Consider the following 72,089-nt stretch of genomic DNA (forward strand, 5'->3'; position numbering starts at 1 on the left):
GGGAAAAGGGAGGCAGGGAGGAGGCAGAAATTTTTAATAAAAAAGTAAAATAAAATAAAAACAGAAAAAATTAATTATTTGAATTACTAATATTAAAGCAGTATTTCTTCCTTCCTAGAAATAGTGATTTTCTATAGTTTTATGTAAAACATATGATTCTGAATTCATGGTGATGTTTATAGAGTAAAAATGACATATTTAGAAAGTAGAATGAAAACAATAATTCAAAGGTATTATACACAAAATATTTATATTTAAAAGGCTATAGTGAAACAATAAGAATAACACTATTATTGAAAACTGCAGGATCTAAATATAAGCATTCAATACATCTAAATTATGGAAAATGTCATATTTTTCTCATTAGTTTTTATTAAATGAACCAGCCATTTATTTAATCTTTATCTAAGTCATCACCATTTACAACATTAGTATCTTAAGTATTACAAACTTTTTTCTAAATACATAAAGAAGCAAAATTATTTTAACCAAGAACCCATACCATTGTAAAGATCTAAATATTTCAAAAAAAAATCTTACTTTTGAAAACAGAAATGAATGCTTAATGTTATGGAAGAAAACATGGAATTGAGTAATGTCATTTTCAGGGCTGTGGGAACAGCCAAGTTCATACATGTGCCTTCCAAGCAGTTACTCCATGTCACTGACAAGTGCAAGCAGCTCCAGCCAGTCTGGCTCTCAAGAGTGGTGTTTTAAGTTACAGATTGCCTTCTCATTCTCAAACATTAAAACGAAAACTCATCAAGGATATTGCTTCTGCTCTTCATATACATAAACACCAGCATGTGCATTTATATGTACCCATATGCACAATGATAATTTTTATTTTTTAGGAATATTCAAAACCAAAACATTGATACGATACTAACCATAGCTATTTAGTGGCAGAATAATACACTGATTAAATGTCATTAGGATTTTTTCTGTTACTATACATCTGGGAATATATATGTACATATACACACACTCTCTAATTCAGGTGATTCTCAAACTTGAGCTCTTCCTGTCACAGTGGTAGAATTAGTAGCATCTGCCAATATACATGGTTCACAACCAATCTTATTTATAAGAAGGAAAAAGATTTGGTTTCTTAAAATTAAGATATTTTCTGAAAACACAAAAGAGCTTTTTGGAAGGAGGAAGGGGATTAGTGGGAGAAGAACCAAAGAGGTTAGTGGAGGATGAAGTCACCAAGGTATGTTATACATATGTAGAAAAATGTCACAGGATAGCACAGTGCTTTGTTCAGTTAATATGCACTAATTATAAGGAAGAAAAACGGCCTTTGTTTCTCTTGCAAATATTCCAGTGTCTACTCATTTAAAATTAGAAGTAATTATGCATGGATTCTGTATTCTAATACAATCTATAAATAGTAATTATAAAAATCATTTCTTTTTCCTTCAATGGCATTCTGTAAGTAGCTACCACTTAACATTCATTTCTGATACTTCCCCATTAAAATGCAATGGAAAATCTGGCACAAAGCAGCACATGGTCTGTGTGGTTCTTTGTACACATAATAATTGATTACTGCTCTGACAACACCCCACCTTTTTACATAGTTGTAAAAAGAGTTCATTCTAAATTAATTGACAACACTGAAATAAATTGCTTTACTATGTGGTTGGAAAGTAAAGCAGACCAATATTAGACATAATTATATTCAAATTGCTGGTGAGGGTGAAGGCTAAAGACAGAAATTCTTTTGCATGGGAAGCCAATGTGAGGACACTAGTGATGTGGATACTAAACATTCTGTTTAGATCTCAAAGACAATTTTTTTCTGTTGTTTTCCATACTCCCTCCACACAAATGTTTGATTTTTCTGTAGTGATACTTTCAGACTGCTTATGTTACAGTTATGTTATTGAACATAACTTTCTTAATTGGGAGTATCATCTGATAAGCACTCAAAAATGTTGTAATTTTTTATTGTTAAATTGGAAGACATAGAATTTACTCTTCTGATATATGGTGAGGAAGTAAGAGAGGCTCACTACCAAAAGTCTTTGATTGGGATACACAGAATTCACCAATACAGAATAAAGAGAAAATTCATTCTAAATTTTCAGTCTAGGATAACAGACATGAACTCCTCCTAAACCTCTATGAAAAAAAAAAAACAACACGGATATTCTCAGTGTTACAGCTCTGAAGGATAAAAAATGTTTAAAAAGCCCAAATGGTGCTTTATTAAAAGGGAGTTTAAAAGGAAATAGAATGAACATTCCTTTGCTTTTATTAAACAACATCTACAATTATCAAGAGCACCTGGGAACACAAAGTTCCTCGACAGCAAATACTAAGACTACTACAGAGAAAAAGCAACAATGAAAGTGATGGAGTTGCTTCTCTTTGAGGTACGTAGAAAGTAAAAATAAATTTGAGAAGGTAATTCTGGAGATTAGATCATATTTGTATGCCTGGAAGATTTTGCTATTTGGTAGTATCAGAAAAAAATATCTTCTGATCATATCTTGAAACTGAAATAAATATTTTTCTACTTAAACAAAAAAACCTACATTTACATAAGTAGGAAATTCTGTGTTGGTAAAATTATTAATATTTAGTATGCAGATACTTCAAAGAGGCAAAATAAATTTATAATTATAGCAACACATAACTTTGTTAGTCTAAGATTCTTTTAGAAAATTGATCATCTAACTTTCTTCTGTATGACTGAGTGATGGGAAATCTGTCCTGCTCAATCTCTGTAAGAAGTGGTAGAAAATAGAAAAGGCAAACACATGGGCAAGATGGCTCCTGAGTATAATCCCAGTAGTCAGAGGTTAATGCAGGAAAATTGTGAGTTTGAGGCCAGGCTTGTGGACAGAGACCTTATCTCAAAAGAGAAAGAACAAACTTAAAAGCTAAAAAATACAAAGAATCCTCTTATAATATGAAAATTATCTCTGCTCAATTATTTTGAAATTTTATTAGCCTGTTATTGCTTAGTTTTAGATTTTGATAACTTTATTTCTTTAAGTCAATGGAAATATTTTTAAATGACATTACAACACTATTGGATATTTAGTTTATTAATCAAGATATTTACATTATTTTTTATGAATCATTTCTTTTTTCATTTACATTTATTGAATCACTCATGATAGTTATGGACTAAGATAACATGTATGTGAACAGAATCATGTATGTAGGAGGTACTCATGATATTTTCCTAAAATCCTTATTACTGAATATTTCAAAATGTTGTGGGACCCTCTCAATTGTATTATAAAAAATGCTGATTGGCAGGAAGTATAGGTGGGGCTACAGAGACCAGGCAGGAAGTAGAAGCATGAGAAGGAGGATTCTGGGAAAAGGAAAGCTCAGATTGCAGTTGTCACCCAGACAGAGAGGAAGCCGGAAACAGAGCAAGCAAGACGTGACTGCCTCTCTGAAAAAGCTACCAAGCCACGTGGATAACACAGAAAAGTATTATGGGCTAATATAAGTTATGAGAGTTAATAAGAAGCCTGAGCTAATAGGCCAATCAGTTTATGATTAATATAGACCTCTGTGTATTTCTTTGGGATTGAACAACTGTGGGACCAGGTGGCACAGAAACCCCTGTCAACATCAAAATCCTGTCGTTGACTGGTTTTCTGACTGAAAGCCTTAAAATTATAACTCATGGTGAAAAGTAAGTACAGACAGTAGAAGGAAGGTTCTGCTGTGGCAAATCTTAGATTAGTATTCTGTAAGAGACATTTAGCATTCAGTTTTAAACAAACTGTGCTCATCTTAGTATTTTGCTTTGCAATATATCGAGTTCCTAAAGATTCAATTTAGTGAACATGGGATTGGAAGCTCCTTTACTTTGTTAAAAACAGTGATAAAAGTTTTGCTATTTGATAAGTTGCAAACTGTACAGACAATCCAAACATTTGTGGTACCCTGCCAGAGTGTGGGAGGATTTGTAGGAATACTGAGTCTACACTTTGGTGCAATGCAACTGCTTTCTTGGATCAAGCATCAGTGTGACAAGGTGATCCACTGCTCTTACAGCTGTCACTCACCAGATGTGTGATCTCGGAAAACAACTGAGCTTTCAGGGTGTTTATTTTTCCTTTTTTTTTTTTTAATGTGAGAGTATGATTTTATGATTTCTGGATTCCTTACATGTCCTGGAATAAATAAAATATCCCATTTAAAATAAGATGCTTAGGTTAGAACTTGTGGAATAGTTGCTGTTATGGTATAGACATGCTGCACTAGTGGACATCATCTGCAAACATGTCAGTTCATTTGTATTATGCAGGGCTTGGAAGAATTTGCAAGCACACAGGGAATAGTCCATTTGCATGTGTTTAAGTGTTGATTTTTTTCAGGATGAGAAGGAGGCAGGATTTTTGTCTACCAAATGAATAGTTCATGGAAACAAAATAAGTCTCCAGTGTCATCCCTCCATTTTAAAAGTTTCAATCTCAAATGGATAATGGCAATGAACATAAATAAATCTGTGAAAATAAAAGGGAAACACAAAAGATCTGTTGAATCATTACAACATAGCACATACAGAAACTATTTTGTCACATTTACACAAATAAATAATTTGGGAGAATAAAAATTTTAAATTTTATTTGGGTATTATGGGCAGATTCCAGTACCAAATGAGCAAATAGATTCTTAACCCACAATGGAATAGTGGTTCTGCAACAGCTTCTTTATGGAACTGTAACCGCTACTGTAATCATCATTTGCAGTTGATGGTGCCTCTTCCTTTCTGTTACTCATAGTAGGAGAATATAAAATTGACCACTCACAAGGCCCTTCTTGTATACACATATATGTCTGGCTATTGTTGAGGCAAGAAATAGATTTTGGAAAAATTTGGTGTCTGGAACTATCAGGCTTTGGTGTAAGTATGCACACACCCATTAAGTTTTCTTTTTAACTTGAAAGTTACAGTAGTTCAGATAATCATCACGTTATCAATTATAGTTCACAAGGAATAGATGAATCCAGCAAATGTAAAATTATGTTTTTCTTTTTACAGACATGAGGTTTTTGAATAATGCAAATGCTATTTAAAATGTTATATATGATGTTAAGCAGTCTTCAACTTTGTGACATGAAGATATGTATATTTTTTGTGAAAATATGTATAAAATTATTCACTTAGGGTTGAAAACTATATTTATCTTCATGAACTCACTCTGTATTTTTCCAGTAGATTTCTAAGTACCTGATAAAATGACTAAATTTGTAATGCATGACTTTGATATGAATTCTGATGAAGTAAGAAGATTTTCTAAAACCTAAGATGTTTTATATTGTTTGTATATTTTAAATATTTAACCTTTCAGTATACTATTTCATTTACCTTCTTCACAGGAAAGGCAGCCATCTTTTATGATTTCCAACCTGTTGGCTATTTACCAGTTTCTTATAAATTTCTGACTTTAGAAAACGAGGAAATGAATCCTTGGCCATGAGACTATAAATTAATTTCTGAGCCTCATCAAAGCATTTTGGAGTCGGTTCAGCAATATTCCTTGAGATGAGGTCTCTGGTACTGAAGTCAATATTAATCTGTAGAAACAAGGTTGCATGGCATTACATGAGATTACTTAAAATGTACATGGCATATCAGGATACTAGGTACATGTATTGCTGAGTTTTTCCAAACACAAAGTTAATTTGATGGAAAATAGCAGCATGTTCTTGCATTTATTTTTGACACAACGAACAAAATCTTTGTTTTAAATTTTAACGTACCTTGAGATGGATGGCAGTTACAAGAAACAGCTAAAGCTGACTTTTAAAAAAGGCAAAACAAAAATGCAAACAAGAAACATTGAAGTTTGAAATACCTTTTATTTTGTGCCAGTTTATTTTTCTAACATTTCTAAAATTTGAATTCCAAATGTGTACATTACCTAGGAATAGCTATCATATCCTATATTGCTTTTTACCATTCTCCATATGCTTAGCAAACCTTCTGGGTTCCCATAGCATTGCTTTTCTAGTTTGTTTCTTTCTATTTGACAAAATAAAACAATTTATAACTTCCTTCACTGCCATTACACCTCTTGCAGATCAAAACATTCAATTATATACATAAATACACACTCACAATCAAAAACAAACAACACACCAAGAAACCAAAACAAATGTTCAGTCTCCAGAAGTATCTAATAGAGTTCTATTACATTGGAATACACCATTCACCAGAAAACCTGCTGAAGTGCAAACCAGCTTCTCTATCCATATTGCAGGGTATTTGATCAGCAAGCATTTTATCTCAGGCATCTGAATTAAACTAAAAATATTCATGACGTATACAATCTATTTGAATCTTAATAGTATAAGCTCGCCAAAGGCAGGTGCTTTATCTCATTTATCATCATTTCTAGTACTTAGCTGAATACCCACGACATAATAAGAAATCAATAGATATTTATGGAGCAGAATGAGACCATCTCAGGAGAAAATGTGAGCGCTGATAAAGTGGTACAATTTGGAGATTTGGGAAAGGAAAACTCATCAATTTCACTTATGCAACATTGAAGTGAGGCTAAGTGATAGGTAGAGCTGCAATTAAATACAATTCAGCTTCTTACTTGCCTTGTAAATAAGAAAATCAAATCTGTACTTTAAACTTTCCAGGCAAAAAGGAGAATAGAGAATAGTAAGGGCTCTTACCTTAAGGAGCTTTATTTATTAATGAATAAATATTATAAAATATTTTAATGAGTATTATTATTTTAGAGAAAAACAATAAAAACAAGTAATAGGAAAAGAGTCATCAAAGAAGGATGATTAGACCTAATCTTTTGATTAGGATTTCAGATACTCACTGAAGTTAATCCATCTATAATTTTGTTCTTTTGATCTGTTTCTTTGGTCCTCCCTCAAAGATCCAGGTAAAATGTTAAAACTTCATTAAACACCTCCAAACATGGAATCAGTTGCCCCTTCTTCATTACATTCATTCTACTACAAAGGCTAAATTCCTTATCTCAGTGCATGAGACCTACTAGATCTGACCTGGGCCTTCTTCAAATCTCACTGTACTCAGAACTCAGGTTTCTTCTCTTGCATATTACACCCCAGTCAACAAGTCAGGTAGCTCTTTATAACTTAAATTCTTTCCTGCATCAGGACTTTGCATTGTTTTTCAGAAATCTTTCTCCAAATTCTTAAATATGATTTTTTAGTTTTAACTATGATGAGTTTTATTTCATTAGATGTCTTTCCCCAAAATAGAGACAGCATTTTGCACATAATAGAGACCCCATGTCATTGGGAAAATCAGTCAATAGATCTCCCTCTTCTTACAATGTCGGACTATCAATGGACTAGGCATTATTGTTAGAGGACAGATTTGAAAATGATCATATGCTCTTGTATTGTGTATGTTTTTATTTCTGTTTACACTATGTTGTGCACAAATGTAAAGTTATTTTGCCATATTGTATGTATGTATGTTTCTATACTGCCCTTTACATTTCTACCTATGATCAAGATATTTTTATATTTTTAAGGTTATTGTCTTCATGCTGCAATCTGCTTAAAGATGGTTTACATTCATAGATAAGCTTAGTAAAGACAACATAGGTTGTTTCAGAATTGAAAGGTAATAGTCACCCATGTTTGTCAGAATTTTGGTTATGTTAGTCAGGTTCTCTAATGCACAGAGACATACTCTGCATAGGTAAGTAATCCTCAGACACTTCAAAAACCTGTAGAATGTGGCATTTGAATAACTAAGAATTCTCTTGACATGAGACACGATTTCTCTGGCAGAACCATTCTGCTCCCAAGAGAATGTAGAACACCAAAAACACTCCACATGTAGCTTGTTTTCTTCTCGGTAAAACTGGCTTTTTGGGCAAAGAACTGCCCTTGCCTTGACAACTGACAATATGCTTGCTGTCCAAACTGGACAAGCAGGATATAAGCAAAAGTGACTTGTGAACCTTGTTAAGACATGGCAGGACAGTTTTTCAAATTTTCTTGCTTCTCAAAATGATCTGTTAGATACTCTAGGCCTTAGCCAAAGTTGGTTACCCCAACATTGCAAATGAGACTTTGGGAGACTATCCAGGTGGCCAGCTGTTTCTGTCATTTCTTGCACCTTGTACAAGTCACTTGCTTGTACTTCTTGCTTACTTAGGTAATTTTATTTTTCTTCTAAGGTATTTAATAGGGTTGAAGAGTTGATAGTCATAGATACTTTTTTTTCACATGATTTAGCTAAGACATTTTAGGTATAAGACTTAGACTTCTCAGGATAGGACAACTATTGAAATAATCTCTGTTTTTACTAATTACTGATAGATTTAACATTTATTATGTGTTTCTTGCTTGATGCTGTACACATTGTTTGTAGATCTATTTTTATGTATGTTTTTACCTTTTCTTTCTTTTGAACAATGCTTGATATTTGTGCTTATTGTATACAGTTTTGTATTAGTTTTAGAACCTAATTAGGTTTATACAAACGGGGAAGTTGTTGTGGGAATTCATTCAGCCAATAGCTTTTGGGGAACCAATCTCTGGGACATGGTCTGAGGTACTACATGTGCACAGATAAGAGGAAAGAAGCATGCTCACTCTGTGGGGAGGATGGATCAGAAATCACCTTGTTCATACCTTCCCTGGGCAGAACAGCAGGATACAGTGAGTCTGTGTTTTTCCTTTTGAATTCCATTTTTTTTGTATCCTCGTAATAAAGACTATTTGTAACTCTCTCAATACCTCTCACATTACAACATTTTTCTTGTGGGATTAAGAGCAGATTAAAAAAAATTATGACCTAGCAGAAGGTTTTCTATCACAGAGAATCTGTTAAATATTTACGTGTTCTGCATTCTGCACAAGGCTAAAGACCCAATCAATACAACATTACAAGTGAAAAAAACAGTTGTATATTTATTCAAAATCATTCTAAAATTTTAAAATTATTCCACTAAATTCATTAATGCTAATTACTATTATTACCAAAATGTATTCATTTCTGACTTGCTTGCTTTCCTGCCAAGAAACTGCCAACCTCAGCTATTGATAACTCAGCGACGAGCATATCTTTGTTCTTGGGAGAAAATCAGTAGCTTTATGAAGCTGTGTCTTGGAAATTCAGCTTAATGTCAGTGACAAAAACATCACACTCACATGTTATATATATATATATATATATATATATATATATATATATATATATATATGTCATTATTTTTCTTCAACATGTTCAATCTTGACACACAGGAGTCTTCTCTGACACCTTTCTTCTCCAATCATTAGTGTGTGTGTTGTGTGTGTGTGTGCTTCTTTCTGTGTCTGTGTAAATTATGCCTTTGATCCTGAAGCTTCACAGTAATTTTTACATTTTCATTCTTATGCCTACAGATTAGGTTTTAATAAATAACCTGTTCTTTCTCTTTGATATTTTGTATAAAATCTTTTCCTCTCAACCCTGTGTAATGTATTACCTTATCAATTTTTACCAAAATACTGTTTCTTACATGAATATTATGGAATGCCATTATTTTTCTGTGATGTGTATGTAAAACAACCAGCTGTGTCTTCTGTGCCACAGTGTCACAGAGGAGATGTTTCTGTTTTTTTCTTGTTATTATGTGCAATTTTGGTTCTAAAGGTTTTAAGAAATTAGGTTTATGCTTAAACAGATTTGGCTATTCAAGCTTTGGTTATTGTTAAGAGTTTAATTTAGTTATCTGAGAATGGAAATTTTTTTACAACAAAGGCACTCAGCAGTTCAGAGGGTGAAATGAATCTGTCTATTTTTTCTATCTTTTCTATTTTATTTTCTAAATTGTCCATTTTCTACATCTCTCAAAAATAACAACAGAATGAATACTCATTTCTTGTATTCTGTCCTCCTTTCTACAAAGTTTTCCTTAGATACTCTGTTTTTTACAATGACAGAAATTTTGAAAAATGGATTCAATTCAAAAATAACTTGAAAGAATATATACAGGGCAGGGAACCCTGACTGCTCTTCGGACTGGAGAGGGAGGGGGAAGGGTGTGGGGGGTGGGGGAGGGAAATGGGAGGCGGGGAGGAGGCAGAAATTTTTAATATAAAAAATAAATAAATTTAAATAAATAAATAAATAAAAAGAATATATAAAGATGATTTAAAATATGAAAACCATTGCAAGGGAAATGTTACTACTGATGTGCTTATTGTTCATGTGGACTTTTTATGTTAACCCAATACGACTGTAAAATGATTGCATTTATGTTCCTCATTGTTTGGGAAAATGTATCATATATTTTAAAACTAGCTATTTTTTATATACCAGTTCCCGAGTTTAACTCATTTAGAATATTTATTAAACATTTGTATAGATCTGTGGTAGAATCTGAGGATATGAAGAAAATCATGACAAAAAGTCAATTTTGAGGACAAATTTTGAGAAAACAATGCAAAAGAAAAAATGTACTTTCTAGAAGCAGTTCTCTCCCCAAAAAATGACACTTGAAAATTACCTTTTGGAGTATCTATATGAGTAGGAAATATGAAATTTGGGGCATGCCTGTGGGAGGACTCACTGACAGAAACCTGTTGGGCTACAAAGGGAAAAAGGCAAGAACAGGGTGAGTTAAGCAGACGGTAGACCCCACAACACTCTACCACTCTTTTATTTATAGTAGAACAATGAGGAGAATTTAAGCACTGTGAACACATGTTAAAATAGTCATGGACTCTGAGTGGCCTTAATAGCAAGGTCTGAGTATGAGGATGATGATCTAGAAACTTCACTGGACAGGTGGGCAGTAGATGTGGATTAGGGAGTAACAGTGCAAGGGCATATCATGTATTTCCCAAACACATTTAGCGTTAGGGCAAAAAGAATGTATTACCCAATCATTATAAACGAAAGCCCATCTTAAGAATGGCTGGTTTGGGACATATTCTAAAGAATGATAGGAATGTTGTTTAGATATGAACTCTGAGAGAATGAATGAAGAACGAAAAAGAATGAGGAGTTGTTTGCAATGATCTAGTCAAAACTGTCACAAACCAGAGTTTCCTTTAACTGAGATTTAAAAGACATCCATTAGATAAAAACTTTGAATGAGAAATAGCACTCAATTTTCAATTTTCGTATGCATATATTAAATTATTATATGTATTAGGTATTTAAATATTGTTTATATCAAAATAATAATATGACAATATAAGTGAGTATTTTGTTTTTGCCTGAAACTCTTTGGTCTCAGTTGCTTTGAGAAATACTATTTTATTTGCTTATATTTCAAAATTTTATCTTCTATAACTCAGATTACCAATCTCAGAAAACAGGACACAAGATTGTGATACTTATGAAAGAACAGTTGAGAATTATCACAGTCATTTTGAGGTTTTGATATTCCTCTGGTTTTTTGAAAGATCTTGGTGCAGTTACATGGGCTATTCTTTGCATTGAGATGATGGCCTTCAGGGTGATGTTTGTTATAGTTGTTTTAAACATTTTTATAATAAGATCCATAAAAATTTAATGGCCATGAACATTAGTTAGCTGAAAGTTATGCAAGACAAATTATTTTTTTGTTTTCTATACCAGCAGTTTTAAATTCTTTCAGGTTTCAACAAATTACTTTTTCAGGAAGAATGTATTTTAACGTGTACCTGTTGGCTCTCTTTCTCGACTCTAAAGTGTGCTTTATATATTTTTTCCATAATTTGAATGAAAAGTTTCCAGTTCTGCTCCCACATTCAAATGATGTGGCTGTTCCTCATTTAGGATGTAGAGAGAAGCAAGAGACCATCATTAAGCAAAGCATGTATGCATGCATAAGCAAAACGACTTACAAAGCCAGAGCAGATACTGTCTTAGGTCTCATTCATGGCAGCGCTTAAAAATTGCTATTTAAATCAAAGCCATCTGTATTCATGTTTTTGGTTTCTTAATTCTATTTAATCACCACCAACACTTCTTGTATTACTTCATTTTTGGCACCATTAAAGGCAAATGAGTACCCTGAAATCCATTCTCAAGGGCTGTGATTAAAGGAAACATAGCCGTTTGCAGGATCTGTGCGTGCAATCTGTGCCTGCTTAGGACTGTATCTGTGTGTTATCAGTGACTTTGGTGACAGAAATAGATGACACAAGTCGGGAGGCAATGCTAACACCTTGAATCGGGCAAGAGAAAGGAAGGGGATAGAATTAAAAAGCACCTTGATTAATTAGACAAGTAGTCAAAGCAAAGATGGGATTGAATAAGAACCAGATGCCTCTTCAACGTCTGTGAGAATAGGAACTGACACATAAGATCATGATGCACACGGGTTTTTAAATATAGGTCCTGGGACTGTTCTGCTGTTGTTGGTGCAGCTGGGAGAGAGTTGGAGTTATAGCTTTATCATCAACATCAACTTGGTTGACCCGGGTTAAAAGACACAAGAATACAGGGAAACATAAAGAACACATGGGATTTGTGTTTTCAATTTTAAATGCATGCTCGTGGATCTCCCTGAGAAGGGGAAATAGAAGAGATCTCCTGGGTGGATTGGAGGTGGTGGTGGGGGGCTTGGGAGCTCCAGAGATAAGTGTGGAGGATGGGAGGAGGAGGAGAGTACTGAAAGCACTGACTAGAAAGGTGGGGTGGGGACTTTTCCGGGTCAGGTAAATATGGGATGCAAGGGAAACTCCCACGAATCTATAAGAATAACCACAGTTAAGACTCTTAGCAGTAGCTGATTCATAGCCTGAACTGGCCACTCCCGAGATCAGATTGGTGGCTACCGTAATTGTCATTAGAGCGTCTTCATCCGGTAACTGATGGAAACAGATAGAGGGACCCACAACCAAACAACCTTGGGGAATCCTACTGAAGAGAAGAAGAAATGGCCGTACAAGCCAGAGGGGTCAAGGACATTACAAGAAATCCCACAGAAATAACGAACTTGACCCATAACCAACAACCAGGGAGCCTGCATGAGACCCATCTAAGCCTTCTACTTATATGTGAATTGTGTTGCTTGGTCTATTTGTGAAACTCCTAACAATGGAAGCTGGGGCTGTCCTTGCTGCTTTGGCTGACTGTTGGGAGTCCATTCTTCTTAGGAGATCGCCTTCCCCAGTCTAAACACAAGGGGAGGTGCTCGGTCTTAGGACAATTTGATATGCCATGCTTGGCTGATGCCCATGGGAAGTCTGCCTCTTTCTGAACAGAAACAGAGGAGGAGTGAATTGAGGGTGGGAGTGGGGGTGGAGGAGAGATGGGGAGAGGTGATGGGAGGAGAGGACAGAGGGGAAGCTGCAATCAGGATGTCAAGTAAATAAATAAAAATTTCAAAAGATAATCTGAAATCAAACCTTTCAAAAAAATTTACAATCAGAAGAAACAGCAATGTCACCCCTTGCATTTAAATGCCATATTTGAACCTGAACTTCATAGTCTAATATGTCATACAAATTAGAGAAAATATGAGAATAAATGAAATATTTCAAAAGAGAGAAAATAGATTTTGTGTGAATATACTTTCTTCTGCCTTTAGGATAAACATCAAGGTTCCCAGTCTATGTCATAAATACTGAACACTGAGTAACAGACTTAGAGAAAGAATTGGAAACTTAGAAGCATTGGCTAAAGATACCTTTCCTCACTGATCCTGGTAGCTCAGAGACTCATTATCCTTATTCTTTTTTTAAATACCTTTAAAGTTTGAGTGATGTTTCTCCTGCACCATGGATGCTAGTGACCTTTCTCTAAGGCAGTAAATGAATGTACTTTTGGAACAAGACCGTCCATGTAAAAGCACTTGGCAACTATTTCAGTTTCTTTAGTCAATATTCTCTATTTCTGTTTCTATCATCTGTCTGTCTGTCATCAACTATCACCTCTTCCCCTTTTCTTATTTGTTAAAGAGATCCTTTTTATTGAATCCAGATTAAGTGATAGTGCAGAATTAAAGGTGACCTGGAAGGTAGGGTGGCCTCTTTTACACTCTGCCACGCAGCCTCAAGCAGCTTAGATAAATTGCTTTAGGTTTGGATGGTCCTTCCTTCAAGTCTCATCTTTCTCATTCATCTCATCTTTCTTCTTCACCTTTTGTGTTACTCATTTCTGCCTCTTCTCAAATTCTGGTCAAGGTTTACTACTTAATTTTTCTGATATACACTTTCTGATCTCCCAGACTCAAAGTTTCCCATTACATAGTTCCATTTTACTTTACACATTGCTATCACAATGCTTGTGAAACCTACTGTAATCCTTTAAATCTTGAGTCTTCCCAGTGAGATTGGAAACTCATCTACTGAGGAACCAATACTGTTTCTTTTCTTTGATGAGACAACATAGTGTGTAGCATGCAATATACACACAACTGTTAGTAAATAAATAAAATGGAAGGCAACTAAGATATGAACAAAATCAATATATTTTAGATAACTATAGTTGGGAGTGAACTGTTGGTTATCAGTTACTGGTATATAAAAATGATTCTCAAAGTGACTTCAACACATTGGAGAATGATTCTATAATGAAATATGAAAATAGGATGGAGGATACAAAGTGTTGTTACCATAACAGAGAGAAATACCACTGCACAGCTATTCTCATAGGAAGCTCTCTATCAATAAGCCGCATATGTATTTCCTCATTCCAGTTTCAAACCAACTTTCTTTTTGAAATAAATATTTGAATGCCCTGTGTCAGAATATGTCTGTCCTGACCACATAAAATGCAATTTCATAGGTTTTACACTTACTTTTGGTCTTTAAGCCAGTTTTCCAATTATATGTTTCATTTTTAATAAAACTGGGAAAAATTAAAATTAAATACCTTATTCTGTTTACTTTTCCTTATACTCACAGGTAAATGTAGCTCATAATTTTCATTAGAGAGACTTTTTGTAATATATGAGATGCATGAGCAGTAAAAATGCAGAGAATAAGTAACTGTGGTATGCTCATTCCTACCTCACACATCTACAATGCAATGCCTGCACCCAAGGCTCACAGAACACTGGAAACAGGGAGCAAAGAGTAAGAGCCAAGTACAGGATGTCTGCTGTAAGACGGTGTCTTCTCTACACAACATGGAAATTGCACCTAATGACAACACTTGTTGACATTCCAAAACAGATGGGGGAAATTTCACAAGGCCCCACATGCAGATGAAGAACTACAGGTAATCAAGGGCTGTTGAGAATGCATAGCTTTGCTTCAGGGATGAGCCTCATGAGATCATCCAAACCCAAGTGGTCAGCCTTAAATACACGTGCACATGAGCAATACTAAATGTGCTCAGTAGGCTGTGTAGATAGGTAGAAGTAATGTTTAAAGAACAGCTTATGGATTTCAGAGGGAGTGGGAGTGTGGGAGGAGTTGAAGAAAAGAAAAGAAGGAGGTAGAAATGATATAAAGACAGTAGTCATATTTGAAATTGCCTTCATAATTTAAGAAAATAAAAGAAAATATAAAAATAAGGAAAGAATCTATTCCCCTTTTTGTGATAAAATGTAAGTAAATTTGGATATATTTGTTTTCATTAGTTCAATTATTGCAGTTGCTAACAATTGAACTTAGGGCCTTGTGTGTGCTCATTATGTACCCTGACAACAGGCTTCTTCCCCCCTTGCCCCTGAATTTATATAATTCATAAACACTATGCTATGGCTTTCCTGCTCAGCTTTCTAATCTCACAGAATGTGAATGAATTATAGTAGACTTGACATTGCTCTTAGTTTTAAAGATTTATTTACTCTATTTTATGTATATGAGTGTTTTATCTGCATATGTGTATGTGAACCATATCAACTGTGTGGCCATAAGAAGAGGTGGAATTCCCTGGAACTGGAGTAACAGAGGGTTCTGTGACCCTGACATTGTAGGTTCTGGGAACAAAACTCAGGTCCTCTGCAAGAGAAGCAAGGACTCTTATTGCTGAATCATCTCTCCAGTCTCTCAGTAACTTTTTTATGTTCTTATACATTACATTTATAAAAATAAAATTTATCAATATTTCAAATATGTGAAAACTGTTGGTGAGAAGTAAAGATACTATTTTATTTTATTCTAGTATAGTTTTCTCAAAACTAATTTATATTTGACTTTAAAATCTATAAGTGTATGAAATTAATGGTATAAATAAAATTTGAATAAGTGCAATACTGAGAATTACATTTTCTTTGCTATGCTTAAGTACTGAAACTTGGAAAACACATTGTTTAAAAGTATTCTAAAAGTCTAGTCCTTTATTAGAAATAGCTGGGACATGCATGCAATTTTCTTTATGAAATGTTTTCCTCTTTGCCTATTATGGCCCTTCAGTGAGTTTCTCCTTTAAGTGGAACTGAAGTTTTGTTAATATATTTTGTGCAATGTTTGATCATATTTACTTTATTAAATCTTTAAAAGCCTGGTTTCACATCTTCACAGATAGCTACAAGTGATTGCTTTTAATACTTTAAGATTTAGTAGTCCTCCTTGGGACATGCTAATAGAAAAGTATGATTAAAATATTGTAAAAACTTTTCTTCGTGATATGAGTTGTAATCATACTATCTAATTTTTCTCCATTTTCATATGCTTCATGTACATATGTTCAGCAGGAATCCCAAAAGTGAAATAGCTCCACAATAAAACAGAGGCACAGGACTTGAGTACAAATTGAGATTTATGGAAACTATAGATTTTGTGCCATAACTTCTCATGGTTAAGGGGAGAACCGGAGGGAAGGTGCCATTATAAAAGAGAGGTCATGAAGTGCAGCTGGAATTATTACATCTGTCATAGAAACTTGAAAGTCCAGTTTTTGTGAGTAGTCTGCTTTTAAGGATGGTATTCTGACAACCATGTGATCTCAGTTTGCAGACGAGGGTCAGTAAATAAGCTTATTATAATCTAGATGCAGTCAACTAAAATTAACAAAGTCTGTAGCAATTCTACAGCTGAAGAAATAAAGACATGTGTTTGACAGGAAAGAGGACTAAGTAGACATCTAGACAACGTGACTCTGACACCATTTCTCAGTGTAGGACTTTCTACCAAGGAAATTGGCTATAATTTCATTCTTTATTAGAGTCAGTTACATGGCTTCAGCTGAATACAGAATAAAGGAGAATAGTCTCCTATGAACTCCTCTGAAATTAACTTTCTGCTTATAAAACTTACTACATCTTCTAATCTACTTATAAAAGTGGTCACATAGTTTTGCCAAGTTTGCCTACCAGATAAATCTAGATTCTTTCTTATTACATTTTCATCTCCAACGATGAAGATAAAGATCTCAAACCTATTCTCCATTCCCTTCTTATATTAACAATATGAAAATACTTGCAATAGATGAATATACCTTGATGTTTTATATCACAGTGTTAACCAAGCATGTTTTCAATATGAAATATTCTACCTTTTCTTGATCTTTTCATAAAATATGACTGATTTTTCATGACTTATCTCTTTAGTCAGTGATTCATTCTACAAATTTATCATGTACCTTTCCATGTGGTCATAGTCTCTCCACAATGACAGTAGTTAACTCTAAGTGTGTTTATTATCATATGGTCTCTTTTATATTTTTAAAGTTTCGTCAATATCTTCTTCTATCTAAATAAACTTATTATGTGTACAGAATCTCAAAATTTCAGTTCAATAAATAAACATACAAGCATATGTATCACCTTTTGTATGTAACTGAAAGGCCATAAGTACTTGTACTTAGCAACTTGTTGGCAAATCATTCAAATGCCTTGAGACATTTGCACTAGAAACAGTGAATGATAATAGGAAAGAGAGTGGCTATATATGTGTATATAGACATACACACATACACACACACACTTAAATTTCAATAAATTTTGTCATGTTTAAGTACATATTTTGGAGCCATTTGGAAACAATCTAACCATTACTTGAAAGGAAACTAGAATTTTATTTAAATTAATTGCATGTGTAAAATGTTAAAAGCTTTAAAACTTTTATATGCTAAAACAGTAATTGAATTATTTAGTGAAATTATTATTGATGATGTTTATTTGGAAGGAAAGATTAAGAAAATAAATATAACTTTTTGTCTAAATTGTTAGTTATAACTGAGTTCAGCCATACTGTTTACACTTTCAATTTTTATTTTGTTTTATATGCATGAATGTTTTCCCCATACATATGATTATGTACCACATGTGTACCTTGAACCCTTGTTTGCTAGAAGAGGTCATCCGATTTTCTGGAACAGAAGTTATATTTGTGATCTAACTTGTGAGTGCTGGAATTTGAACCTGGGTCCTCAGCAAGAGCATTAAGTACTCTTAGCCACTGAACCATCTCTTCAGTCCCTTAGCTACAGCTTTAAGACTATCTTTTTGTTAGCTCTTTTTAATGAATAGTGTTTACTAATGCTGTCTTAAAGTAGTCACTGCTAATTAGATTTGTAAGGGAGGAAAAAAACTGGCTTTCAAATGAGGATTGTAGTAAAATATATATTTTTAAGGTTGCTTCAAAACCTCTTAGGAAATGACACATTAATCAACTTGACAAATCACATATACTACATTTCCAATTTTCCATGATTATTTATTGATTTTTAGGTGGTGACTTAGAAATGAATGTTGAAATATCTCCACAGGAGTTAAAACTCTTTTCTACCCACTGTGAATTCCAAACCACAGTTCAGTGGTTCTTGTGTCTGTTAGCATTATACCAACCTAGTAACAACTGCAGTAATTAATGTCCATCTAAAAGTGGAACTTCCTATAACTTTGAGCCCTCTGTTTTATCCACATAGTTGCATTCCATATAACTTATTCTCTGCCTATAATGACCACCACTTTTTTTCTCAGCACAAATCCTAATGATGGATCAGAAGCTACAGTAACTATTAGTGATACAGATATCAGTATCTTACCTCTGTAGGGAAGATCACTGATCCTATGAGCTAATTTGTGCTATTACTACTTTTTGCAATTTCCTGTTTTGCCCACAACTTATGCATTGATTTTTTTGCTTCACGTTACATATTTTTAGGCAACTTTATTGATTTTAAAATGTAAGTTGTTTAAATATTAGTTACAGTTAATACCAGACTATGTAGTGCCCAGTCTTTCTTTGTATTGATGCACTGGAAGTTAAGCCTGACACAAATGAAACTTTCTATACTAGAAATACCATCAAAGGGCTTAGTGAAAACATTCTGGTCTCAGCAGGAGGATCTGACTTTGGGTTTCCAGGCCCCAATTAAAAGCTGGGCATGTCTATAATCCTAAAACTGAAGGGGTGGAGCCACATGGATCCTCTGGGTTAGTTAGCCAGCCAGTCTAGCTAAAACAGTGAGCTTCAGTTTCAGTGAGAGATCCTGCCTCAAAAATAAGGTGGATAGTCACTTGGTATGCTCTTCCCTAGGGAAAACTCTCTCTTTTTCACCTTCCTTGGTTGCCTATGTTTCTTTACGCAACATTGAGGCCTCTTGGACTCTCCACAACCACTTTGGAATGTAGAATAAAAGAAGCCACGAATTTGAGGGATAGCACAGAGGGGTATATGGGAGGGTTTTGGGGAAAGAACGGCGCTCTTCTGTTGGCATATAGGCTGCACCTGAATCAGTCAGTAACTGTGACTCTGCAGTTACCTGTGCCTTCTCAGACAGTGCCCAAAAGACTTTTCTGTCCCATCTGCCTCCTGCCACTACCACCAAATGTAGTTTTCAACTAAGTCCTTATCGTTCTATTTATCAAAGAATCGAGAGTCAGAGGCTGGGGTCAAAACCTGCTAGCTTAGAGAGGTTGTGGAGCAACCAGCTGACCTTCCCACTTCACCAGCATCTCAAAAAGGAGAGTGTCCTTCTGCTCTACCAAACCAAAAAGGACAACCACATTCAAAGCAAAACACCAACCCCCCCCTCCCCCCTGCACTGCTCCTGCTTTCTGTGAGTCTTGCTCTCCATTTTCGGAACTCCCTCTGACTCTCTCTGATTTCTTTCTGTCAACTGATTGCTGGCTCTGCCTCCTGACTAAAGACTGGTTTTATTTAACTAATGCAAAAGCAAACTCAGGGTTCACAGTGTATCATATATCCCACAACAAAAAGGGAAGGGGAAAAGTGATTATACTGTAATCTCAAAAACAAAACATAAATTAAAAATTAAGGTGAATGATTAGATAGCAACATACCTGGAAGCCAATGCCAGGCTTTTACACAGCAGCTGAGTAACTCTATACATAGAACTGTGTGCATGCAAGTGAGCACAAACACGTGTGTGAACAGAATAAAAATTAAAAACACACAGTTTCAAGAGATAGTATCAGAATAATTCTTGATTTCGCCACAAGACCCTTTGTATTTTTTAGATCGTTAAGTTGCACAGGTGGGACCTTGCTACTTCATAAATACCTCTGGCTCATTTTCACAGGAAGGCAAACCACACCCCATTTTGAACACAGGACATTACTGCATTCTATAGGGCAGAATTCTGAGACATCATAAATGAAAACCACTTAAATCCACTAGTTAGATGCTTTTCTTCCACATATATTAATTTCAAAAATATGCTAGTGTTTAATATAATTTTATATTGGGGCCTACTGATATTTTCTCTCTGGGAAATATGCTACTGTTTAATATATATATATTATGATTTTCGAGACGGGGTTTCTCCGTAGCTTTTTGGTTCCTGTCCTGGAACAAGCTCTTCTAGACCAGGCTGGCCTCGAACTCAGAGAGATCCGCCTGCCTCTGCCTCCCGAGTGCTGGGATTAAAGGTGTGTGCCACCACCGCACGGCTGTTTAATATTTTTTTTATATTGGGGCCTACTGACATTTTCTCTCTGGGAAGTGAAACGGTCAGCTTCCTCTTTAGAGAGAGCTCCATTTCTAACTGTGAACAGCCTGCCTGGGCTGCAACTTCACTCTTCCCAAACACTTTACTCACCTCTTTTGGTGCATCAGCTACAATGAATTCAGAATAAATCATCTTGGCTTTGGAAGCAATCTTTTCTCTACATTCTGTTTTCTTGAAGTCTTCACAAGCAAGCCAGAACTCAACATTTTCTTCACTAAATTCCGATTTTAGAAATGTTCTGAAAGCATCCAAGCCAGCTACAAAATATTTAAGAAAGCTTTGCATTATCTGTAAGATACTAAAATTCCCCATATAAGTTTCATTGTATCAAATGAGCATTTATTGAATTTTAAGTGGCAAATATTTTGATCATCAAGTAATATTTACATATTATCTATTCCAAATAAGAAAACTTAGTTTTGGGAAGTAATCATAGGTCTGAAATATTTTCATTTATTCTTTAAAAATTAACTTAATTAACAATAAAATCTATATTTTATATTCTAGATCTGACTTATGTTTCAAAGAATCTCTTTATGAGTATTGGACAGGAAACCCCACAGACTACTGAATTGCTTAGGTCAAGTTAATTATGATACAATAACCATGGTAGGAACATATTTCTTTTCTATAAGTTTTTGAGACATAATTTGAAGCCGAGGGAGAAAACAAAACAATTTGTTCGGGCTCCGAGTAGAATAGGCAATGCTGACCCTAAGTAGTTTGTGCTGACTATATTGGACAAATATAACGTTTAAGCCAAGAAAGTACCTGGCAAGGTATTTGGGGGTGAATGTTTATGCTCATCTTATTTTTATAATAGGAAATTTTAATTCTGAAAGTCATATAAAGGGGATCTGCCCAATGCTGCTTTAGGCAATGTTCTTATTGTGGACTGTCTCATATTCGGCCTCACAGTCAGATTTCTCGTGAGCATGCGTCTCTCTGGAAGTTTTGCTGCAGGTGCTGCATAGGGGTCCACTTATTTCTAGGCTCCTTTCCTTTGACTTGACTAAGAATATATATTTATAGAAAAAATCAATAACCCCAGTTACATCTTTAAATATGTCTTATCCCATTATTATACATCCATTAAAATATATGCCATAATTCATTGCTTTGATAGATATTTAAATTCCTAAATTTCTACTTAGTCTTCTGCTTTGCTGTAGCCCCCATCAAAATGTATCTTGTAGAATTTTTTTTTGTACGTGAAATATTCACAGTTGATGGAAAAGGTGGTTCTTGCTCAATGTTTTGAGCTAAGTATGGTTGAGAGTATGCCTCCGGCTATGTGCTGTGTTAGAAAGATTATGGTCAGGTCTTCTCCTTTGACTGGACTGTTCTGGTTTCTTAAGGTCATGGTATTCAGTTTTGCAGTTTGCATTTGGGCAGATATGCTTGCGAGGCTTTATGTCTGACAAGGAACTTAAGGCCTTTAGTCACTCATGAATTTGCCTTCCAAAACACTGGTGGTTTTCTCCTCTCTCTGCCACAAGGGTCCCTCTGCAGACCTTAGAGTACTTGTTTCCTTACAGCAGGCTGAGAGTTTCCCCTTATGTCTCATCATCCGGAAGAAGTAAGCTTATGGAAATACAGGGGATTGAAAGGTTGACTGGAAAATAAAAGAAATTATGAAAGGATTGGGGCTGTCAAAGTTTTATAGGTTGCTGCAGGTGGGAAGCAAAAGTGAAATTCAAGAATAAAATAAAGCAGTTTCCTACAACCAAATCTCAAGTCTCCAAAACACTGAATTAAAGTGGCATGATGTTTTCCTTATATGAAGTAATATAAAAGTGGAAACTCATTGTAAAAATTACAAGATACTAATTAAAATTTCTCAAATAAATGTCAGAGAGTATGTTTGTCACTAATAAATGAAAATTAAATTAATTGTGTACTAAGCTTCTCTGTCATAAGTTTAGAGTTAAAATTTGTAGTAAAAAGTAAAATTTTCTCTGAAAAACTGAACTGTGATGCATTTTTGAAATCCAAACATATTAGATAATGTATTCTTTAACAAAGAAAGAATACTTTGACTTTTTTGATCATATTTTATGTGTGCCATTAGGACATATGAAGCTTTTCTCCTCAAGGAATATGTGAATGCATGCTAGAGAGTTGTATGTCAGAAATCAAGAAATAATCTTGTTTTCTGCTGCTCTTCAGTTTGTACGAAGGCCTACTCTGAACCACACATTCCTTCCACACCTTAGTTTGCACCCAAGGTGCAAAATGAACTATTTATTTTTGGGTCAGCAAGCTCTGTCTTGTATTCAGTATTTCACTGACTTGCTATTTTGTTTTAGACACATTTTAATATGAAAACATTCCAGATGAGTTTGGACTAACACACTGCATGCAATAAAATCTACTCATGAGGACAGTGTGTCGCATGAAATTACTTCGTTGATTTAGAAGTCACAGAGAATGTAAAATGCAGTAGGAAGACAGTAGGAATAGAAAGTTCCCAGGAAAGTTAAGTCTGCATAGAGGTGAAGCTGACAAAAAAATGTTTAAGTAGTTTGCTAGTCTATTAGGTGTTTAAGGGTTACAGATAAGGTATACCACTATCTTGTTTGATAAAAGTCACATCAAATTGCTATTTAGATGAATCTATGGCTTTGGACTTTTATGTGAGTATTAAATAAATGCCTAGAAAGTGTGCTTATGAGCGCAGCTGTCTACATCTAGGACCCTTCTCAGCTCTGTTCTGTACCACAGCTGTCTATAATTTATTTCCACTGCTGTTCCCAATTGACAACAAGCAGAGAGACTCTAAGAGACACTTAGGCAACTTGGCTAGTTCCTTTGGTGAAACACTGAAGAACACATGAATCTGTCCATTCTAATCTAGAAAAAGCTGTTTTATATCCACAGCATATTTCCCCCTTTTTCACTTTTTTTATTATTAAAACAATGTTATTTTACATACCAATTCAGTTCCTTCTCCTTCCCTTCCTCGCACTCCCCCCACCTTCTCTCCACCCAACCCAACATGCACTCCTAAGAGAGGCAGAGAGGGTGAGGACACCCACAAAATCTTGTTAATGGATGTCTTTAGTTGTCCTTGAACTGTAGGATTTAGTCAATAAAGATAATATATTCATAATATCTTAACGTATTTAGTTTAATCTGACTTTAAGTATGAATGAACAGCATTGCAGAATGTGCTGGCTTTATTATTTGAAGCCTTTTCAATACCTTATTAGTTTCAAACAGAAATGTCATTTTATGAATAAAATGGATACTATAAATATGTTGTATCTTTGTCTTTATGGTCCCACCTTTTCCTCTCTGGATTGCCTAGACGTTCTGTGAGCAGATTGTTTATAAAACAAACAGAAATTGTGGAAAACCTTATGGCTATTTTGTGTACAAAATTTCATGTCAATATTAAAATATTTTATATGATTGGTCACAATTGCCATACTGAACCCTGCTCTTAGATATAAACAAATTTTCATTAGTAAAAAATGAAAAGTTTTTTAGTTACTAAAAATGAAGACCATTTAGTTGAAATCCACTAATGACTTTCTACTTTAGCTCACGAGCTTGAAAAGAAGTGATTAATTTACATTTCCTGTTGTAGATATTTCTTATCTTTCTTTCACTTTGTACCAATGGTAAACAGTGATCAAATACATTAAATGATAGGCTAAGAAAAATGCAAGCTTTTTGCTCGATTAGCATTTATAATTAAATTTTCCTTGTTCTTTTTTTAAATTAATTTATTTATTTATTAAAGATTTCTGCCTCTTCCCCGCCACTGCCTCCCATTTCCCTCCCCCTCCCCCAATAAAGTCCCCCCCCAGCCCGAAAAGCAATCAGGGTTCCCTGTCCTGTGGGAAGTCCAAGGAACCCCCACCTCCATCCATGTCTAGTAAGTTGAGCATCCAAACTGCCTAGGCTCCCACAAAGCCAGTGCATGCAGTAGGATCAGAAACCCATTGCCATTGTTCTTGAGTTCTCAGTAGTCCTCATTGTTCGCTATGTTCAGAGAGTCCGGAACTTTTGACAAAATTGATTCATGTTTAAACTAAATCTGTTTAGATTCTGGGCACTTAAATTTTTAGGCTACAAACACTGATCAACATTATACTTCATGAAATCTTTGTCATTTTCAAGGTTTAATGGATTATGTTTGGTTATCATCTTTAAAATGTAATATTGCTTGAATCTTACCTTGGTTAGCTAAGAGTGAGTCCATGTTTTCAGACCATGCCATTGTTTCCGTAGTTGGAGACCTGTAGAAACAACATCTACCCTTGACAATAGCATTGTGATCTTTTTCTTTGATAACTTATAGAAAAATTAAACTGAAGATAATTTATGATTTACATCATTAAAATGAGGCAGTGATGAGACAGGAAAATGTCAACAGAAATAGCATCATATTTTTCCAGTGTGTAAAGTCATAGCAACATAATGTGGAACATAAATTGACATCAGGAAATTATTTATTAGTCTAGTCAACAGTGTTAATATTTGTAAACAGTTAAGTTAATGGCACCAGAGACATATTGGTTCAGTGAAGCAATTATAAATTTTTCTGAATATTCTTAGTTATGTGCTACTTTGTCCTGAAAAAATCTTCTTATTATAATCAAAATAAGTAAATGAAAATTTTTATGCTTTCATATCATACAAATGTACCTGTTTTCTATTGTGATGATATGAAAGATGTTTGATTTTAGTATTTTGCTGTATTTCTCCTATTCTGAACCAGATTATACTCTCCTTAGGCTGGTAGACTAGTTACGGACTGATTTATATAAATGTATATAAATTTATATAAATCTGTCATGACAGTGCTATTTGTTTATTTTCAAAGCAGTAAAATATTTATGGACTGAAGTTTTCTGAAGAAGGTATGCTTTGGGGGGATATTACATAAAATAATAAATCAACTTTAGGATATAATCTTTGTGAGATACAAATATATCATGTATATTTCTCTTTAACAGATAAATATCCTGATGATACCAGCCCCTATCCACAGGAAGGCACTCTGGCTAAAGAGTTTGATTATACAGTTGTAATGTACAAATGGTCAAGAATGAGCAAATTTAAATCTTAAATTAAAGCAATTGACAATAAAATAGAGACGGTCTCACATCTAACCATTCTCATGAATAATAAAATGATGTATTTACTGCATATCAGGATGATAATAGTAACCATGGGTTTGTGAAGTGCTGAGTCTTCTCTGCTCCTTTGTAATTAACTGGAGCTTTATGTGCCTTTTCAAGGACTGTTTCCCCACTGTTTTTATATTAGCTGTATTTTCATATAATAATAAGAGGATTGAGAAAGAGAGGCTACTGGGTATTCGTTATACTTTCTTCTAGTACTGATATTTTCTATCTCAAATTTCCATTCAAAGTTATGTGCCCCAATCCTCAATGTTTTCTTTAACTTGCTAACAAGGGCACAGTTTGTCTAGGAGACTTTTGCAATGGTGGTGTCTAATTGAAAGGACATTTAAAAAGATTTGCATTGTTTAATTTTCATTTTTCATAAATTAAGTATTAGTCTTAATCCTAGATTTAATTTCACACTGAAGTGCTTTTGAGCATTTACAACCTGTTTTCACTAAGATTATGTTGTATCAAATGATTCTCATACTAAGTTTTGTTGGAATTCTAAAATGATCATAAAGGTCATTTAAAAGGCACTTGCACAAAAACAGTCATTTGTAGACTGAACTGTGATGGTTGCGGCAATATTTAAATGATCCAAAATCCAGTAGCTGTGAAGTATATGTTACTACATAGGGCAGAGAGGAGCTGGGCCTTCAAAGGCATTTTTCTGAATAAGAAGTGGTCATCAGGTAAAACACAGAGAAATGGGAATCCCTTCAGAAGTCTACTTCTCTGCTCATATGCAAGTTCTTTAATATCAGGTAAAAGTTGTTATTTCTAGCACCCTGAGGAGTGTGGCTAGGCCTAGAAATTAATGATCAAATCCAGGTAATGACTGGCATATGACCCCTGATAAAAAGGAGATGTGGCTTTCAGGATGCTGGGAGAACACAATGAAGGCACTCATTAAAAAGTGTAGACGAATTGTTCAGTCTGGACATCCTACAGTGCCATGGGCATAGGAAGCAGAGTCAGAGTGTGACAGTATGCCTGGAGAACCACGGACTGGCAGGACCTCACTGTCACCCCTGAGGACAATGAGAGCAAAGGGAACACAGACTTTAGGTTCAGTCAGAATTTGATTAAGCTAAAGGCAAAAGTAATGTTCCTTTGAAGACCCTCTTGGAAGCAAATGAGTCTGACCATGGAGATGTTCAGGTAAGCAGTAGCTTTTCCTATTATTTGCATTATTGTTCAAAAACAGGAAAAACAGAAAGGAAAAAGAATCTGGAATTAGTGTGGAACAAGGACAATAGGAAGAATGATGTTTGGAATTACAGAGATGTACTTAAGTACTCTGTATTCTGTAGATATACACATAAAATATTTGACACCCAACAGTTAGAGTTGCTAGAGTGTTCTACTATAAATTCAGATCAAGAAATGTTGATTTTTTTTTCTCATAAGGGGTGAGTTGCTTTTCTGTTCTCAGAAGGGGTACCACATGCCTTGTGAAGTTGCTGAGGATGCTCATGTTACTGACCTGTTCTCACCTAGAAGATTCAGGTTTGAATATTTATTATTCTGAAAGGGCTAGAAGTGGCAGAGAGCTTCATTTTCAGAAATTATTTACGATGTATCGATTTTAAGGAATAATCTTTCCTACCATTAAAAAATTTAAATTTGGGGGTCTATTGTATTTGTATTCTTTGGGAGGACATGTTTTGGTACTGACAAACAAACTGAATGCTGGTGTGTATAAGAACACTAGAATGTGCAAGTGTGCTTTGAATGTTTATACGTTACTCTGCATTGCATGAAACAAGGCACATACCTTCCATCAGTTAACCTTGACAATAACAGTGTGCTGAATTCTCCCTACCAATGACTAAAAGGTGTTATAAATGCTACTGACCTGAGCAGTAACACACAAATAGTGGGCAGAATTAGTATTTACACAGAGGTTTGTTGAGGACCATAACCCTTCTAAAACTTCTTCCCCACATGCTTAAGTCAATACTTTTGTGCTCATTTTGGAACACATGCAGTAAGAAAATGGTTTTCCTGCAGTAGAAGGTCACACACTTCTCCAAGATCTTAAAAAATATCCAAATTGTCATAATTGATTTCTTTGTAGATAGTCTATGCATTGCAGTCTTAAAACTTGTCAATTATAAAGTAAATATAGAAAATTTCTTAAGTTACATGTGCATGAGAAATACAATTGTATGTTTTATAATATGAAGTCATAGAAATATTGGTAAAATCCATTAAATAAAAATTAGAGAATAAGAAAATGGCAACTAATTTAAAACTGTACAGGCTTCATTGATTTCATTTTTGCTTATATGTTATCTGAAATAAATGGACAATGTACTAGTCTCTCATTGCTATGTTTCTGCTTTTCAGTTGTTTCTGTGTATGTGTATATATTTGTGTGTTTGTATGTGTGTGTGTGTGTGTGTGTGTGTGTGTGTGTGTGAGAGAGAGAGAGAGAGAGAGAGAGAGAGAGAGAGAGAGAGAGAGAGAACTTTATAGAATTTGGTGCACAAGCAAAGTAACTTTGCATGTGTATATGATTTGCCAGAAAATTCACTGTGTATCTGGAGCCAAAATTTCACTTAGCATTTCATGGGGTTTTGGCTGATTTCCTGTCTGTTTTCTTCATTAAGCAAGTGCCATCAAGGCCGGCAGTACCCATATTATATGTCCAGAGAAGAGCCAGACCAGATGGGAACTGCGTGAAAGCTACCAGTTATCTTGCTAATTGTGCCAGCTAGAACCAGTTGTATTGCATTATAAAATGTGGTATCCAACAACTTAGCTGTTCACACTCAATTAGCAGTGTGCTGGAGAATGGAAAATTCAAGCAAGGAGTTCATGTGCCTGAGGAAGTGACAGCTGCTTCCTTACCAAGCACTTAATATCCATGCGAAAGTTTCCTAATAAGTACAGAGATAATGAATAACTTTTACAAAGACCATGTGTGTTCTATTTCTACCTCACTATTTCGAAAAACCTGAAAAGAGAGAGATCAGTGCTCTAACTACTTTAATATTCTTTATCTAGAAAAAAAGAATTTAGAGTCAAAATAAGTCAGACGTTGGCATATTTTAGAAAGAAAGAATAAGAGAGAATCAATAAAGAAAGGCAAAAAATTAGGATGAAAGGGAACAAGTAACATTTATATCATAAATGAAAGTAGCAAGTCATTCAGACTCCTGAAGACTCAGGTCGTGCATTTATACATCTTCTGGGATAAAAAGAGCTTTAAACAGCAACTCACTTCACTGGCATTTTGCGTCCCACTGTCTGCCTGTCACAGATGATGCAGTTTCTCTTTCTGACTGATCTTCAAGCTGAAGGTAACATGACAGCAGGAACGTTACAATTAGTATGCAAATACCTGTCCCCGGGTTATAAGTTGGCATTTTTAAAGTCATCCTAGTCTCGGCTTTTTATCATTTTGTTAAGTTTTCTCTCGTCAAAACATTTTAACTTCCAAGGAACAAATAATCCTTTGAATAAATGTGACATTTCTCTGAATCAGGCATAAAAGATAACCATTCCATTAGAATAATAATTCTGCTACCTTACGTGCTAAACTTCATATGCATTCATGGCTATGACAACTACTACTCTCAGGATGTTTAATATTATAATATTATAACATGCACTTAATAATCACCTTTATGCCTTTATTATGCTGAATGATCATTCATTTTACTTTAATCGTTGATTTTGTGAGGCAGGCTCTACCTTTCAGCACATGTAAATAACCGTTTAAAAAATTTTACTCATATTCCAGCAAATGCATTAGTTACCTGCAATTTGTTCAGCTGCTCATGGCTTAGTGACATGATCTTTTCTAATATTTTAATCTATGAATCTTACATAATTTATGCCCATATATCTTAATCCAACACTGATGCTTAAAATAATAATGTGAACATATTTATCAAAATAAAATCCATATGCTGGTGTTTTAGTAAATGATGTGTGATAACCCTATATGTATGCTTTGTCAAGCTCTGATGGCAATATAACAACAGCAATAGTGGTATATGCTTCTTTTTAACTTGGAGTTGGAACATCCCTATTTGGTTGTTCTACAGAAATTCCTAGTACACGAACCACTCTGAAGTACTGAGACTAATGGAAGGAGAAGCAAAGACCTAAACAACCAGGGTATCATTAAGCAGCGACATCATCAATTAACTCACTTCATTTTGTTAGTTCAAGCACCATTAAGTAATGATCTTATGATATGCAAAAACTGAATCATTAAACATATTTTGACGTTTGGTTTTGCTGATGGGGGATAATACAACACTGAGTTTATGATGTGTGTTTGAAGTTATTTTTAATAAATACTACATTAGAAAAAAATTTAAAATTTAAAAGTTTTCTTGGTAAAGTCAGCCAAAATATTTAAGAAACAGGAAGCAAAAATGAAATTATTTTTCATTGAAAATCCAAAGCAAAATTAAAATTCATGCTTTGAGTTCAATGAAATTATTTTCTCATAAATTCTTCTAGAAATAACAATCACAGTTTACTTCACTATGACTTCCCATTCCTTTCAAAATGCTCTATCTATTATTCAGAAAATAATTTAAAGCAAGATTTATTTACAAAATGGGCATCCATACTGAAATGAGCAGGAGGGCCAACAGGCTTTCTTTTGGGGATAAATGATTTTGTGCAGTGTCCAGTGCATTCTGGCAAGCAATTGCCCAGTGAAGACACTGGGCAGCTAACCATCACTAATTTTTCAATTTTTTTTTTAATTTTGCAGAGTAGCCCCAGTTTACCCTCCTTCTCCTTTGTCCCCTACATCCCCCATCCCTCCTTTCATGCACTCCTCAGAGGAGGTAACGCCTCTCTTGGAGAGTCAATGAAGTCTGGGATATCAACTTGAGCTAGGACCAAGCCCATTTCCACCATATCAAGGCTGAGCAAGGTATCCCACCATAAGGAATGGGCTCCAAAAAGCCAGTTCTTGCACCTAGGATAAGTTCTGGTCCTACTGTCAGATCCCTCCCCAACCAATAGATCAAGCCATACAATTGTCATCCACATTCAGAGGGCTTTGTTTGGTCCCATGCAAGATCCCCAGCTATCAGTCCAGAGTCTGTGATCTAGACAGTTGACCACATTAGGTTAACTGTCTCTGTGGTTTTTCCAGTCATGTTCTCAAACCCCCTTGTTCATTTGATTCCTGCCAGCTCTCTTCAACCAAGCTCCAGGAGCTCAGTCTAGTGTTTGACTTGTCAGCATAGAACCTATATCCTGTAGCTGATGGAAGCAGATACAGCAAAAACATGCTTAGGAAAGTAAATACGTGGAAGGAATTTTAGAGATGCATAGAATGCTTATGAACGTTTGATTAATTTTCCCACCAGATGTTATAGCACTTCCACAGGCTACTTGGAGGCAACAAAATGATTTTTAAATCTACAAGAAACTTCCTATTAAACGTATACAACACTATTTTTCCTTATTGTTTTCAGGAGAAAAAGCGAATAGAATATTAATCTGGCTTGTATAGTAGTGTTGTTTGACTGGGAAATTATCCTTTAAACCTGATGCATCTGATAGAAAAAAATGTTTCTATTTTTAAAACTATTTCTGGACTAGTTGAATGGCATTCAGGTGAAAATGCCATGAGTGATTTGGGGCGGGAAATAGCTAAAATAATTGAAGTTTTAAACTAATTAAGAGCCAATGTATTTTGTGCATATGTGTATCAGAAACTGTCTAGATGTATTCTGCTTGATCATTATTCTAGGAACCAGGCAACTTTTCTATGTTTGTTTTATATATTAGCAAACCAAGACTATAAGAGGGTAACAACTAAAGGTTTTGTATAAACAATAGTATGAGGGAAACAAGGTTAACCATCCATATTAATAGCACGGTGGTGCTGAAACTAACACCAGTTAGTTTTAGAGTAGAAGTAGAATCTCACAGTCTCATAAGATCTGTTATTTATTTATATATTTATTTATTTATTTTTTTGGTTTTTCGAGACAGGGTTTCTCTGTGGCTTTGGAGCCTGTCCTGGAACTAGCTCTGTAGACCAGGCTGATCTCAAACTCACAGAGATCCGCCTGCCTCTGCCTCCCGAGTGCTGGGAATAAAGGCGTGCGCCACCATCGCCCGGCTAAGATCTGTTATTAATAGAACTCAAATTTGAAAATTTCTGTACCTTTGCTGAGTACTCTAAAGTAATCTCTCATGCATGAGCGTGGGCGTGCTTGCACACACACACACACACACACACACACATACACACACACACACACAAAGCCATTTAATTGACTCCCTCTCATCTACGTTTCAATATATCTATATTGCCATTTTATACATGCAGCATCTGTTTAAATCTTCTCTTGAGGTAGCTTTCCCGTTTTTTAAAGCTCTCTGGCAAGGAACTTATTATTCAATGCAAAAATATGCAAAGCAGGGTAATAGTCCTGGGAAATATTCACAGAGCTAAATAATATAATATTAAAATAAGTTTGAAGTTATATTGTGTACATCCTTGGCCAAAATGAGTTTGCTAACTTTTTTGTGGTTCAACTTTTTGCAGTGAAATTTTGATAAACTTAAAAGAGCAGCTCTCTGTTAACTCTTAATAATATATGCAATGATATATAATAGCTAAAGAAGCTGATTAGATTCTCTTTATATTTGAAGGTTTCTGTCCCTAACATTAAAGGAAGAGACACAGATTGAAATGCATACAAATAGAAACACACCACACACACACACACACACACACACACCCACACCCACACACCACACACACACACACACACACACCACACACACACATACACCACACACACACACACACACACACACACACACACACACACACAAAATAGACTATATCCAATATACTTAAAGCAGCGAATATGGTCTTTTTCACTACTACATAAGATAATGACTATAATTCTTTTATTATATAATACTAGAACAACATATATATGCCATGGCATAAATTATAGTTCATTTTATTTTCTTTATTTCAAAAATATATTCCAGATAGATAATTTACCCTATCCTCTTTATTAGTTTTAACCCTAGTGATAAATGAATGTTCCAAAAAAAATTCTTTTTCAGGCCATAACCATTTTTCTGCAACACATTTGATTATTTTCACATGTTTTGTTCACAACCAGTTATTTCCCTTTATACAATAATTTTATTTCAAATTTTTATCTTTTAAAATTATAAAATTAAATTTTCTAGAGTAGGAGAGGCAATAAGAACCATTCAGTCTGTTGTAAAGTTCTGATTAAATACCTGGCATGATGCTTAGGGATACTCAATCATGTGACTTTTTTGACAGGCTAAATGGGTTTCTCTTAATTTGTAGATTATTGCCGAAGGAACTCCCTTTTCAGCATTATGAAGAAGGCAGGAAGTCATCAAATAAGTGCACTGCCGGGAATGAGACAGCAGCGAGTCTCCCACTGAATCTATCATCCTCTGACTATTGGGCCTTTTAATCTTCTGATTAGTGGTGCTTATGCCTGACTTATAGACTGGCTACAGGAAATTCAGAAATGTCATACATGCATTAATTTTCAATCAATTGGTTTTTAGGAAATATGCTCCTCAGGAAAGGACAGTGTACACTTTGTTACCCTAGATGCTATTATAATGATATGGTTTCCTGAACAATCATGAAGCAATGAATTCACTAGTTTCCTATCGCTTACTTACTGTGCCCCAAATTCTTAGTGAAATGTTTTGTAAATTATTTCTGTAAAAATATAGATTTTTTATTTGTTCCTCTCATACACATTAATTTTTCTGTTATTTCCTAACAGTGTTTTTAATTTACAACTGTTCATTTATATTTTGTGGTGCAAGGGTCAAACCCTGGGCTGGACAGAAGCTAGACAAGCACCTTACCACTGAGCAGCTAAACACCTAGTCTTTTAAAAACAGTTTATTATCAGAGAACTCCAGATTCATGGGAAGAGAAGATGTAAGCATACATAGAACCCAAAGTCCTCCCATGCCCATCAGCCTTTCTCAGTGGTTCACATTATGTGTAAGCATGTACAGTAGCAAAACAAGAATTAACACTAATATGTGTATTGTATTTTCAATTTTTTAAAAAATTTAGCATGTGTATTTATTTAACCATCATAGCAACCAAGACATTGCCCCCAAATTTCCCTCAAGTGATGCTCTTATAGACACACATCTATATCACTTCAAGTTATTAATTTTTCTCCATCTTTATTTTTGTCATGTCAAGAATTTTTGGTAATGAGTATATGAGAATGTAGGACTGGTATAATCTTGAAGATAAGTCATACTGCTTTCTGTATGAATGCTCTTTTTCCTTTTTGCAAAGCGTTGTTCTATTAGCACAGTTATATTACTATCCTACTATTCCCTTTTCAAAGAACACTGGTTGTTTAAAGTTTTAATCTGTTAAAAATAAAGATGTGGTGTAATCCTGTGTATGGAGATGAATGTGATATATGTGCATATATTTAAAACATTTGATCTGACATTTATTGAATTTATGCACTTGCATATTAAAGAAACTGAGTATTTCTTCCAGAGAGACCATCACTTTCTATGACCTCTGCAGTGTGGGTAGGGTCTGTGTTTTTGCTGTTCCCTGACTGTTTTGCTTAGATAACTCTGCTATTGGTAATTCTGCCTAGTGTTGTTGAGGACTGATCCCAAACCTCTCTTTTTATACATTTTTACTGTTGCTATTATGGAATACTTTTATGTTTTTCCTTATTATGCTTATTTTTCATTTATTGTTCTGGACACATTTCATATCTTTTTAGTAGATTGTTTTGTGTTCACATCTGGGAGTTTGATTTTCATATTTCCAATGATTGCTGTTTAAACCTCTACCTTTTATTCTCCCTGCTCCCAACTTCCTTGCTCATGTTCTCCCTCCTTCTGCTCCTCATTTGGACCTTGGGAGCTCAGTCCAGTGCTCCAATGTGGGTCTCTGTCTCTATCTCCATCCATCGCCAGATGAAGGTTATATGGTGATATGCAAGATATTCATCAGTATGACTACAGGATAGGGCCATTTCAGGCTCCCTATCCTCAGCTGCCCAAGGATCTAGCTGGGGACATCTCCAAGGACACCTGGAACACCTCTAGAGTCAAGACTCTTGCCAACCCTAAAATGGCTCCCTAAATTAAGATGTATACTTCCCTGCTCCCATATCCACCCTTCCTCCATCCCAACCGTCCCATTTCCTCAAGCTCTCCCCATCCTCCCCTTCTCATGCTTTTCTCCGCATCTCTCCTTACCCCCACCCCACCCCCAAGTTTCCAGTTTTTGCCTGGCAATCTTGTCTCCTTCCAATATCCAGGAGGATAACTGTATGTTTTTCTTTGGGTTCACCTTCTTATTTAGCTTCTCTAGGATCACGAATTATAGGCTCAATGTCTTTTACTTATGGCTAGAATCCACTTATGAGTGAGTACATCCCATGTTCATCTTTTTGGGTCTGGGTTACCTCACTCTGGATAGTGTTCTCTATTTCCATCCATTTGCATGCAAAATTCAAAATGTCATCGTTTTTTTTTTACCGCTGAGTAGTACTCTAATGCGTATGTATTCCACACTTTCTTTATCCATTCAATGTAGTTGTGCCTAACAATATTTTGCCATACTCATAAAATGGTGCCTAGCTAAATAGTCATCAGAAACTGGTGGAAACGGATGCAGAGATCCACAAACATTAGGCCAAAAGTGGAGAATCCTGCCGAAGAAAGGGAGGAGGGAATTTGTAAGAGCCAGAGTGATCAAGGATATCATCGGAAAACCCACAAAATCAATTAACCTTGGCTCATAGGAGCTCACAGAGACTGAACCAACAACCAGGGAGTCTGCATGGGACTGACCTAGGCCCTCCACATATGGTAGTTGTATAGTTTGGTCTTCTTGTGGGCCTACCGACAGTGGGAGCAGGGCCTGTCTCTGACTCTTTTACTGGCTTTTATGCACCTACTCTCCATACTGGGTTGCTTTGCACATCATTAAAGCAAGGCTGACGTGCTTAGTCTTACTATAACTTGTTATACCATGTTTTGTCCATTTATGGAAGGTCTGCCATTTTCTAAATAGAAATGGAGGAGGGGTGAATGTGTGTGGTGGGGCAGAGGGGAGGGGGAAGGAGTGCCTTGGAGAAGAGTAAGAAGGGGAAACTGCAGTGAAATATTAAATAAATAGAAACCCAGACCCAGAAAGACAATTATCACATGTACTCACTCATAAGTGGTTTTTAAACATAAACCAAAGGACATCATGCACAAATCATAATCCCAGAGAACCTAGACAACAATGAGGACCCAAAGAGACACATACATAGATCTACTCTACAAAAAGACAAGATCTCATGAGTAATGTGGGAGCATGGGGAACTTAGAAGAGGGTTTAAGAGAAGGGGAGAGGTAGCGAGTATAGTAGAGAAAAATGTAGAGCTCAGTAAAAATCGATAAAAATAAAAAGTAGATTAAAATGAATTATTTATTAATTGTATAGGCATGTTTGCATGTGTGTGTGTGTGTGCATATTCAGGTGCCCAGGAGGCCAGAGGAGAGCTTTGTTCCCTTGGGGCTAGAGTTATAAGCTAGACTGTGAGCCCTTTGATAGGGGTGTTGGGAACCATGCTAGTCCCTGTAGGAGCAGTTCAAGCTCCTTACTTAATTACGGAGCAGTGTCCCCAGCTGCTGCTTTTGAATTTCTTAGTCCAGTTGAACTGGTTAAATAGTTTTTCAGTCTCCAGTTCTCCTCAACATCTAACAGAGTACACAATACATAAGAATAATATCAGCTGAGATATAATATTAATAATAATATGAACTATGAAAGTATATTTTAAGAGAATACAATGAAAATCCATACTTTTACTTTGCTCAATAGACAGGATCTTTTGTTGCCTCAGACACAGTTACAAGACAGAATTCTTTTATTGTTTAAGTAAATAAATTCTTAGACTTAATCCTGTTCATGATGCACAAAAGGAAAAAAGATGTGTGTGTCCCTTAATCTAGATTAGGAATTTGTGGGTCTGATTTAATACTTTTTACTTTCTTATCTATTCTGTCCTCTTTTCCTCCCGTTTGTATTTTTGCTGCAGGCATTGATGTTGGAAGACAGATATGGGTACATTAATTGTATGATACACCTCATTTTAAACGCATCCTTCTACTTTATAAGATCCAGGAAATTGCCCTAACAGTTCAATTCATGTAACAGATATTCCTTTAAATCAGAATAATTTCTTTCACAGTTTTATTTTCTTATAGGACCAGAAGTTTGCATTTTTTCTTTTAGTAATAAGATGATTTTTAAAAAAAATTCCACACTTTATTATTTACAGGAATAGGTACTAGAGAACCACAAAAATTTAAAGAGTAGTATCAACAAGTTATAGGGGTATCTGATGGGTCTCAGAGTAATGGCCTTGGGAAATGAAGAGAATGATGTTTCTCTTATGCTCAGAATGAATTTAACATATCTTCAAGGGAGAAAAATGGAAGAAGTATTTGAATTTTATGTTCACATTAGTTAGCTGAGTCCTGTATATTTTAGGATCCCAGTGTTTACTTTCCCTGAATTTAGGAAGGCACTGTCAATTTATTTCTAGTTGAATGTGACAGTAGTAAGGTTTTCAAGTCCAATTAAACAAGTAACTTTAATCTTGTGATTTAGCAGATCCTGTTATGAGCGTGTCCCTGTGACTGAAGTTAACTTCCCCTTTGTTTGAAAAAGAAAAAAAAATGAATGGCCTGTGAAACTGTAAGAGTCTTCGGCTCTTTTACTGACATTTAGTACCCTACACCTAATATTGTGTCACTTTGCTCAGCCTTAATACATGGGGAGGTGCTTAGTCTTTTTGCAACTTGATATGCCATGTTTTATTGATAGTCATGGGAAACCTGTCCTTTCCTGGATAGGGACAGAAGAGGAGGGGATTGGGGTGAGGAAGCAGGGTGGGGAACTGGGACTGGGAGAGGAGGACGGGGGTGACTGTGGCTGGGATGTAAAATAAAAAGATGAATAAAAAAGAGTTGTTCTGTCAGAAATAATTTCCAATAGCATAACATTTTTTCAAAGTAAATTAATTTATTCCAATCATATCTATAATATTAAAGTTTGAAATATTGAGAATATTGGTTTCCAAACTTTTACATTAGAAACTTATTTTTAATGATGATAAGAATGTACACAAATAATTTTATAATTTATTAATTCTGTATTCAATTTTGTAATTAATGCTGTAATAGATAGTCTCCCCAAACACATATATTTATGCCAACATAAATACTGAGAAATAAGTTTGCCAGATAAAATTTTGTGTGCAACTTACACTTTGATATGTGTTGGTAAACTGATTAAAATGATCACAATTTTAATTACTGATTTGAATTTTTATATGGAGCATTTATCTAAAGTTTTCTAGCAATTAGATTTTATTATAACATCTTAGCTGACAAAAATCACATAGTATAAACATTTCCTGTTTTGTTGAGATTTGTATCTGAAATTGAAATATATTTAACTTAAAATGCAGTAAACTGTGAAGACAAGTTATCATGCAACCACCAAGCTTGTAAATTACAAATAATAAAGTCCAACGGCAGTTATTGGTATTCAACTCCTGTCTCCAATTTTTATACTTTTAATTCTTGCAACTTCAGTTTTAAAAATAGAGTTGGCATATCTTGCAAACGGAATTAATATGACTGTCAATGAGACTGTAACACTAAGTATGCTTTTTTGTTTTAAAAAATGAACACATTATATACATTTTTCACATGGGTCATAATTGCAATGCCAATTGCTTGGAATTTACCCCTGGAATTAAAGACAACATTATTGGAAAAGTGGGAATAGGTAAAAATAGTAATCATCCTTAATTAATTGCCACAGATGATGAATGAAGAAGAGCCCTAAGATTTTTGTCATTATAACTTTTTTCTCTAATCATTTTATGCTTATGCTTGGGTGAAGCAGACTTTCCATATTTACCAAATGCTCAGTTAATTATTTAATAGGCCTTTGCCTACCATATGGCAAATCCTCTTAAGAATGCTTTCTGTTTCCTCTGTAAAATGTAGTGATTTTTCATTTCGTACAATGTTTTTAGACTTTTTTCTCTTTAAATTTTCATGCTTTCTTGCGTTTATATGTTTTGTGGCATTGTAGAACCCACTTGATGCAAAGACTGTTTTGCTATTGGTGCTGATTTTCACAATACTCTGGTGTCATTTTCCCAAACTCTACTTATTTCATGCTGGATTTTCATCATTAGACCTTGCTCTTTCTTTTTGTCAATTGTTGCCTCCTGTCTCTAGCTCCTTATCAAGGCTTTGAACTATCCAGCCCACTCTTCACTTCTTCTTAAGCAAGTTGACAATTAGTATTAGATACCAAATATAACACTGTTTGATGGATACTGAAAAGTTATGTGTAATAAGATTCCCTTTTTATTTTTGAAGAAATTATTGATTATTGCTTTAAAAATATCAGAAAATTATTGATAATTGTCAGAAGACAAAATTTGTTCTACTCCCATCTCCAGGAAAAACATGAAGCAGGATCAGTATAAGCTGGATTTGGAGCAAGCCATATTGTATTCTTTTCTTTTTGAGACTATACTATACTTTTATCATTTCTCCCTTCTCTTAGATCCTTCCTCCCCTATACTCTCCTCCTTTCTCTTTTTCAAATGAATGGCTTATTTTTTCTTTCATTGCTGCTAAGTACGTATATGTTTATACAACTCTATCTAAATATAGCCTTCTCAGTCTGTATAATGTTCCTCCTTTGTCTGTTCCCAGGGCTGAGCATTTGGTAGATAGCCAGTTGGTGTATGCTTTCCTGGAGAAGGAAGAGGGGACAGAAAAATAAGAAGAACTGGAAAATCAAGGAGTTTGCTGTTGGAATTTACCTTCTATCAAAGTAAAAAGTCACAACTCCCAAAATCTCATCAGCATGAGTGCCTAAGCATGATCTGAACAAGCATGACACCAAAAGACATGCCAAAATAGATGGGGAAAGCCTGCAAGGCCTCAACCTTACACAGAAAAATATAGGCAACTAAGAAATTCTGTGTGTAAGCCACAACTTTTGGATTGGATGTTTTGACTTCACTATCATATCTGAAATACATATCTGTACTAATTTATTTACAGCATACTTGCTCTGAGCTAATGGCTTATGCAAGCCCTGTCCTTGTTGACTTATGTGATGGTGTTATACTACTTCTAAAGCTTAGGGTCCCTGTATGCATGCAATACTGACACTGGGAAGCAAGGCAACAGGATTACAGTCAGACAGCATAACTGCTTAGAGGGAACCTGACTCCAAAACACATCTCAGACTCATAGGAGGACTACCGAACATACTGTAAATGGAAAGTACGGTAGTGTGTCTTGCACATAAAAACACAGGTTTTGGATTTGTAAAATTGTTTATCATTATCTCTTCCATGCCATAAAGTAACTTGTAGTTAAATGTCTTTACTGTGCTTCTTTTAGGTATGAAAATGTTTCACTCACTTAGATTATAAAACTAGATGCTATGCAGTTAAAATTAGAAGATAAACATTGCAATCATATAATCTATTTTGAAATCATTCATTTTCTGCTGCATTCAGTAAAATAGAACACTCCATCTGTGTTTCCCAATAACCATTAAAATATTTAAAGATAATCTCATTCCTCCAAGTGATATTATGTTAAAAGATATCTTATTATTTTAGTACCATGCCTAGCATTTTCACATTCCAGTAACACAAAGACTACCCAGAGTTGTAAATCAATAAAGTCAATAACCATTCCATCATCTTGGTATTCAAGTGCAGTGTTTCCAGAATCTATAGTTAGGGGTATTAATTGTTAGTCATGAAATACTCATTGTTTATTTCTGTAATATATCAAAAATTATAATAATCTCTCATATAGAAAATTACTCCTTTTTACATGGTAACTTTAAGAGAGTCAAAATTTTCCATTTGTCTAATTTAGTCATAGCAAAAAGGACTATTTTAAAATTTAAATGGTATGATACTTATTCTATAAAATGTTCATTCTCAGAGCAGTGCAAATTAAAGGCAGAGAGCAGGTAATATCAGAGGAAACAGGTAGCTACCTGTGAATTGTAGGTCAGCCTGCTTTACCAAGGTAGGTCTAGTTCAGCCAGACCTACATAGCGAGACACTGCCTCAAAAGAAAAAGAAAATGCAAAGAGGCTGAGTTTACCCTTATCATCACTGAATTGTTTTCTACAGCTGAAGAAGTCTTACCTGACCTATCTGCTCTTACACCTGTCATTTTCCTGTTATTCTCATCCAATTTTGCAATGATTGACTCTGCAACAAAGATGTTCACTGGCATATGATAGATCGTGTGTACTTGCCTTTAGCAAGCCACTGTTTAACCTATTTTAATTATTAAAGTTAAAAAAGCTGAGCAGTATTTAAAATACATTAAACCAGTATAATTATTACGGATATAGATTTTTAAATGTAAAAAGTTTGGCAATATGTGTATATATACATGTATGCTTGCACATAATATATTGTTCCATGAACATTTCTGTTTTGTTATGAGTAGATTTCCAAGTGAAATGCAGTCATTATTTCCATTTCTCTGTGAGATATTCACATCGAGGTGAAATACTATTCTTTAGGGAGCAAGAGTCTTGTTCTTGACTCTCAGTTCAATTCTGTAACTATTGTAACAGAAAATCTCAGTTAAATGCAGCAGGCAATGCTGAACACTTTTATGAAATAAATCTCCTTCACAGACAGTCCTCAGAAAGGGAGAAATTGTGCTCAAAGGTAGATCAATAATTAAACCCAAATAAAAACACATGCAATTAGAAAATTCTGTTCATATCATGTAGAACTTGTCATGATTCTAATACTTGACCAACTTTATTTTATCAAAAATGGAACTACAAATAATCTTCATGACAAGATTCATTGATCATCTATATTTAAGCAAAAGTATGTTGAGGTTTTTCTTTGAATTTTTTTTTTTGGTGTGGAATGTGTGTGGTATATGTGTACCTCTGTGCCCTGCATGTGGGTCCACACACATACATACAGAAGTCAAGGAGGAGATTGACTCGCTTTTTCTATGACCCTATCTCTTATTCTATCTAGGAAGGTCTTTTGTGTAGTATGGCTGGTCAGCAAGCTCTTGGGATCTATCTCTGCCCTTCAACGCTTGGCTACAGGTTTCCACAGTCATACCTGGCATTTTATGTGAGTGCTGGGGATGTGAACTCTAATCCTCAACCTACTGAGTCATGTCTGCAGTTCTTATACACATGTCCATATGAATGGTTTATAACTAACCTGTATAATGTTTCTGTTTGCATTTGCCTGTATATTTACTTTATCAATTACAATTTTAAGGGAGATGAACAATGAAGTAAAATATAAACACAATAATCATGTCCTCATTTTCCCATCCTTCCTCCAATCACTCCCGTGTCCATCAGACACTCCCTCCCAAAATGATGGTCTCTTTTTGATTATTACAGACTAGTATTTTGTCTAAAGGATCATATTTTTTGAAAAGATTTTTTAGTATAGTGCTATAATCTTTCTAATAAATATCATAGTAAATAATATCTGTGTTATATACTTTTATGATTCACACCTTCATCTATTTCCCTTTTGAATGTATATTTTCATTGTGGGTTATCTCAGTACTTACTTAAGTATTTTTGCTACATTTGTCTGCAATCGTGGATGCTGATTATTCTGTCTTCATGTGTTTCTCAAACACTCCTCTTGATCATCTTCCATTGTGTTATCACTCTACACTTTTAGTTACTCAGCAAACTTGTCATCTATTTAAGTAACTTCTCCCCTTTAAATTTGCATACAGCTATTGTACACAGAGTTGATTTTTATGATGGCAATTTCTGTAGTGTTGGGTGTCCTTTGACTATGACTTCTTTTTATATAGCTCTTTTCAGTCGTTGTTTTCTTCTGTCTACTCAATATTCTGAGTGTAAATCTGTGAGCCACGTTCTTCTCTTTCCTCCCTTTCAACAGGTTCTATTTATTTCTGTATTTCATGACTTACTTCACCTTGTCTTTCACTTTGCCCGAGTAAAATCTCTGCCTGACAAATCTACAACAGATCTATAACTTCTCATCTAGCACTCTCTCTTCCCTTGCTGCTGGCCACACCTAGTCACACAACCAGTTTCTGCTTTCTGAAAAACAAATCAGAGCTTATGTCACTCCCTGACCAGATGCCATGCAAAGTAAAACAATTTCCTTCATGGGCAACCTTTATGCAAAGGCACAGGGGGGCAGCTGCATCTGGGAGGTAAAGCAGAAGATTCTTTTTCTCCAACACAAATTTCTTGCTTTGCAACACTATTATGTCTAATATTTCCACCCCTATAGACTTTACGTCAACAAGTTGAATTCTCTCTGAAGAAACCACAGCACTAAAGATTTTAAACAAAATTATGTTGAAGTAGTTTCAGTTGTACATGCAAATCACAAAGGTGGTATTGAATGTACACTGATCCCTTATTCATTTTCATGCCATAATATTCTTTTATCATGACTTCTTTATCGAAACTTAAAAGAACTCAGAGCATATTGCTGTTATCTCTACTCCAAATTTTATTCTTATTTAATTTGCTTTGCTTTTGATTTCTTTTTTTTTGTACTCAATATTCAATTTAGAATGCTTAAATACTTTATTCCTTAAGTAGGAAAAACTTGACTGAAGCAATTGAAAATTTAGGTTGATAAACCCTTGGGAAGGTTGAGCAAAGAGAGCAAGGGTGAAGTTGGGAGTTAAAATGTGAGGGTGTTTGCTGAGTATAGTGTTCTGGGATTTAAGGGTTTGTTCTTATGGGAATCCTGAAAAACTATGAATACTTTAAGCCCCAGGCTTCTGAGATTTCAAATGTGAGTAGCACAGGATTGCAAGCATTTCAATTATACTTAGGAATAATACACTTATGATTTTAATCTTTGAAAATATTTGGAAATAATAAAACACATACCATTGACTAGAGCCATAACTCAAGTAGACATTTGCAAATTTCTTCCCAAGGGATTCTTTGTGTGGCCTTTGAATGACCTTTTAGTACGGGAATGGATTTTGGTACTCAGAGTTTTGGAGCAATTAGGTTTGATTAAGGCCTTGTAATTGGGTTTTGTTTCTCATTGTACACAATTTGTAACCAACCCAAACAGCCTGAATTCTATACACCCATGTTTACATAGATCTTTTAGAGTTTTAGTAGGGGCTACTGAATAAATCATCTCCTTAGCACCATGAGGGGAAATAATCTGTGTGGCTGTCTTTTCCCCTGGAATAGTCCCCTGGAGACCTGGCACAATCAGGATATTGGAGAAGCAGGCCGACTTTTAATTTCCTGTGAACATATTGTGTAGTTATGAGTATATTATAAGAAAAATACAGCATTAAATGCCTTTAGAATATGAGATATCTGTAAGATTTATTTGCTGAAGTATGTGTGAATGTGTATTTATGATTTTGGCTTTATTTTTAAAGTCACTTCTTTCTCTTTGATATAGTGTGAAATAAAAAATTGCTTAAGTATTAGAAATGAAAACCCTACATTCCAAATGCTCATTATCTTCAGAGCAGGGCTCTTGTTATTATACAAAAACATGTTTATATGCGATTCATTAGAAAGCAGTTTGATTTATTCTGCTCTACATCAAACTAATAAGTCTTTTACTTATCATCATGTTCTTATATTATACGGGTATGCAAATAATTTATGTAAAAGCAATTTAAAAGGCATAAAATAAAATCAATAAACACTTGTTTCTTCTTATAAAGTGTTAATAACTCTCTCAGTTATTTGTTTTCAGGTTTTTTATTTTGTGTGTCTGTGTTTAGTACCTAAAGTTATAATTAGAAAACAGCAAGGATCAGAAGGATTCTACATGAGTTTTATTTCATCAGTGTGCCTTGGGATTAGAAATTCCCCAGGTCATAAACCTTCCCTCTATTTCCAATAGAAATTCAGCCATAATGTCAAGTCATTATAAGTTTATTAGGTCCTTGTCATAATACCAGTTATAAATTAGATCATTTTATAGTCTCAAGAATGGAAGAGTAATTAAATTGGTGGTTTTATTAGTTGATGGACAGTTTCAAAGAGTTTATTTCTCTTGGAAAATCAAGGTATATTGTTCTTTTATCTTCCAAAGAAGTGATTAGTGGAAAAGTGGGGCTGAACAGAATTCTGAATGTAACAGAATAAAGTAGTTTTAGTATGAATATAGGCTTGATTTTATTACTAAGTATTAAAATATGTATTTAAAATGTGAAGTTTTTGCTTTAGAATTTAAATATTAGGATCTTCCTTCATTAGTATGTGGATTCAATTTCAAAACAGATATTATTATGTGAATTGGAGGTACTCATGTTAATATTATGGTCTATTCTTTGAAAATACATTAATTGAAGGCTTTATAAATGACATAGAGCTCAAAATCTTTGTATATTCTTAAGTGTTATAATTAATATTTATGTTCTTTTTGCTCTCCAGACTCCCAAAAATGCAAATGATGAAAATACAAATAATGAAAGTCAGTTAAATTGAAAAAGAGATCTTGAGTATTTTCATTTCTTGCCCCTCATGTTGTTATTTTCATTTTATTCTGGAAATGCTAATTAAAAAAACAGAAAATTCAACAAACAATATATTACACCATAAAGATCATGTTCCAAATATCTTGAACCCATCTTTAGTATCTCTGTAGAACACATGTGTTGTCTCATGCAAAAATCATGGAGACATTCAACTCAGGGTCTTACATACTCATTTCCATTTAATTTTTGTTGTCTGAAATTTTTCAAGATGGGGTGCTCTGAATCTCAGCTTCCCAAGCCACAGTTGTAATGCAGAGCATTGGGTTTGCATATATTTTTGGCAAAATGTGTTTTGTTATTAATCTGTCAGTCTTAGACAAATTTAAATAGGTGTCATAATGTAAAGAAATTCATTGTGATTCCTTAATATATTTCAACCACCCTTGTGCATTTGACAACACTTTACCCACATTATGGTATTTTTTTACACTTTACTGAGTATGCCCTCCTTTTGACAACACTTTACCCATGTTATGGTATTTTTTTATATACTACTGAGGATGCCCTCCTTTTGACAACACTTTACTCATGTTATGGTATTTTTTTATATACTACTGAGGATGCCCTCCTTTTGACAACACTTTACCCATGTTATGGTATTTTTTACATTTTATTGCTGAATATGACCTTTTCTTTGTCAAGACAATTTTACCTCCAAGCAACTAATGTGCGCACATGCCTTCAGATTTCCCTTTATCAGCACTTCTGAGGAAGGCGTGGGCAGTTGAGTAATCTTACCGTAACTATACAACCATGATTAGAAGCTTGAGAGTTTGTTGACAAATACCATCACTCTCAGCTTCTACATTGTGTAGCTCTGACTTAGTAGCCATGAACTACTATATATATATATATATATGTATATATATATATATATATACATATACAATTCGTAGAATCTGACAATACTACCTTCAACTTTAACCTTTGTCTACAGTTTAGTAAGAATAATTCAGTGACTGAAACATAAATCTAAATTCCATTAGACTCATAATAAGACACAGAATGTGGGATGAAAGTATAAATATTCTGATCAAAACTGAAGTGGAAAGAGAAAGAACAGTAAGGAAATGTCAACACTGCATGATGCATGCTAGCAGAATTTTGTTTCTAATAATTGAATTTACCCAGCAAAGTTCCCTGTGACACTTAACTATCAAATAACACAATATGACTGGTCATGGGTGAAAATTGTGGTAGAATCAGAGTCAGGTGTTTACTTAAACATGGCTTCCCTCAGATTCTGTCTTTCTTACTAAATCACAGTTTTTCACTTTCATGAACATGATTGAAAAAATAAGCAAGATTGCTTCATTACACAGGTGTCAATCTAACTGCAATTTGGTACATAGCCTTAACTAGAATTCCATGGGGAGTCCTGCTCTAATCGTAATTTTGTGTGTGTTTATTTTCTCTTTTAAAATAACTAATGGAAGAAAACAGAGAAACACACATTTTATGTTTTTTTATAAGTTGTGTTTTCTAGAATAATGTTTTGAAACTATGTGGATAAAACTAAAATGAATTGTCATATTTAAAGGTTTTATTCACTCCAGAAGCTATCAGACTCTGCCTCTCTGTTGTTCATTTGATACAGGTGGATTCCATGGCTGCTCAAAGCTTTACTTTTAAGTGTAAAAGTTGGCAGATAGTTGTTGTTGTTGAGATGACGAAATAGAATTATTAAAAACTTGTAATAGTTCTTCAATGAGTTACTTTTTCAAAACAATATTAATAAAAAAGAAAAGTCTTACTTTATTATTAGGCAGTCTTTCTCTTGAGTGTGAACAGTGATGAATCCATTTCTTTTAAGGTACTGGAATGACCTTTGAAAGAAATTACCTATAGGAAAATAGCTTAATTAGGAACTAAATTATACTTGACTTTGGAGTGTTTCTTTAAGTTATACCTTCATCCCTGTGTTTCTACTAGAAGAACAGTCTTAGGAGAGAACAATACCATGGTACAGCTTAAACAAAGAATGGCCTCAACACAAAAGTATTAACAGATTCTTTTGCTCTGGGAGGGCTATAGCTTAACCTCTGGAGACAGGGAATTATAAGTGGGCTGAGGGGTAAGAGCTTGTGAAGTCTCTTACCAAACCAAGGTTAAACTTTTACTCCTTTCCCAATTGCTCAGAAGCAATTAGAATAAGTAATTAATATGGTTACTTTGTGAATTCTGTGGCTACTTGATCTACTTTTAAATCTTATACACTATGGTAGTATCCCTTCAACATATCTGAAGTAATAATTGATATTTCTAGGGTTATGGACTAGGTTTCTTTTTATGATAATACATATTTAATATTTTTATTTACTTCTTAAAAACAGACCTTAGATGGTAGATGTATTAAAATTTAATTTAGAATCAACAAATCTTAGGAAGATTAAAACAATTGTCAGCAATTTGGCACATGGTATCAACTTCTCACATGTAATTGTGCACACATCAATACTAATGTAATGCATGGAGTTAGAGACACAGATAAAGGAACCATTTCATCTCGAAGCAGGAGTGCAAGTATCAACTATCAGAATTTTATTAAACTAAGAATTAAATATGTATTGACTATTTTTAAAAACTAGAGATTTCATGGTCTAAGTCAATTAAGTTGCAAAAATATCTACAAGATGTTATATAAAGTATGTACAATGCTATTTGTAACCTCCTCTTCACATTAAGAAATTTAGTTTATTATTTTGGAGTTTGATAATTATCTCCCAAAGTCCTTGATGAAATCTTTATTACTTATCCTAGTCTTTTGTTCCTTGGGAAAACTAAGAAGAAAAGATGGTATTTTCCTTTCATCCTTGTGCTATAATTCTCTGGGTTCTACGGCTCTGCACCTTGTCTCCTCTTTCCTCCCGTGATGAAAGATATCATTCTTTCTTCAACTCTCCTTTTCAAATTTGAATCAAACTATGTGGTAGAGTTGTCAGTGCTCTGACAATCTGAGACAATATATTATTTGTTAGCAAATGATTAACTAGTAAAAGTTTTCCATTTTATCATTCTCATCTTGCTGAGTTTGATGAATATGATAGAATATCTGGAACTTTTATCTTTAAATGTCATCAGCTTCCTCTTTGAGGTAAGTTCATTTTTATAACAAAGTTTAAATCGTTTTATACTCACACAAATGTGCTGCAGGGAAAGCCACTTCTTCTTCCCTTGAGGTGTTCCTTGATCTCAGAACAGATGCGAGGATCCCTGTTTCTTTAGTGGATTTCTCTTCAAATCAGTAACTTTTCTATACTAACATGCTCCCTCCCATAGACTTATATTTATTTTCTAAACAGTCCCCAAATAACCACATTATTCTTTAGTTTAATTTCTAAACACCACTGAATCCGTTCCATACTCAATATATTTAAATTTTAGTTTGAAGGATTTTGGTGGCGTTTTTACCAAGTTGTAATAAATCAAATCCCTTCATTACCCTGAGTCTTCTGGACTCTTTTTTAATGTTCTACTGCTTGAATATGTGTCCTAGAATCTTCATACTGTGAAATCACTTACCCGGTGGTATGTAAATTATTTTTTTCAGTCAAAAAAATGTAAATCTTTATTTTGCAATTGTACTCTGATGACAGAGATCAATTTGAAAAAAAAAATAATGACAAACAATTTTCCTTCTGAAGGCTGTATTTGCATGGCTTCATATGGTCTAAATGTTTGCATGGGAAATTCATCTTTCATTTTCCATCTGCATATATTATTCTTTAGTTTCACTCACTCAAAGTGCATCTGGAGGACACTTAAAATACTGAAAAGCTTTCAATGTATAAAGAACATCTTTATCAAAAGAAGACATTGGAGAAAATTGTCTAACTATTTAAAAAGATTTAGAATAATAGGAGATACTTGAAATATGAACTAGAAATATACATTCACAGTAGTTATTGAGGTCATTTGGACTTTTTTTTTATATCAATCTACCAGCTACTATAGTGAGATCATCTTTAATTTCTGTTCTTCTTAAGACCTGAAGATAAACCCAGCCAAACCAATGTTCTTTATGGTATGAGTTCAAAAGTAGCAAGCAAACTGATAAGGTTATGATATGGCTCAGTGGGTAAAGACACTTGCTTCTATGCCTGATAACCTCAATTTTAATTCCTTTGTACAAGATATCTGACTCTAGCAAGTTGTCCTTTTGCCTCCATATTGATGAATAAATAAATGTAATAACAATTTAGTAATCAAACAAATTTCGGATAAGATTTCTTTTAAGTTCTAACAGTTTTGTGTGATTAGTAAAAGTACATAACCAGGGTCTAGTACAATGTCTTAAGTGGCAAAGCATCTGATATGCAAGTGTGAGGTCCTGAGTTTGGATCCCTACCAACCACACAAAATATCCTATACTCCAGTGCAGAGGGAGTGAAAACAGAGAGATCCCTAGGTCTTTCTGACCACCCAGCCTAGCCAAATTGGTGAGTTCTAGGTTCAGTGAGAGATGTGACCTCAAAATCTGTGGTGAAGAGAGGGTGAAGAAGACACCCAGTGCTGGCCTCCAACCTAAGCATACCGGTATACCGGTGTTCTCTTCTTTGACATACACACACATGAAATTAACATGCATATATACGTATGTAAACATGCCTATTGGTGAGTACTTAATGTTCAGGGCTTGGTGCTGCTGGCCTGTAGTCACAGCTACTCTAGAGGCTTAAACAGTAAGATTACAAGTTCAAGACCAGCCTGGGATTTTAGTGACTTCCCATTTCAAAAACAGTATTTTTGGAAAGTGCTAGGGATAGACTTCAGAGGTTGGGCATTTGACCTACTACTGAAGTGCAAGCCCCTAGGTATAGTCCTCAGTTATGGGGAAAAATTTCAACTATTTTAAGTGAGATTAAAGAGTGTGACTTAGTTTTGAGTCTCAAAGAACCATCACATTTAAATATTGATATACTTCTCTAAGTAGTCAGTTTTTATTCTAAATTTCAAAGCCACTTTCAACTTGAAATTTAGTCTCCAGATACAGTACAACAATTTTGTAGATGCTTGATAAGTTCTGTTAAAAAGCGAAGCAAAACAATGCAAACCCTTATATAGTTTTCATTAAGTTTTTAATGCACAACAATTGCTTAGGAAACACAGAGTGTCAAATATAAATGCACTTGAACACAAACTTCATCCACTCAGCCTGCATGTCCTTGGCCTTCTTATTCTGTCTTTGGAGACCTTCATGTTCTGTCTTTAATACACAGGCAGTAGGCTGGAGCTCCTATGTGGGTAGTGAAGAGTAGATCAAATAGTCCATTTATGCATTTGCCAAATAGATTGCCACGTGGTACATACAAGCAAATGCCAGCTGTCCCTACTGGGAGGAGCATATTTTCAAATACAAAGTCAAGATGGATATGAGGACTGACCTAGGCACTCTGCTTGTATGTTAGAGTTGTGTCACTTGGTCTTCTTGTGGGTCTCCTAACAGTGGGAACAAGGGCTGTCTCTGAGTCCTTCACTGAAGTTTGGGACCCTATTCTTCATACTGTGTCACCTTGCCCAGTCTTAATACATGGTAGGTGTATAGTCTTACTGCAACTTGATATGCTATCTTTTTCCTACACAGAAATGGATGGGTAGTGTATTGTGGCCTGGGAACAGAGGGGTGGGAGGGTGGGAGAGAAGAGGAGAGAGGGAACACTGTACCGAATGTAAAATAAATAATAAAAATTAAAAAGAAAGAAATCTTGGAAAATTAAAGGAAAATAATGAATGTAAGAGTCAAATAGAATTTAGGATATTACCTTACTAGTGAAAAATAAACTAGAGGGATATAAATATAATTTAAAATGAACAAAAGTGATATGGTTGAAAAAAGGAGACAGTCACAATATGTTATAAAGTGAGATTATTTCACTATATTGAAGAAAAGTAAGAGAAAATTGGTAAAATCTTAGTAACCTAATACTTGCCATGAACAAGCAAAGCCTTAAAACAGAGACAGTGAATTCTCAGCATAGGGTTCGAAAGAAAGGTCACCTGAATGATAGAATTATGCATATTTTCTCCAGACACTGGGTTTTGAAGCTGATTTACAGAGTTTATAGAAAAGGCAGCCAAGGAAGGAAGAACTAAAGAAATGGCTGGAGGTTTCGAAGGAGGCATACTTCAGTCAGGGCTATGGGTGTTGTGAGGGAAATTTTAAGGATGAATGTGGTAATATATATGAAACACTCTCTGTTCCCTGGAAGAAAAGTTCTATAAAAACATAACGTATTGCTGATTCTTAGAATGAATGGTGAAGGTTGAAAGATTTTCAGACATCGGGAAAGGGCACATTCACAATCCAGTGAGAAGCAAAGGATATTGAAAATGGAAGTTAGAAACAAGAAAGTGAAAGTACGGTAGTTTTAAAGGCACTCAGGAGCTTAGGAGGACACAGACACACTCTTTCACACACACACACACATTCACACACACACACTCACATGCACACACTCACACACACACTCACACACTCACATACACACATACACACATTCACTCACACGCAGAGTTAGTTTTAAAACACTCATTATTAATAATTTGTTGCTTTGTAAAATTAGTTTTCAATTAAGGTATGATATTTCTGAAAGTTATTAATTTAGACATATAAAATTTAAATGTTATAGTGGTCAAGAAGACACAACAGTGAATTTGGGATGTCTCAGAAATAATATATAAAACAAAGAATACAGAAGGGACAGTAACTAATCAGTCATTTAAAGGGGTTGGGGTGAAGTTCAGGGGTCAGTTATTTTCCTGGCAGGTAGAAGTGACGGTTTCAATCTTTGGGCCCATCCCCACAACAACAAACATAAAACATAAGTGATGAAAAATTGTTTGGATAAAAATTATTTTCCAAACAGTTCAGGGCAGTGTTTGTAGGGATGGAATTGCTGAAGCGCTGCTTTACAGAAATCTGCATATACTGGATAACTGTCTTTCAAAAGACTTTATGACCCATTTTCCATGAAAAAAACAGCATTGGAGGGAAGCTAGGAAAATGAGAGTGTGCCACCCACAGTGTCTCATGTGGAGCTGCTGATTATAAATCTGGAGCTCATAATTGACACAGAGGTGGCTCACAGGTGACTTGGCCAGCAGAATACATTCAAGACAAACCAAATATCTGCAATGCAAACCCCAATGAAAATTGCTTCCACTGAAGGTCTGTACTCCTCCATTCAGGATCCGCATCTGACTGTGGTATCATGATGGGCTAATTAGCTTACATTATTATGTTGTTACTAAGTAGTTTTGTCAATTGGAAGTTAAGAGTTAAATCGTACATGGATCTAAGATGTGAAGCCCTATGACCCGAGGGAAAACTTTGGAGAACGTATTTATTAGATGTTCACAGAGAATAATTCAATTTTATATTGCTGTGTTAAATCGAAACAGCGTTTTGTTACACATCTGAAGTACTATTGGAAAACTAGCAATATTTCTCATTTGTAGCAATTCTGGTCATATAAATCATATAGAATCAGAAATTTCCTGCTATTGAGTATAGAATCTTGTCAGAATCTTTCCTTAAACTATATTTAAGTGAAAATAAATGATAATATCTGCTACTTGTTTGGGTTTTGTTGTTGTTTTTGGTTTTCATTTGTTTGCTTGTTTGTTTTTCTAGATGTGGAAGAGGAAGAGGAGAGAGTCAAGGACGGGAGAAGAAGGGAGAGAGAGAATTAGTTTTTTATCTTTGTTTATAGACTTTTCCTTCAGCCCTCTAGCCTTATCTTGCCTTTCTCATTCTTCTTTATTTCAGTTATCCAATTATTCACAAATTTACTTTGAAATGATACTCACTGCTTAATATTTCTTCTGTCATATGAATCCTCATCATAGTAATTCAGACCTAAGTCATGCCTTCACTGAGTTGCACAGGTGTTTTCTGGTCCACCTCTGTACAATTTTTTGTCCTTACATAAAGTCAGTTACCACACTGAAAACTTGGAAAACATGGCTTTCTACATCACTCAGTGTTAAATCATATCCTCTAAGAGACACACAACCCTGTAGAATGTGTCCTTTATCTCTTCTCTGGCATTGTCTCAGGAAAACACAATGTTCGTTGTGTCCCAGTAACACTGGTCTGCTGGCTGGTTTCCCTTTCCAAATGGCCTCACTTTTTGTCAGCTTTGCGCTTGCCTCTCCCTCCTTCTGAATCCCCTTTCCATGGCCATTCCCTTGACTTACCCCCATTCACTTCAGTGTCAAAGAAAAATTAATAAGACCAAGAAATTTCTCTCTAATGACATTATGCAGCTTCTATTTCTAATTATCTTGATCCTCTTTACAGCTTTAATCTCTCAACCTGCAATAACACTACCCTATAGTGACACACAATATACTTCATTTCATGTTTTCTATTATTTTCTCTTAAGTTGTAGGAAACCTGGGATTTCAGTGAGTTGCTTACTTTTATGTCGTAATGCATCATACTGCTTATAGCGTCTAGTAATTAAAATTATTATTAAAAGTGTGAATGAATTATTTTCCTATAGATGCTTGCTAGTGTGAAGCCATCATTTATCTATCACACTGGTATCTTGAAGAGACAGATTTCTGGGAACTGTCATGATAAAAAAAATCAAGAAAATCATACTTGGTGGGAGAAAAACGTGGGGGAAGGCATTTGAGTATGAATGAAAACTCATGAGTGGACACCAAATAAAAACCTTGGTGATTTGATTTGCTTGAAAAGTATTATGTCTTTTCTTGTCTCTTTTAAGAGTTGACGGCAGTATGTATCTGCTGAGCTTAACCTATCTGTTCTTTTAAATTCAAATCTTCTTCTAATAACAAATGTTTTTTACTTCTAACTTGTACTCTTGATTGAAGGACAAATAAGGTTATTTGTGCCGCTTTCCGCGATTCACTTTCGTATTTGGAGTTCTGTGTTTCAAATAATCAGGGTCTTATCTTACTGAACCTAAACCATCACGAAACACCGTGGAAACGTAAACATAATATTTAAACTGAGGTAATTAAAAAATCCTATCTGCTTTTGCATTAGCCAACCCTGTACGGCTTATTTTTGCCAATAGATGTCAGTGGTTGCCTGCAATAGTGAAATCATTGTAGGCTCACTTGCTTGTGCCACTGTTAAAAGCTAGTCTTTAAAGGGGTGTCTCATTCCTTAGTTTATCCTTTATTAGTTCAACTCCGAAAGAGATATATATTACAGCTTGAAAGATTTGACAATAGGAAACCTTAATAAACTCTGTAATTTTCTGATATTATTGAATGTCAAATATCTGTCAAGACTATTTAAAAATTAAAATGCTTTTTATAGTTAAGTGGATTTCTTTAGTCATGCAGTTCTCAAATTAAAAGGGGATTTTTTTTTTGTTATGTTGTGTTTTTGAGACATGACTTCAAACTCAGACTGGCACCAAACTCGGTATGTAGATGAGAATAACTTTGAACTTCCAAATCGTCACTTTCAGTTTTACAACCCCAAGGGCTAACTTACAAGCAAAGGCAGGCTTGATGGAAGATTTCAGTAACAATCATGTCCCATCATTTGTTTACTAACTCTACACATTTACTGGATGCCAGGACTTTATGTTAGATATGTGATTTCTTTCATGTATAAAAGAAAAATACAAGCCAAAGAGTGGGAGAAAATATTTCCAAACTCAATGTAGTAGAATCCGTGCAAACCCAAAATGAAAGCAACTTTTCCATAGACCATCTGAAAATATGTAACAAAAAGCCAAGCAAGCAACAGTAAAAGAAAATATGTTAACCGACCAACAAACAAATGAAAGAACCTTTCTCATTTTTAGTTAGTATAGAAATAAGAGGGTAACCAATATACTTGCCAGTCTAAAAAGCATTGTCAAAGGTAGGAAAGACTGGAAAATAGGCTCTTCACTTTGCCCTCTTTCAAGTGCTTGGGGCCAAACAGAGGGCCTTCCACATGCTGTGACAGTTAGCTACATTCTTCTTGGGTTTTCAAAACAGTGTCTGTTTGGGTAGCTTGGATTAGCTTTGAACTCACTATATAGCTCAGATTGGCTTCAAATCCTTTATCCTTCTGCCTCTGGGACTGTCATGTTTGTGTGTCATCATGCATTGTAGCAATTTTTAATTTTATGACAATATAAAATATCATATTTTGAAAAATTTGTTGAAAATGTATTTAAATATGGACATTTACAAACTTTTATGAGCTGATAGTTTGATTTATAGGCTTACATTTACAGGAGAAGTAAACACACCTGTACAAAATATGTACAATTGGATGTTACAGCTTGCATGGATGGTAAAAATATGTACAATTGGATGTTACAGCTTGCATGGATGGTAAAAATATGTACAATTGGATGTTACAGCTTGCATTCATGGTAAAAATATGTACAATTGGATGTTACAACTTGCATTGATGGTAAAAATATGTACAATTGGATGTTACAGCTTGCATTGATGGTAAAAATATGTACAATTGGATGTTACAGCTTGCATGGATGGTAAAAATATGTACAATTGGATGTTACAGCTGGCATTGATGGTAAAAATATGTACAATTGGATGTTACAGCTTGCATGGATGGTAAAAATATGTAGTAGACACAAACTGCGTATTGGAAAGGATGCTCTTTTTTTTTCTTTGAATTCTGCTCATATAATTTTATTTTTTTATTATTATTTATTTATTTATTTATTTATTACAGATTTCTGTCTCCTCACAGCCACCGCCTCCCATTTCCCTCCCCCTCTCCCAAACAACTCCCCCTCCCTCATCAGCCTGAAGAGTAGTCAGGGTTCCCTGCCCTGTGGGAAGTCCAAGGACCGCCCACCTCCTTCCAGGTCTAGTAAGGTGAGCATCCAAACTGCCTAGGCTCCCACAAAGCCAGTACGTGCAGTAGGATCAAAACCCAGTGCCATTGTTCTTGAGTTCTCAGTAGTCCTCATTGTCTGCTATGTTCAGCGAGTCCGGTTTTATCCCATGCTTTTTCAGACCCAGACCAGCCGGCCTTGGTGAGTTCCCGATAGATCATCCCCATTTTCTCAGTGTGTGGGTGTACCCCTCGCGGTCCTGAGTTCCTTGCTCATGCTCTTTCTCCTTCTGCTCCTGATTTGGACCTTGGGGTTTCAGTCCGGTGCTCCAATGTGGGACTCTGTCTCTGTCTCCTTTCATCACCTGATGAAGGTTAATATCCAGGAGGATGACTATCTGTTTTTCTTTGGGTTCACCTTCTTATTTAGCTTCTCTAGGATCACGAATTATATGCTCAATGTCCTTTATCAGTGGAAAACAATAACCCATAGGAAACATACAATAGTTTATAAATATCACACTAGTTTATCTACTAAGAGACCCTACCTACAGATATACCTGAGAAGTTTAATCCATTTTTACAAGTCAATGACAGCTGAAACTATCCATAATTGTGGAAATAACAATGCCTTTAGGAGGATAATGAATGCAATGTGTCTCACGGGAGGCATCTAGAAAGATGATAGCTATTTTTTGGCTTGTGTGGTTTTACATAGGACTGTGCTATAGTCTTTTGAAAACACAAGATGCAGAGCTAGGAGTGTTTGATACTAGTTTGGGGTGCCCAGAGAATGTAAGAATAGGTTGGGATACATAGTGAAATCACGGCTCAGAGAGAAAGTCTAATTTTCTGGTGTTCAGTACATATTCCATCTCCCAGTTGAATATTTATTTGATAATCATTTTGATAACTTTTCACAGCAGCTAAAAGACATCGATACAGTACCATCTTGTCAAAAATATAATTGCTGTTTTGGATCCAGGATCTTTGAGATTTTTCACAAGATACAGAAACATCTTTCTTTACTCTAACAACTGACATTTTAAATGTCTGTAGCATAGTATCCGACGACAGACAAGATCACACTGAAGGAAGAAGGGAAATGTAGAATCTGAGATCATCATGCATTAAAACTACAAAGCTTCACGCCTGAGTGTCATCAAACTTTCATAAGCAGTGTGATGACAAAGAATCATTGTGCTTTAACTCATTCCAATAAGACATATGAAAGAAGAAACAATTATTGCTATCCACTGAATCTGAGCTAGAATTACTCCACCTTTATCTTATAGATAGCACAATACTGATTTGAGTAAGATGATTGTGATTTATAGCATCTGCACACACAGCTTCTGAAGTTCCCCCGTATGCTTTGCAGTGGGTGTTTCTTCCTATGTGTTTATTTCCTCATTCCTAATAAAGGCTTTTCTTTAAGGTCTGATTCTGTGTCTGAGCATTCTCCATGACCACCTGTTATGTTCAAGATTTTTCCTGTCTGTTAATTTTAATTGTCAGAGAAGATGACCCCAATCAAGACTCAGAGATAGTGATATTTTGGGATATTATTTCTCTTCTGAGAGCCATAAAGTTGAGGATAAACTGTACCAAATCTGAAGGATAGGAAGGTGTGATTTTTTTTTTTTCAGTTCCTGGCACCATTCCCTCACCCTGGAACAGTGCTGGTAACTTTATTTTTTTCTTCTTTCTAACTAAGAAAGCCCCCCTCGGCTCTTTCTTCTAATACTAATGCTTGTGTATTTTAGGAAGCAAATGAAGCTGTTTGGTGAGTAGGGACCTATGAATAGAGACTAAGACTATTTAACCCCAAGCCTGGCTCCACAGACATGTGACCTCACACTGATCAAGGGAAACCTGATCCAGGTGCTAGAAGTAGGGCTATTTTTTAAGGTGAGTTGGGAAGTCACCCTTCACTTGGAGACAAACAAAACCTTTTTAATTAATTGATAACTGCACCTTTATTGTTCTCTTGTCTCTTGTGTTTCCCTGAGAATGAGACAGGACCACTATTGTTCTTAACTAAAATTTGTATGATGGATAAATTTCTTCCTTCTCCTTGCTAGAAGCTGTCTGAGAGAAACCTCACACTCATTCCAGCTACTCTAACAGCCATCGTTTATCTCTGCTTCTTTGAACTGTGATTGTAGAATTTGTAGAATTCCTTTCTTTGTTTTTTTTTCCAGTGTTCTATTTACATCCTATTTGCTGAGGCTATGGGTATTGTCTCTATATCTATACCAACTTTACTAATGACATTTTCTTTCTTTTTTCATTTATTTATTTATAGAAAATGGACATACTAGACAACATTTAATCTAGAAGATATATGGATTACATGGGGACTTGTACCCTGATGGAGGATGGGTTCAGTTAACTATGGAGATAACTCACCTCAAACAGAAAGTACATTTGCTGCCATCTTGTCTGTTGGCCTCCTTATGATGGAGGCAACCATGTGACATGGACCCCTTCTTAGCTTAGAGGACAATAGCTATGTGACATCACTGTTATCTTGGTTAATACATCCATATAAAATAAACCAAATAATAGCATTTCATTTACTTCCCAGATCCACTAAGCTTTGGAACACTACATGCCTTTTTACATTAGATGAAGGAAGTGATACTAGATTTCCGGGTTTTTTATTTTAGATTTTTGTTTTATTTTAAATTTGAACTGTTGTTTTAGATCATGTGTTCACTCATTTCTACAGGTTACGCTAGACTTTTTCTGGCTATGCGCCTCCAGCACTATTTTACTAACATAGGGAATTAGCCCTCTGAAGTTTTCCTGCAGCCCAGGGCTGAGTATTTGTTAGGCACTAATCCTTACAGGGATTAAGGGATAAATTAGGAGGAGGTGGAGGGTGGTGGTGGTGGTAAACAAGCTGCTTCCAGTTAACAGCTGCTCCAGCCAAGGCAGGAGGTTACCCTGGACAAAAGGCTGGAGATGCAGTTTCTGCTGGGCCTTAGTGCCTGCTATTGCTGCTTGTATCTCCAGCCTCATTTTCTTCTAACTAAGATACAATGTTCTTTCTCCAATTCCTTTGCTTCACATTGTTCTGCTTTTTTGCCCCATGGTGCTTTGTGTTATCTTGCCTTAGTTTCACCTTTCAATCACAGCCATGGACAGAGTTTAGGAAAGAAAGAAAGACTCAAATGCCACCACTTTCTTACTTCTTTTAGTACTGCTTCTGTTGTCAAGTTTAGTTTATCCTTGTGTTGTTTTCTGTTTAACATTCTCGGGATTACAGCTATTTGGACTGAGTGTGCATGTGGTAAATTTCAAGGAGACTTTCCTAACAGACACAATCCTCTTTAAATAAAAAGAAAGTTACCTTAAGTGCTGTTGATGTTTTCTCCCTATCTGCATTTTAAAATGCAGTATGGCTTTACAGATTAAGAAGATGACCATGGGATTAGGGAGATTCTACAGCAGAGCAGCTTCCATTTCTGTTTAATCAGGAATAACGCATACCTTTCATCTTTCATCTCTCCCATGCCCTATTAGAAACTCTCAAAATTTGTTTCAGGTGAAGGGCCTGGTGTTAGCTCATCAGCTGTCATTTGTCCCAGCAACTACTTGAATGTTCGAGGTCCTACTTTCAACTTCATGAGACAAGAGGTTACTTGACACTACATCACTTCAAACAACAGGACCTTAAAGTTCGAAGCTTCTGGAAAAGAGAAAATGTTTTTATCTTTTTGGCTAGGGACTTCTTAATTTGATCTATCCTACAAATAAGTTTAAGGTTAAGGTGTCTACTGCTTAAGATTCGGGGCTTCTTAACCTTGATATCTCTCACTAATAAGATTAGAAGAGAGCTTACATTTTTCCAAGAATGAGATGAGGGGTTTAAGTGAAAATGGGCAGGAGTCATAACTGGAGATTTGGATATGTTTGACTCAGTTCTACACTGGGAACCAGTCTAAGGGTGTTTGAGTCTGCCAGCTTCCCATTTGTTTACTAGAAGACGAATGTCTTCAGATGCTGGCCTTAGATATTCAAAAAGTCTCCCCTTCATTGGTCTCTCCCAATTGTGCTTTACAGATGGGGGATGGATGCCACTCTCAGGGTCCCCATGACTTACCTCCTGGAAAATTAGAGCAACTTAACACCAGTGGAGTTAGGAAAAAAGTTTTCTCTACCTGTTTATCGTTTCTGTAAAGGACAGGAACAGTCCAGTGAAATTCTTTATGTTCAACTTTTCTTTTACCCATGATATCATTCAGAGGACACTAAACCCTGCAGGATGGAGCTAGCAAACCCTGATACCAAATTTAAAAAAAGAATCTCTCTAAAAAAATCCTTGCTCATAGAAAATGAATCCCCAGAGAAGCACTCTGACCTAAATGTTCAAAGGCCCAGATCTCTGAATATCCTTGCTGCCCTTGCACAAAGGAAGGACAAAAGATAGAACCTTGTTTTATACAGGAGGAAGTGTACTTGCTACACTTGTCAGGTTGTCTACCTCTGTTTTCACACATACACACACACACACACACTGACTGTACATACAGGTTTGCAAGCAGTTGGTCATTCCAGGACTTGTCAGTAAGGATCTCAGGTTAGACAATGGTAAAGACACATGCCCCTGTCAGCTTGTTCCTGAGTAGAGATTATCACACACCAATGCCCTTAAAGCTAAAAAGAAAAAAAAAAACAAAAACAAAAAACAAAAACCAGAAGGCAACTCTTTAAAAATCAAATGTTCTGTCTCTTATTGCACTCTAAAATGAATGAAAATGCCCTCTGTCTCTTGTCAGTTTCTATTCCCAATGCTAGACTCTGAAGGTAACACTCATCTGGACACCTCTATCCTGGTGATAAGGAGTACAGGTGCTTTGGGTCCAGACAATTGTCACAGGACTCAACAGCATGTTTCCTATCTGTTGTAAGTCACTGATTTCAGTTTTACAGAGAAGCAAATGCCTTTTATGTATACATCTATTGGCAAATTGTCCTGTGCTGTTTAAGCTGAGATGTTGGATCTGAAGACAGGATTTAGCCCTTCCTTTTCAGACTCAAGCATATTTATCTCAAAATGTCGTCCAGAATTCCTGTCCTGGGACAGGCTGACCCTTGACTTGGTGACACAGAAGAGAAGAACAACATAACAACTCATGAATAAAGGCATTGTGGACAAATGGCTAGCTATTTCCTGAAAAAGTTATTATTCATCTCATGCTGTGGAGAAAAAGACTAATGGTGTTCTTATCCATGGAGAAGACTTTCTGCCTAGAAGCTTCTCAACTAGTCACTACAAAGCAATAGCTTTTACGGGTCTTCTGTAGTTCATTCTAGGGAAGGTTGTAAATGCAGATTGGAAAATGTTTTGCTATGTATCTGATGATTCTCTTTATTTGCTACTTGCAATTACTCAAAACCAAAAGCATGTCTATGTTAGCTCATTCTCTGGATTGTGCAAAACATGAAATAGATAAAAACTAAAACAACAAAGTGTAATAGATTTGATAAAAATTTTAGGGGATTCATGAGTCCATTTTCATTGGATTTTATCAGAAATATTTGATAGATTTCAAGGTGGGACTGGAGGGAGAGAAAATGGATTTTCTGGCCATGGCCAGTAAGTTTTGCAATATGCCTGTTTTCAGGTCACCCCTTCTCCTCTCAGCACCTTTTGTCCATGTTCTGTAAGTTTGTTGTAAAAACTCAATTGTCCCCCAGAATGAGCTTTGGTGTAAAACGGAAATTATATTTGTGATTGGGATCTAATAAGGAGAGATATACATTATTAAATTCTTCTAGAAACATAAAAAATTGTCCAACAAATGTTAAATGTACTTGGTAAACTTGTACAAATGTTATTATGGGATTTAAAAAATTCTGTAAGATGTTAGGATGTAGAAAATGAAAATATTTTTAATAAAGGAAGACATATATAAAGATTAAGATGTCTGGATGCTTTTCCAGGATGGGGAAGAAATCTGGAAAGTTTAAGCAAGTTACAAGTGTTTAAATAAGCTATTCAGGGTAAGTGAAAAATGAGACTTAAGTATGTACTAATTTAAAAACACAAGCCTATAAGCTTTCTTCCTTTCTCATTCTGTCTTTTTTCCCCTTCTGGTTTATTTTAATGTCCTTGAGCTTATTCTTCCTAATGTTTCATCTATTATTCTTTCCATCATATTTTTAATTTCTACTAGCATATTTTTCAGATTAAGAATATGTGGCTATTTTTTAAAATTGCTTTTATCTTTTTGCCAAGTTTCTTGGCTCAAGAAATGAGTTGTTTCTCTGAGTTCTCTTGAGTGTGAATTTTTCTTTAAACAGTTTGTTCTAAATTCTTCTTTTAAGACTTTGATGATATAACGGTTAGTTCTTTCATCATACAGATCATAGAATTATTAGATTCTGCTGCCTTGTCATTATTAGGTCAGATTATGGTTATATAATAAATGTTGTTGCTTATTAGTGTGTGACATAGTCTAGGTGTCAAAGGATTGTGTAATTATTCTAATCTTAATACGGCTCTATTTCTTCCTGGTGTTCCTCTAAATCTAAATAGTTTTCTTATTTTCTTTTAGCCTACAGTTGTTTTTACTCCTTTAACACTAAATGCCTTCAACCTCAAGTCCAGACTGGCTATAAGTCTATTGTTTTTATGTTGTTACTCTTTCAATAGAGATCAATCCAAGCCCACGTTTGTTCCAAATCTGTAGTTAGTATATCTTTCATTAAGTTATATGGGGATTACCTAAAAAGGAAAGTAATCTATTTTTATAAACTTGATTCTGAGGCCAGGGTGGGCCCATACAACTTAGACATCCATGGACCTGTGACATGGTTAGGAACTATTGAATTCTGACTGGCTCTATGCTGAATTATAGTGGGAGAACAACCCAAAGTTCTAATACCACATTGGTGTACAAATTGCCCACCAGCCCCAGTATGAATCAACAGAAAATTAGGACAAGAACCATGTTGTGCAGGACAAAGAACCACATAATTGGTTGGTTGCTGTTGAGTGCCCTATCGAGCTATGGTTGCTGCAGCCAGCCGCAGGTGATAATGAGGGAAATTGAACACTAATAGACCTAGGCTGCATTTCTCCAGAAATCAAAGACTGTCCCAAACATGTTTATCTACAGACAGACTGGAGGATGGTGACTGCTGTGGTTTGAAAGAAAATGGCTTCCAAAGGGAGAGGAATTATTAGGAGGTTGGAGTAGCTTTAGCCTTGTTGGAGGAAGTGAGTCACTGTGGAAGCGGACTTTGAGGTCTTATATATGCTCAAGTCACATCCTATGAGATGGACCACTTCCTTTTGCCTGTAAGTGAAGATGTAGGATACTCAACTACTCCAGCACCATGTCTGTCTGCACACCACCATGTTTTACCATGATCATAAAATGGACTAAATCTCTGAAAATGTAAGCTACCCTAATTAACTGTTTTCCCTTTGTTAGAGTTGCCATAGTCATAGAAATAGAAACCCCAACGAAGACAGTTACCATTAACAGCTTTGCCATATCTGAGTTCTCCAGCTTATAAGTGAATTTTAATTCAAAATCCTAAGTTCACTGTCCTGTACTATTCACAGCAAATGTGGAGATTACCTGCTTGGTGTTGATATGTGTTAATACAGTTTATCCTCACTGTGACCCAATTTCTCCTGTTTAGAATGGTAATGAATATTCAGTGCCATTGTTTGTTGGAAGTATGTAATTTTCCTTTTGATTTTACAAAGGTGTTATAGTTAAGTAACTGTCTTGTGCCCTAGAAGTGATTTTGAGCTTTGAATTTTAAATGGTGTTGAAACTAAAAGACTATGGGACTTTGGAATTTGAAAAAGGCAATTTTCATTAGAATATAGCTGTAAGTTTAAAGGGGTCTGAGAGTGGAGTGTGGTAGTTTAAAGGAGAATAGCCTCCACATAGTCATATGCTTGAATACTTAGTCCCCAGTTGGGGAAATGTTTGGACATTATTAGAAAGTGTTGCATTCTGAGAGGAGCTGCATTACTCAGAAACATCACTGAGGTTTCTAAAGGTCTGCTCCTGACGTAGGTGTGTGTTCTTTGCCTCCTAATTGTGGATCAATATGTGATGACTCAGCCCATTCCTTCCTCTTCCAGCCACCATGTCTTCAAGCCACCATCATGGATTTTAATTCTCTGAAACTGTAAGCCCAATTGGCGCCCAATGTGGGGCTAACTGAGTCCACAGAAAGCCTGAGAAAGCTTGGAAAAGAATAGAGTAAAGCATGTTTCTTGTGGCAATTTATCGGGTCTACTCTGCTTGCTAGAGGCAAGCAAGCGCTCTCATCTAAGAGAGGCTTCCTGACTCAGCTTTAACTGCAAAACCCTGCAGCTCATTAAGAGGTCCTGCCACGAAACACTTAAATGGTGTTGACAAAAAAACTGAATGCATGCTTTTCGGTTTTCAGTCGTAGCAGGAAAAAGCTGCGCTGTTTAAAAATGCCGGCTTTCTGGGCCGTCCTGCCAGGGCAAACTCTGACTGAGGCAGGAGGGCCAGCTACAGAGAGAGGACTTGAGTGTTGTCTGTTGCAGCTTGTTTGATGGCAAGGACCTTGAAACACTGTAGACTTGTGGCACTGAATGCGGCTCTGGCCGGTACCTCAGCCACAACAAGGTTGGAATGGCAGAAAGCTAAGGAATGGGCTACATCTAGCCAGCAAAGCCACGGCTTTAGTCCTACTGATATTGCTTGGTAAATTAAAGACTCATGTGGTCAGAAAAAGAGAGATATACAGTAAAGAGAGATTCAAAGACAAAGAAAATTTCTAAATGGTTTACAGTGTGTTAAAAATATATGCAAGCTAAAAGTTGAAGTTTTTAAAGTAAAAAAAAAAAAGGAAGAGAGTTGTTGTGTGTGGTAGTACACACCTTTAATCCCAGCACTTGGAAGGCAGGGGGAGATTGACCTCTGTGACTTCAAGGTGTGGTAGCACGTGCCTTTAATCCCAGTGCCTAGAAGGCAGAGGCAAACAGATCTCTGTGAGTTCAAGGTGTAGCAGTGTACACATTTAATCCCAATGCCTGGAAGGCAGAGACAGGCAGATCTCTGAGAGTTCAAGGACAGCCTGGTCTACAGAGTTATTCTAGGTCAAAGATACAGAGAACCTGTCTCAAAAAGCAAAAAGTTAAAAGTAAAAATAAACAAAATAGAGGTTAAAACAAAGCTGTAGAAAGATTGAAAATAGACAGAGAATTTTGATACTGTATGCTATTATGCTCTCTTTGAATTGTTTGAATGCTGAGGAAGGAGCAACAGATGCCAAAAGATATTTGTTTATAAAAGCTGCTGAATTAATCCAACATAGATATTTTGAAAATGCCTTGAATTTGAAATTTGGATCTAAGGACATGATGCTTTGGAAAGGAATTTCTTATTTTGTTTTCACAGAGGATGAGACCCTGTTCATTTCTTCTATTCCGATTTGGTATGATGGACCACACCCTCCTGAAGGGTTGGTGTGAACATCTTCAGAAAATTGCTTCGCTCAACTGCCAACTGAGATGAAACTAGCACACAGGTTATACCATGAAAGGCCTCATTAACAACGCCCCCATTCAGCAGGAAGCAGTTTGGAGAGAAAAAACTGCACCCATGTTCCCAAATATGGTTTATAAATGTTCTTTTACATTTAAAGGGGGATGTGATATAGGTATGAATAATTTGCATTGACATGGATTTTGCTTTAGTGATATAAATTTAAAGTCAATTTTGTTATATGTATATGTATTTCTGATCTTGAATAAGGTATTGTGATTGTGTAGTTCACTTAAAATATAATATATATAGCTTGTTAATAGATAATCATAATAGTCAAGCTTGTAGTCATGTTAGTTAAGATTTTCTAGTTGTATATAGATATATTTTAGATAGGCATTCTTCATATTTTTCAAAGATTATAGAATATGGCATTTTAAATGTTTTAATAACTTAGGACTTTTCATGACAATGAGACACTCTGCTCCTGGCAGCACCAATCTACTTCAAGAGGAAGATGGGCATCGAAGAGGATCCTTATGGAGTTTGATAGCCATTTGGGCAAGAAACTGCTCTTGCCTGGACTATTGCATAAACTGGACACAGAGAACCCACAGAGAGAGGACTACTGAACTTGCCTAACGGTGAGATGATCTTTCGGGGTTCCTGATTCGTGAAGGAGTCTGCAAGACATTCTTCAGGACAAGCAGATAGTGACTGCCTTTGAAATTTCCTGCTTTGTGAAAATGTCTGCTGGAAACTATGGGCCTGTAGGTCAAAGATGGATGCCCCAATGGTACAGAGGAACTTTGGGTGACTGTACAGGCAGCAAGATGTCTCTGTCATTTCTAGAGTTTTAAAAGTTGCTTACTTTTTGTTTGCTTAGGTAATATTGTATCTTTCTGGAGTCTTTGGAGTTGAAGAATAGATAGATAGTTATAGTTATAGTTTTCCATTGTTATGATAAAAGATAAGGTAGATATAAATATTGTAACTGTAATTCTTCCTTAATAACTGTTTTGTTATACGTAATTATGCTATGTTAAAGTTAAAGCCTTCCTTTGTTTTTGTTTAAACAGAAAAAGGGGAAATGATGGAGGAAGGTCATTGGTTAAAAAAATAATAAAGAAACTGCTTGACTGGCCCTCATAGCTTAGAACACAGGCAGGTGGAGAAAACAGAACAGAATGCTGGGAGGAAGAGGAAGTGAGCTCAGACTCCACAGCTCTCCTCTCGGGGGCAGACGCCTCAGAGAGACGCCATGCTCCTGGCTCCTGGGCAGACGCACGCGATGAAGCTCTGACCCAGGATGGATGTGGGCTAGAATCTTCCCAGTAAGCACACCTAGCTGTGCTACAGCAGATTATTAGAAATGGGCTAGTCCAGGTGCGAAAGTTAGCCTAGAAGTGGCTAGATAGAAATGGGCCAAACAGTGTTTAAAAGACTACAGTTTCCGTGTAATTATTTTGGGTAAAGCTTGCCGTGGGGGCGGCTGGGGTGCTGGGGACGCAGCCCGTCGCTCTTATTACTACACCCAATTAAACACTCAGGTTGATTAAGTTGCCTGGTGTATTAGTCAGGGTTCTCTAGAGTCACAAACAGAACTAGTAGTGAATCTCTCTCTCACTTTCTCTCTCTCTACATATGGGATTTATTGTAATGACTTACAGGCTGCAGTCCATTTTACTCAACATTGGCTGTCTGTAAACATAAAGTCCAAGAATATAGTAGTTGCTCAGTCCTACAGGCTGGATGTCGCAGCTGATCTTCTGGTTATGCTAGAATCCCTAAGAACTAGGTTCCAAAGCCAGTCTAAGAATGCATGCACTAGGAAGGCAAGAGTATGCAGACAAAGAGCAGAACTTTCCTTTTTCTATGTCCTTATAAAGATTTCCACCAGAAAGTATGGGCCACAATAAAAGTATGTCTTCCTGTTTCTCTTCCCACCTCAAGTTCTGGATCAAAGACATGTGTCTTCCAGCTTCAAAAGTCTGGAATAGAAATGGGTTCACTCACTTTAAACTAAGCGCCACAATATGGATAAAACATATAATACATGAAAAATTTGAGCTTATTATTAATAAAACAGTTTAATATCTAAATTTTTAAATTTCTGGATTCATGCAATGTTTCTCTTGATGTTACCTATAAAATAAAGTGAAAATAAGTGTTCAAAGTTACAAATTATTTTCTTATACTTAACCACAGTCCTGGTGCAACACTTTGGAACTTAACAAACTCAAATTTTGTCAGAAGAAAAGTAAAGAAATTTAACGGTCAAGCCCTTGTCATAGAAAGTTGTTTTTGTTGAGCCCTCTAAAATTTGAGTTGGTGAACTTGTCATTGATAAAAATCAGTGGAGAGACCAAGTTGAAGACAGATTCTTAGAGCCAATGACAGGATATGCTGGTAAAAAAACAGCCTAAAGTGCTTGCTTTTTCTGTAGGATGCCTTCTGTAAAAGAGCGCAGGGTAGTAGGTTTGTCATTTGGTCTGGAAGCATGAAATGTTCAAATCTTAATTCTGCCATACCTAACTGAATGACTCTGAATGAATCTCAGTTTGCCGATTAATTGGAGATTCTGAGAGTGAAAAAAAATAGAAGTTTCTTTATATCACAGAAAAATATTTCAAGTTCTGAAGAGAAACAGGCATCAGAAAAAGCTGTTAAAGTTAATAGCTTATTATATTCAGTTGCTTTAATAAAAAGTCAAATCATAGTATATCCCAGATAAGGGGAGATCTTACGGCATGCCCTTCTGCTCCTCTTTTGAAATCAGCTCTCACTCCAAAACTCAGTTGTAACACTTAACTTCTGTGTAAACACATTGAAGAGGACTGGTGGATACTCCAACTATTCAATAGGAACAATAATAATTTGGCAAGGCTTAGTGAAAATTAAAAGGCCTGTAACAGTGCAAAGTCTCTTATACTGTTTTCAAAGCACTTGCATCTATACATTGAGATAGTATATTTCAATGTTAAGACATTTATGAATTAAAGTGAAAGAAAATTCAAAATTAATAAAATGAATGAGAATTCCTTATCTGTGTGATTCCTCTCTGTAAGCTGTGAATAACATAGGTTAATAAAGAATCTGACTTGGCCTGTGATAGGGTAGAGTGGAGCTAGGTGGGGAAAACTAAACTGAATGCTAGGAGAGAGAAGGCAGATTGGTTGTAATTTCTGGTAATACCTTCTGTCATTTAGAAAGAGAAGTTTCCTTGATTAGTGTGAGATGTGGGTAAATTGTCAGTCCTGAGATCATATTCGTACATGTACTGGGCAGGTTGTGTTTATGTGTATAAGAATATATTTGAGAGACAGCAAAGGAAGGTTTAGAGAGAGGAAATGAAAGGAGATAAATTTTTTAATATTATTATAATTTCAAAAAACTATTATAAAAAGGATATTATTTGGCTTACTTACATAATAATGTCTTTAAAGTCAAATATTGCTGGGTCAGGAGAAGACCCCAGTAGCTGTTCAGTTCATAGAGCTGGGTTCTTCAGTAGTCACCATATATTCCTGAAGCCTTGGAGGATTCCTGGAGAAATGTCAGTCTTCAATATAAGCTGAAAGCCTGAGATGGATTTGTCCTCATGCTATTAAAATCATGTGTAAGGATTAGTAGAGTCAACATTGGGATGATCTTGAAAGTGAGTATGAAGAAAAGGAGAAAAGTCAATCTTCTTTGTCCTTCTTTCATCTGTGCTGTCCAAAAAAATTGCTACCCACATTTAGCATGAGCTTTTCTTCCTCAAAACCAAAAACTAACTCTATCAAATAAATCCATTGCTGGTATGTTCCCTTTGCTTTGAATTTTAATTGATTCCAGATCCAGTTAGAGGATGACCAAATAATCATCACAAATAATTGATTCAGAAGCCTGGTTAATTATTTGGATGAAACTAAATTTTCATTGTTAATTCTTCTAGATAATTTACAAGGTTTCACTGAACTTCACACTACTTAAGGTTTTACATTTTCAAACTTAGTCTTTTACTCTTCTTTAAATAGTTATGATCTCTTACTAAAAGAAAACTGAGGATACATTACTGAAATAAATTTAGTGAGTGTTGGAACATGGTTCCGGAATGAAGTTGTGTGAGGAGAAATCGTAGTGAGTGTGAGAACACTCCAACAAAACAAGATAATAGGCTTGTGATCTTAGTTTCTTCAAAACACAGACTTGTTCTTGGAATGTGTTCCTACAATGGTTAGGAGTGAGTTTACTTCAGATTACTCATTACTGCTTTTTGCTGTTGTTCAATAAAATATTTAAACTATCTTTTATATGCTTCTATGGAAAAACATGTTTTAATCACGTGTGACTTGTCCTTGTGCTTGTTTACATCTTGAACTCATCAGAATTTTACTCATGTGACCTGTTTTATTCTCAGAGTATAAATTTCTGAGGTTTTGAATAAAGTTGGCAATTGCACGAGACTTTGTCTGCCTATTTGTCCTCCAGGTCCCAAAACCTCTAGCGAGAGTGAGACCATTTAATTTCTTTGTAGATGAAAGGAGGAATTTAAATCAGCAAATCAAACTACTTTGGTGTTTTAAAAAATCTCCTAACCCTCATTTTGGAAGTCACTGCTGTACTCAGGGGATTATTGAATCTAGCATGCAAGAATGAAGTTACAATAAACAAAATTCAAGCAAGTCAAAAGTCATATCTTTTAACTTGTATTTTTTTTAAATGGCATAGTGATGGCTTCTGCATTGAGAAGGGAGCAGATTAAAATTATTTTAGTGTTTGTGTAGAAAGAATGAATGTTGATATGTTTATTTTTATTATTGAAATATTTTATTGGAGAATAAATGAATATCTTAATTTTAAGTTAATTACAAATTACACTTTATCATTTGAGCAAACTTGGAGGCATAAGTGCCTTCACATTTATCTGAATTTGATTTCATGTTTTTCATTGTCATAATAGAAATGACAACTTCTTTGGCTTATCTTCTATTTTCCTTTTGTCTCCCTTCTAAAGTGAGATATTTTTCAGTCAAGTGAGCATTTATTAGGACTCTTTCCTCAGAATTGACAGACAGATAAGAAAGTACATATGCTATTTGGTATGGTGGTTAAAAAAGTTATTTCAAGCTTTGTTTGGTAGCTGTGAGTAAATTTTCTCTATCTGTGATACTACAGATACTATGCAAAGTCAATTTTCAAAATGTTGTTCATTTTTTTTTCTAATTCTAAGGGGAATAAGAAGAAATTTATCAGAACTCTAATAAAAAGAATGCACACAATATATTTCCTATGATAACACTGTGCGTTGAGAGGAAGCATTATACAGGTCAGGGAAAATTATCGTTTATTAAGTAACATTTGATGACTCTTAAAAGCAGAGGAGGAATTGGTTAGAAGAAGCAGGTCATTGAAGTAGTAAGGTCAATGGTGTTTCTCAGTTAATGTAGGCAGTATTACAAAATTCGAGCATTAATGTTTCACCTAAACATTGTTAACCGGTAAACTAGAAAGTTCTTTGATGACACACTGAGAGATTGTGATAATTGTAAAACTTGTCATGTTGACAATCAAGAGTAATTATCGCAACCATATAACATGTAAAATAGAGAGCAAGAAAGCTAAATAAAAGAGCATGAGGAAGGACTGAGTGCAGGTGATATGCACACAAGTTTTGAAAGAGAGTATTTAATGTTTGTTCTAGTTCCAATTCTGTTATAATGTTTTTTTTTTATTTTGGTTGGTGGATAAGAGAATAAAATATATTCTATTGTAATCTTAAATATATAGTGATGATTACACCTTTTATTTCAAATGCCAATTCTAACTTCATAGAAGACCATTATTTGTATAGATTGGGGTCTGATTGATTAGGTATGAACTGTTTTGAGTTATATACAAGTATTTTATTTAAAAAGTTTGTAAAATAAAAACATTAACCATAACAAATAATAATAGTAGAAACTGGATTAGGGAATTTTTCTCTAATAATTCAGACCTTTGTTGTTTGTTGGTATTTGCCCATTGGGTACTGTAATTCAGGTTTTATAATAATAAGGACTAAATGATGGAAGTTTTTAAACTCATGAAACATAGTTCCAGAATGATGTACGGTTGTGTGTCTACAGTTCAGTCCTGAACTTTTGACCTAGTTTGTCATATAGATTTTTATTCTGCTTAGATAAGAAATTTGAAACTACCAACATTCTTAAATCTGTTAATTGCAACACATGAGTTTAATAAAGATTTGGGAGGCTTCATGCTTCATA

The 72,089-nt window shown here is 35.3% G+C and overlaps 1 protein-coding gene across 1 annotated transcript; it reads right to left on the minus strand.

The window, feature by feature from the left end:
• Positions 1-5,312: 5,312 nt before the first annotated feature.
• On the minus strand, positions 5,313-29,163 carry Rgs21 (regulator of G protein signaling 21). The gene is made up of 4 exons (XM_041649319.1): positions 29,153-29,163; positions 24,968-25,044; positions 20,873-21,039; positions 5,313-5,559 (listed from the first exon to the last, which is right to left on the minus strand). The coding sequence occupies exons 1-4, from the start codon at positions 29,161-29,163 to the stop codon at positions 5,356-5,358; spliced, it is 459 nt and encodes a 152-aa protein (XP_041505253.1). The 3' UTR covers positions 5,313-5,355.
• Positions 29,164-72,089: the final 42,926 nt, after the last annotated feature.

The sequence above is a fragment of the Microtus oregoni genome, unplaced genomic scaffold, assembly GCF_018167655.1.
Source record: "Microtus oregoni isolate MIOR12 unplaced genomic scaffold, Mior012 000003F_ref0000135, whole genome shotgun sequence".
Taxonomy (NCBI): domain Eukaryota; kingdom Metazoa; phylum Chordata; class Mammalia; order Rodentia; family Cricetidae; genus Microtus; species Microtus oregoni.

Excerpts from the sequence above, each read along its gene's own strand:
- Rgs21 (XM_041649319.1), bottom strand. Across the intron at positions 21,040-24,967 it reads CTCACTCTTAGCTAACCAAG|CTGGCTTGGATGCTTTCAGA; the intron begins GTAAGATTCAAG and ends AATATTTTGTAG. Across the intron at positions 5,560-20,872 it reads TAGCTGATGCACCAAAAGAG|ATTAATATTGACTTCAGTAC; the intron begins GTGAGTAAAGTG and ends TTGTTTCTACAG.